The sequence below is a fragment of the Cupressus sempervirens genome, chromosome 10 (assembly GCF_028749045.1).
Source record: "Cupressus sempervirens isolate cs-2001-9-10 chromosome 10, ASM2874904v1, whole genome shotgun sequence".
Taxonomy (NCBI): Eukaryota; Viridiplantae; Streptophyta; class Pinopsida; order Cupressales; family Cupressaceae; genus Cupressus; species Cupressus sempervirens.
Window position 1 is genome coordinate 133,086,812 of NC_143127.1, and position 72,089 is coordinate 133,158,900.

Here is a 72,089-nt window from a genome sequence, read left to right on the forward strand (position 1 = left end):
CTAGATTTGATCAAACAATGACAAGTGTCCCCTTAGAATTCTTTCCTAAGAAGCTGAAAACATCTCTCTAATCTCTCCCCTCAACTAGAAAATCAAATCCTCATCGTTTGGCCTCCATAAGCACAAAATATCTAAGATATTTGATAGAAAGAATAACTGATTTTTATTCCTAATTTTAACTCAAGATAAAAGTGAAAATCAATTAAAAATGACTTCTAAAAGCCAAGAAAACCCTTTAAAATCAATTTTCTTCACATTCAAACTTCAAAATGTTGGATAGTGTTGTCCTTGATGTCACACAAAATGTCATATCAGTCTTTAATCTCAGTTAACCGAGTTTAGACAATGATAATCGGGCTCACTCAGTCATCGAAGAAAATAAAACAGATAGTGATAACTGAGTCATCGAAGAAAATAAAATAGACAGTAATAACCGAGCTCACTCGGTCATCGAAGGAAAGATGGAAAAGTCAATTTTCACCGAGCTCACTTGGTCATCGAAGGAAAGATGGAGAAGTCAGTTTTCATCGAGCTCACTCAGTCATCGAAGGAAAGATGGAGAAGTCAGTTTTCACTGAGCTCACTCGATCATCGAAGGAAAGATGGAGAAGTCAGTTTTCATCGAGCTCACTCGGTCATCAAAGGAAAGATGGAGAAGTCAGTTTTCACCGAGCTCACTCGGTCATCAAAGGAAAGATGGAGAAGTCAATTTTCACCGAGCTCACTCGGTCATCGAAGAAAAGATGGAGAATTCAGTTTTCATCTAGCTCACTCGGTCATCAAAGTGGAGTCAGTTTCACTGAGCTCACTCGGTCATCACAGGGAACTCAGTGCTTATTGATTCACTCAACGACTGAAGGATTTCATGGAATTCTCTGTATTAACTAGGCTCAGTCAGTTAACATAGGAATTATTTTTGAACAGAGTTTACCGTGCTAGGTCGGCCAATAAAGGGATTTGTTAAATCTTGCAATTCAGCCGACTATTGGAATAATTGTTTTCCAAGTTATTTGAGCCGACTTGATAATCTGAAATATATATATATATAGAGTTATTCAAGTTGTAAAGAGAAGCAAGGATGTGAATGAAAATACTTGGATAAGAGGAGACTGAGCGAATCCTGATGAAGGATTAAAGGAGCTGTAAAGTTGTATTTGATCAGTAAGGATCCAATAAAGCAGAACAAAGATCTGTAATCAGCAAAAGATAAGTTGCATATTATTCAGGTCACTTCATTGTTGCTTTATAAACTTTGCAGCAGTGAATCCAAATCTCTCAACAGAGTTGGTTTAACAGCCATTTTGTAAATCCTCTAACAAGGTGACAATTCAGTTGAATTGTTCTAAAGACCTCTAGAAAGGCCACTTCTAACAGAGTGTTTAAATCCTCTAACAGGGTCACACCTAACAGTGTGTTTTTGTAACCTTTAACAGGGTTGGCTCCTAAGAGTGCTCACTTTAGAAGAGTGAAAAACAGTAACTAGTTACATTGGTGGTTTTTCCCATATTGGGTTTCCATGTTAAATTTGGTGTCTCTAGTGTTTGAGTTTGCTGAATTGTTTTGATATCAGTTCTTAATGATTGTTATTATTTGCTACAATATCAAGTTTTAGTAATTTGTAAAATAGATCAAACTTTTAGACATCTAAGGGACTGTGAAATGTTTTTGTAGTAACTGATTCACCCCCTCCCCCTCTCAATTACTTCATTCTCATTTCCAACATAAAATGCCTTTCTATCTGCCTCCAAACTAGTTTTGACATCCCATGATGAATTCTACCCATTCCATTGAGAAGGCCCCAAAAATTACAAAACCACTTATAACTCGAACTGGTGGATTATTGTGTAAAATCTGACCTCATATTTAGAAAATTCATATTATCCTAGTTCCAATGGTATATTGCACTACCTATTTTGGACAAAAAATGCCCCTGTTATGGCCATTTGAAATTTAGGGTCCTAGGCCATGGCTTTGCATTAAATTTCAAAAAAATTCAAAAAATTATATAGTTAGACTATATAAAACTTTGAACCTCATTTAAATTTTTCATGTTGAAACCATTTTTGAATTTTCATTCTTTATTCACTTTATTTTTCCCCTTGCCACTTGTTAGAATCTAATTGGCTCTCATCATTGACTAGGTCCTACATTCATTTTCATTTGAAATATTCAATTTTCCCTTTAATTTTTTAACACAATGATCATATTAATATTTTATTAATATCCCATATATCCTATAGCATCATGATCATTCAAAATTCTCTTTACACTTATATGTGATGCATTTCCTTTATGCTCTCACGACCTGAGCATATCCCTGGAGCCTCTTTAAAATTGGTTTATGCTCTTACGAAAAGGCCAAATTTTGTAGCATTGCAAGCCCTTGAAATCTACCTCCCAACCATATGGGTTCTCCAAGTCACATAGGAATGTAAGCCTTTGAGATTGTCTTTATGTGCTTACACTATGTGTAAGAGCGTAAAGCCTTTTTACTCTACCTCGCGCTCTCACGTGTCACCTCCATGACCACATATTTCCTTTGTTCAAAACTTATCCAATTTGCACGCCGACCATGGGTAGACCCCACAACCTGTGGCTTCTAAAAAGCCTGTGTCTTTAAGACATCCTTCATATTTTGTGAGATGGCATTTAAAAGACAAAAATTAAAAATACCCAATAGATGTGGGATATCTCTTTTAAATTGTCTTCCATGTCGTAGCTTCCTCACTGCAGGTTCCTCTATTTCTTAGGCTTCTACATGCTAGCTGGTAGCTCTCCTTTTCTTTCAATGCATGAGTCTTGCTACTACTAATTGGGTTGCTCTTCATACTTTTACATTTTATCATAATATATGTGGCCCATTCTACTATTTATGCTATCAACAATGTGCAGACATGGCACTTGCCCTTAGGAATAAAATGACAACCACTCAATTTGCATTTATAGATGTCATTACTTTTCAATATTTATAGAACTATCATGACCTTAATGGAATAAAATAATAAAAATAAATCATTTTATCTATGGGAAGGTATTTTAACTACTCTGTTATTCCATGATTAACAGTTGACTAGGTACACGATGATTCTTAATGGCATTTTCTCAAGCTCTAATACATGTCAATTACCCCTAATCCCTTCTTTTCATGCATGATCTCTATTCTTGTTGCCTAGGTTCTTTGAATGTGTGGATGGTGCTCTACCTTTAAATATGCCCCCTTATTTATGTGTGAATCTCCTTGTCAATGTGTAGATGTCTACCTTTTTTCATTGCATGGGTTGTCTACTGTGTGTGGCTATTTTTTTACAAACAAGAGGCAGCTCCTCCTTTGAACCCACTTTCTATTTTTTCACATGGTACTTTGCTAATTACATGTGTGGGTGGCTTTTCCTATAGTTTTTTACCTCCATACGTTGCATGGTATCTAAACATGTCTTCTTCTCTTTATGCGTTACTTTGTGCTTTTGACCTACGAATTATCTCTTTACTCTGTAGCATGGGATCCTTTCAATGCATGGGTTCTTCTCATTTTTTCCTATAGGGGGTGTCCTTCATGCTAATTGGTCTAATATTTTGTTCCAATCTCTTTAACAATTTGATGAAATAAAGAGCATGCAAGTCTTTCAACAATAGAGAAAGTGACTGGAAACTGTGATGTAGAAGTTTTGAAACTGTGCTCTTCTCCATTTCTTCCACATCAACAAAAATAAGTCTTATTAGCCTCAAGTGGTCCAATGAAAGCATGGTGAAACTTACTCGACTCATATAACATGAAGGAATATGAATCAAAATCGCCCATAGATAATGAAGGATAAACCCTTGGAGTAGTTCCATATTCTACAACCATAAGAGCATTAACTACATTTGTAATCCATGTGATTCACATATGGTTAGGTCCACCCAAAGAAATATGTGCCTACAAAGTCTCAAGGCTAGCCCATCTATACACATTGAACACTCCGTAGATCTTAGAAAGGATGAACCTATAATGGTCAATGCATATATTAATTGGATAGAGTTGTTGCATGTGGTTTGTGCAAGCCCCTGGGAAGTATTCATTTAAAATTAATAGCTACCATCTATTTGTAGTCTTTCCATCCTCTATGCTCTACTTTGAACCTTTCTTCTCATCATGAAAGTGATCCGATTTTCTCCTTTCAAATGAGATGGTAAAATTCAATCAGACCCCAGTCTATGAGGCAAAGCTTCCATGATTCATAGTCTATCATTACATTATGAAGTTTAATATCATGATGCATAATCCCCACTTTTCTTTGAACAACCAAATTTTTCAAATGTAATGATCCCATATTTGAAATAATTTGGATGTTGTAGTAGTCTAGTGAAATTAGTCAGGCCCCAAGTGGGTCCGGCTAAAAAAAAAATTGTTTTCAAACAATTGACATCTTAGAGTGGCCTACTAAATCATCCAATATTAATTGGATTCAAATTCGACCATTTCTCTAACACTAAAACTCATTTTACTATAAATGTGCAAACTGTCAAATGTGTGTTAGGAGGTCCTTTGACTAGCCTTAAAAATTGACCAGAACACCTAATCAGGCTCTAAAATCTGACACACTTATTTTTTGTTCTACACACTTGCACCCTATCAAATCATGTCTCATGATGAATTCTTAGTCAAAAGATATTGACTGTCCAAGTTTCCCTTTCAGTATTACCTGCAAGTAAATGTGTCAAAAAATAATAAAATGCGTTTGGATTTGGCTTTGAAAATTGGGCAAACTAACACTTGGAAAAATGAAAACTGGTTCATTGGCTCACTGTCATGAGGGGAATATGGATTTGTGATTTGGGCTCATGATGAATAACAAGATGCAAATGGCATGCAGTCAAAGTAGGCTACTCAAATTTGTTGACTGGAAACAATGACAGAAAAGCATTTTTTGCAAATGGAATGGGCTTGGGAAAGTATGCAAAAAATTTGTCATGATTTGAAAATTGGCACACTTGAAGTATTTTTAGAGTACAACATAGTGGTACAATCCATTTGATCTCACCTATCATGGGTCTCAAGCTACAATGTCCTGAATAGGGGTCCTAAAAAATCTGCTCCTTTTAACACCAATAAAAAGTTAGAAATTGCAAATGAAATCATATTTGAAAACTAATTAAATGGATTCATCATAAACTCAAATTTGAAATTTAGTAAGTCTCTAACCCCTATAATGCAACACAAAAGGAATTTTAGAATTTTGGTCAACTAGTCAAAAGTTATAACTCACCAAACAAGGCCTCCCAAAATTTAGAATAAATTGCATCAGCATGACATCAGTAAATGACAATCTTTGAGGGATTCAAAACATAGTCAAATAGACTCAAAATGACTTGAAATCTGAAACATTGGCTCTTAGGTATGGACACTAAACACTCCCAAAGAAAAAATTCATGAAACATAACTGGGTGCAAAATATTCACATGTAGACATGGCCTCTTGTTTCTGTTTAACAATGCAGATCTGAAAATGTAGATTTGACAAATGCTCAAAACAAGACTTCAGGAAATGGCTCAAAATCTCAATTTAACTTCATGAAAAAAGTAGACATACTAAATGGAAGGTTTTAGAAACATTAAACACCTCTTGGGCCTCAAAAGGATAGTCAAGTATATTTGTACGAAAAGCATTTATAAGGGGCTCAAAGTGGTTCAAAATCTAAAAAAGATGCTCAAAATGGGAAAGCAATTTTGAGCGCCAACAGATCCTCAAGTGCCACTGGCTGCACCAAGCCAAACATAACTATAGGATGAGGTTCAAGAAATCTCTCCAATTTGTAAAATAGAACAAGAATCTCCTTTAGTGCCAAAAAGAAGAAAGATTAAGACTCTAGTGAAAAAGAGACAAAAGGTGATCAAGAAAGTGACCCCTTTTCCATCTATCCCTAAACCTATCTTGGAAGAGGAAGAAGAAGAGGATGATGAGGATGAAGAGGATGATCTAACTTTGAGTGAGAGGACTTAGCTAGCTAGGGAAACAGAGAAAGAATGAAGGAAAATTTCCATGATCACACTGTCATCTATCCCTAATGAACCCATGCAGACCACTAAATTAGAGGATGAAATATAATAATCAATAGATGAGCAAGATGTGGAGGGCACTAATATCTTTAAGATGTAAAATTTTGAATTTATGTCCATAGGTATGGATTTGGTTGGGGATAAGATCAGAGACATGCCAACCAATCAACCCCAACAAGAGGATTGGACTCAGATGCCCCCCAAGTCACAAGGACTCGAAATGTTTCCCACATCCTAGTTTCAAGTCACATTTTGTGTTGACAAGGGATCAACTATCCCTCTTCCTCTAGGTTCAAAAATTGAACAAGCCCAAGGGGAACATCAAGAAGAGCCACAACATGTATCCAATGAGGAAGTGTCAAAAGAAGAATCAGAAAGTGAACAACCACAAAAAAATTTCTAGAACACAGAGCTATGAAATGTGGGCTACACAGATATAAGGACTATGGATGAGGAGCCTTCACAAAGGGAAAAGACCCTAGAAAGGAGAAATAAGGGAAAGGGTATAGCTGAAATTACTGCTTCAACCTTCAAAGACAAAACCTCAATGGAAAGGATCTCAAGATGGTTGAGAAAGGAAATGATAAGAATAAAGAGGTAACAATTCAATGTAGATGACAAGGATATGATAGAATTAATTGAGATTCTTAGGAAACTTGGGTCACCATCAAAGGATGCAAGAGCATTAGATTTTATCAATAGTGATCAGAATTAGGATTTCTTCACATAAGTGGCTATCCCTCCTCTAGATATAGAAGTAGAAGATTTGACTCCACATGACTATCAAATCAAAGAGGTTATGTTTGGAAACCCTATATTGGACACAGCTACACTGATGGTGACATTAGGGATGAAGGAGGTATTTAGGAGTTTGGAATAGGAAGGGGCATAACTGATAACACTTCAAAGTCAAAATGAAATCATAAAGGGATATTTAATTGAATTTTTTGGTCCCTTAGATCTTGAACATCTAGAAGAGACTTTGCACATAGTACTGGAGAGAAGAGATAGGGGTACAGGCAAATTGGATCCCTTTTTGAGAGCTTGTCAGCAATGGTAAGAGAGTTTTGAAGAGAAGGGTGTGTCAATTATTCAATGGAATTTGAAGCTATTGCATATCATGAAGGATAATGTGGATAATCTAGGAGCAATTTTGAATCAATATTTTGGTTTGATGCATGAAGTGCATATCTAGGGGAAAGACTTGTAGGCATTACAAGCACTAAAATTCTAGAGGTATCGGATGCTTATGGATGTATATATAGTTAAGGAGTTGGATAAGCTAGATGATTAGATGCAAAAAATTGTAGATGGTAATAAAGTAATGCAAAAATTGCATGCAAAGATCCATAGGCTCAAGGATCAAGCCCAAGAGCAAATTTTGGAAGTTGAGAAATACTATAGCGATGCATGTTTAGATATTTTTTAGGATGATGCATGAGAAAAACTAATTCTAGTAGATAGAGTAGTTGAGAGATTTTGAAGGACTTTTGAAGAAGCTATAAATTATAATGATATCAAAAAGACATTCCAGATGGAGGAGGCATTATTGGAGCTTGACAAGAAACTCAAGGATTTTGTAGAAACCCGCATAGAAGTAGATAACTATAGGCAAGAAGTAAAGGATAAATATGAAGCCTTAGATTCACCAGATGGAGCTCTAGTCATCGAGATAATAGAGAAATTATATGGAAAATATCTAGACATAGCTCTGGGTTAAAGTGAAACAAAATCCAAATCCCAGAATTTCAATTCTGACACTTGCTAAAATTTAGCATTTTTTTGTCTTTGAGGTGTGTAGGTGCGCAGGTGTGCTTTTTGAAAAGTGTTTTGAAGTATTTTTTGAAGAAGTTAGAGGTGCACTAGTGTGTGTTTCTTTTGAGTTCCCCTTTTATAGAGGTGCACTGACAGTTAACTACTAGTTCCAAAATTCAAGCTTTCCATGCATCAAAAATGCTTTTTGAGAGTAGTTTAACTCTAACAGATTCCTAGTGCATGTTGAGCTTCAATTTTCAACACTTCCAGACACTTCTACATCAATTGAATGCTCTCTTATTCTTATGTTATCATGATTTATTTGTTTTATGACATGTAAAGGCTCATGCATCCAATTAATGATATAAAAATGGATGGAGTCCTACTAAGCATGACTTAGATAGTCAGTTTGTATATAATTATTTTGTTTTATTAATTTAGAACCATATAATTACATAAATATATCTCTCACTCTCAACATTAATTGAGAAGATGATTTCTTATAAATACAAGATTGTAGTATGTAATCAGGGTCATCGTTATTTTGCAATAATATATGCTTTTGGTGCTCACATTTGGAGTGTACTGATTCTTGCCTAAGTATCTTATATTTTTGTGAATGTATGTTCATGGAATTGTGATTGAGCCAAAATTTTATTGTGTTATTTCTAGTTGTGTGATCTTTTAATTCTGGTGTTGGCTATGGAGATTTTACAAATTCTACTAGCATATCTGGTTCGAGAAGAGATCACCCATTTTGTTCCTACATAGCTTCTTGTGTCACATGAGTGCACTTTCTATGGCCTTGTGATTTGATAAAAAGTGAAACATCTTACAATTGCTAAATTATCATCGACGATTGCATCAGTAGAGTTAAGGAAGTGTTTCTCCTATTTTCATTGGTTATCCATTAATTTCTTTGAAAGCTTAACTTGTAGATGCGTTGTTTTCTGTAGCTTATGTCTATTAGGATTTTATTTCCATGTTATTTTCTTAATTTTCTTGTTATTTTCTTTACTAAACCCATGTTAAATTAGGAATTTATATAGCTTCATTGTTAGGTTGCATTCATCATAAAACAGAAAAAATATAGTTTCTTGTGTTTATTTTGAAATAGCGAATAGATTCAATATCTTATCCAAAGTCATTCAAACCAGTAAAGGCCTCCTCATGAACACTCACATTTATCTTAAAATGAGTGGATTGCAATAGGTCATAAGATCACCCAGAACATTGGAGTTGGTCCTCAAGATTTACTTTTCAAGAGAGGAGTTTGAAAGGATTCCTACCATTAAGCATCATACAAAATGACAAGTCAACAAAAGTGGTATCAGAAGAAGGGCCTCTTGATTTTAGAATAGAAGGAAAACTTTCCAAACTTCAAAATTATGCACTTTTTACAAGTTCAATTTATTTTCTAAGTTTGTGAGAAATTTAGGTGTGCTACTATGTAGGTCCACTGGGTGTGCTTGCTATGCTACTGCACTGCTACGCAGGTGTGCCAAATTTAGAGGTGCACCTTATTTGAGGGAAAGTATACTTGTGTAGAGGTGTGCATTTTCTAGAATTGAAACAAACTAGAGAATTCTAATCTATCATCTCTATTTTAGTGAACTTTGAGATTTGCATCCTTGGACTTAGCCATTTCCACAAGCCTTGCATTGACAAAGGAATCCCTCACATTCTACCACTTTTATTCAACATTTCATCATCTTCTTCCATTCCACCTCCATAAAAACCACCTAACATTCCACCGAATCCTCCGATGGTCTTTTGTACAAATGTTGTAGACTCACCAATAAACTTAAGAGGTGTCCTCAATGATCTTCCAAAGAATCTTGAGAAGTTTTGCCCAAGGTTCATCTATGGAGAAATATGAACTATTGAAGATCACATTAAGGTATTCAAGAAAATTTGTAACTGAAAGAAGATTGCTAATGAGAATGTGGTTATTTTCTTACTCCTCTACTCTTTAGGGGAAGTTGTCTTTAATTGGTATGTCAATTTACCACCTGGATGCATTGGAGATTGGGCTACTTTTCAAAAAAAATTCTTGGAATAATTTAAAACTTTCATCAACTCAATTGTGATACATCAATAATTCATATCAATCAAAAAGGACCCAACTGAGATAGTTTCACACTTCAGTCATCACTTTCACATAGCATACTACAAGTTAGAAATGCCATATACTATACTAGTTGAAGCCACTATACAAATACCGAGACATTGGAAAAAGTCTTTGCTAAAGCAATCACCTTCATTAAGCAAGCCAATCCTAATGGAGGGGGATTGATGCTTCCAGCTCAAGCTATTACTATGATCCTAGCATACCCTATTGGAGTACCATCAATGCCTAGCTAGTTCATACCTATTAATCTAGTTCTATTACAATAGGCACCCACTGTACAAAACCCAAATTTAACGTATCCTGGGTATGAAGATCCTAAAGCTTCTTTCTTTGAACAAAAGATAATAGTTTCTACCAAGGTAGACAATGGTTTTGCCTCTAAGTTTGGTCAAATGAAAAAGACCAGGTCACAAATGGACAACGAGCTAAGAATTTTGCAATTTTTCACCTAGCACATAGGTGGATCAACCAACTGAGGAAGAATTCTCTTTCTCATTTAGTCAAGAATCATACATTCAACTAGAAGAAATGTGTGTCCTTCACAATGATAATCGAGATACATACAATTTGCAAAGTCAAAAAGAACCTATGATAGATGGAATTCTACCAAGTTTACAACCAACTCTCTTGATTTGAGGGAAAATAATAATCTAATGTCAATCAAGACACCCTATGGAGGAAAATAAAATTAAAATCAAGGAAAAGTACTGAAAATCTTGAAAAACCCAACTTGGTCTACTGAAAAATATAGCGTAGTGGAAGTTTTGAAACATACAAAGGCCAACATGTCCATGTTCGACATGCTACAAAATTGTCCCCATCAATGAGAAGCATTGATGAAGAATCTTGATCATACAAAATCACCCCATAACATGAATATAACTCCTCAAAAGCTATTATCTCAACAAGTTAATGCTTCAGAGGCAATACTAACCATGTTTAAAGACAAGGTTGAGGTACCCCCATTTCTGCTCAGCATTAGGATATATGGGAAGAATCATCATAATTTCCTAATTGATTAAGGAGCCTCTTGTAATTTTATACCACTATCAATAGCACAAAGGTTAGGAGTCAATCCTCAGCCCTCCAACTGAATAGTGTTACAATTAGATAAAATAGAGGTGAAAGTCATTGGTGTGTTGAAAGATGTTCAGATACAATTGATGGTAGATCCCCAAATTCAAGACATTATTGACATAAATGTGGTGGATATCCAAGAATCATATGGGCTACTACTAAGAAGAGAATGGACCAAATGCCTAGGAGGATGGCTTTTTGTAGATTTCACTCAATTATGGTTACTATGGAAGGGGTTGAACAATCAAATTAAGATAGATGCAAAACCAAAGTTAACAACTATGATTACAGAATACAATGCCCTAAATGAAGTAGTATTCCTACAAATAGAATTGGGATCCTAAAAACTGATGGCTTTTGTTACCACTTTCATCAAAATACTAGACACTCAAGATGCAAAACCTAGGACTTCAACCCCAAAGGATGAGGTTATCATGTAATTCATAGACAACATGATGGATAACTTACAATGTCTAGGAGAACAAGCTAACCCTAGTATCCTCCTTCTTCCAAGATTTTTTTGATTGCACAAAGTTACTCATTTAGAAATCAAATGTTCATCTTGCCAAGAAGCTATCACTCAGGTATTGACATAAATGATGGGTCGGAAGAATAGTAACAGTCCAAAAGATGAACCCATAGAGAATTAAAACTCTATAAATATATTTGAATCTATTGATAAGGTTGAAGAGGAAATCGAAGACCTAAATGTGTGATACAATGATATCTCTTCATATGGCAAAGGTTTTCCTTGTCCTCCACCTAGGATGATTAAACTTCAAAGAAGAAGACAATATGTGAGGGGTCAAGGATAGACATCAGTGGTCATCCATCCTAATCCCAAAATAGATGAAACTATAGAATTAATAGGGGAAATCTAGAATAAACAAGAAAAAAATACACTCCCCTTGTCAAGAAAGAACAATAGGGAATCATCAAGTTCACGCCATGGAAAATTATAATGGGTCCCCAAGAAATAATCTTTTCAAGCCCAAGTAAGAGAAAAGCTAAGGAAAAATAAGCATAAGGTTAGGAAACCCAAGGAGGACCTGGTCTAGACACTCCACTTAAATGGTTTCAAATATAAATTGGGAGCCAACACAATTATTGAGTTGATCAACCCAAGAGGTAAGTCTTTCTACAACAGTTCCAAATGTAAATTGGGAGTTAGAACAAGTATTGAGTTGATCAACCCAAGAGGTAATACTTTCTATGTAGCATATCAAATAAAAATTAAATGTACTAATAATGTTGCAAATTATGAGGCATTGGTCTAGGGACTCCTATTAATGTTGGAGAAAGGAATCATAGCTCTCATAATCAAGGGAGATTCTCAATTGGTTATAAGACAAGTTAAGTTGGTATACTCCTGCAATGATAAGAGGTTGCTTGCTTATAGGAAAAGGGTATGGGATTTAATGGATTATTTCAAAGCTTTGAACATAAATTCCATTCCAAGAAGGAAAAATATGGAAGTCAATGCTCTCACTATTTTAGCTAGTCCATTATAACCAATCAAAAGAATGAAATTAAAAAGATTTTTAGTTTAATTGGTTGCTACTCCATCTATTCTGGATAATATCATAAACTTCCAAGTCTTTCAAGATGATCAACATATATTAAAATTTATCATGTGAAATGACCACTTTAAAGGGCAAGAAATTGATCCTAAGATTTTTTGTCTAGAGTGTCATCAATTTCTTAGAAATTGATCCTTAGAAATTGATGACACTCTAGACAAAAATTGATTCGGAAAGCACACAATATACAAGAAAGTGAAGACATACTTAAATTACTTTCAAAGTATAAGGATGTCATTACTTGGAGCTGCAAAGAGCTAAAAAAATATGATCCTAAGATTATTACATATGACATTCCATTGAAAATAGATGCAAAGCCTTTCCGTCAAAGGCAAAGACCCATTAATCCTATCATTGAACCACTAAGAATGAAGGACGTTAAGAAGTTACTTGATGTCAAGATCATTTTTCCTATTTTTCATTCTATATGGGTGGCTAATTTGGTTCTTGTGCGAAAAAAGATCGAAGAGATTCTTCTTTGTGTGGATTTTTGTAACTTGAACCTTACATCTAAAAAGGACAATTATGCTTTGTCTTCACTAGATGAGGTTCTAAAAATCATAAATGGTTCAAAAATGATGTCTTTATTGGATGGATATTTAGGATATAATTAGATAATGGTTGATGAAAATGATCGGCTAAAGATAGCTTTCACAACTAAATGTGGAACTTTCACTTATAGAAGAATGCCTTTTGGGCTAATTAACACAAGGGCTACATTTCAATGTGCCATGGATGAAGCTTTTAAAGGATTAATAAACAAGTGTATAGTCATATACATTGATGACTTAATTGTCTTTTCAAATGATTGAAGCACTCACATTGTTGATTTAAGATAGGTGTTCAATAGATGTTGTAAATACAACATATCTCTTAATCCCAAGAAATGTTTGTTTGGGGTCACTGAAGGGAAGCTCCTAGGTCATATCATGTCTAAAAAAGGAATCTCCATTGATTCTAATAGAATTGAAGCTATTTTGAAGTTGTCACTACCTCACAGTTGAAAAGAACTTAAGTCTTTCTTTGGAAAGATAAATTTTGTGCAAAAATTCATAAGTGGATTTGTAGAGATAGTGTGTCCCCTTAATGATTTACTCAAAAAGGGAGCTAAAATAGAATGGGTTCTAGAGATTAAGAAATAATTTGAGGATATCAGCCATTTCCATGGCCCCAGTATTGGTAAGTATAGACTATGGACTACCTTTTAAAATATATTCTTTTGCTTCTATACATTTGTGTGTTGGGATTCTAACATAGAAGAAGGAAAAGGAAGATGAAAGACCTATTTCCTGTATGAGTTTCCATCTGAAAAATGCTAAATTAAATTATTCCAACCTTGAAAAATAATCTTTTGCTTTAATGAAAGTGGTAAAGAAGTTCTACCATTATATACTAAGAAGCAAGGTATATGCAATTGTGTCTGATCCAGTAGTTAAGACATTATTGATGTAATATGAACTTGGTGAAAGAGAAGGGAAATGGATGGAAATGCTTCAAGAATTTGACTTGGAAATCCAACCCATGAAATTGGTAAGAGGCCAAGAATTGTCAAAAATGATAGCAGACAACCAAATAGAAGATGAAAAGAAATTCTAGTTTGATGGTGAAACAAATGTGGAAGATCAAAAGAAAATTGCAATATCTCAAGTTAATATTGACCAGGGTTTAGTAATAGATGTCTAGTACTAGGATATTGTTTATTATCTTTTGAAAAATTAGTATCCCAGTTGGATGAATAGTTCACAACATAGGGGACTTAAAATGAAGTGTGAATCCTACATGCTACATGATAGAAAGTTATACAAAAGGAACTATGAAGTAATCTACCTAAAATGCTTGGGATGAGAGGAAGTAAAAGAAGTTCTAGAATAATTTCACAATAAATAAGGTATAGGGCATGGTTCACTAGAAGCAACTATGCATATTATTTTGAGATTAGGTTATTTTTGGGCCACGATATTCAAAAACACTTTTGAGCATGTGCATACTTGTCATATTTTTGAGACTAGTGCTAGTAGAGAAAGACATCCTACAATGCCATTACAACTAGTATTCAAGGTATGCCCCTTTGCAAAGTGGGGGCTAGATTTTATTGGTCCAATCAATCCACCATCATTAATTAGACAAACATTTATTCTCATGGCTACTAATTACTACACATGATGGATAGAAGTTGAGACATTTAGAAATTGCACAACCAAGGTGGTTACAAACTTCTTAGAAGAACACATTGTTACTAGATTTGGGATGTCATTCTCCTTGGTATGTGATAACAGATCAGCTTTTGTATCAGTATTCTTAACTCAATGGGCACTAGAAAATTAGGTTATTATTAAGTTCTTTTCAAACTATTACCCACAAGGAAATGGGGTAGCTGAATCAACAAACAAGAACCTAAACATAGTAATAAAATGTTTGTTGAAGGAGAATCCTAAATATTGGCATACACAACTCAAATAAACTCTATGGATAGATCGTGTAAGGGTCAAGAATACTTTGGGTACATCCCCATATTTTCTTGTTTACAGACAAGAGCCAATATTCCCACTCAACTTCAGGATTCTTGTTTTGAAGTTCATGAGTGGGTATGCTAAAGATGGTGATAGGGTACAAATCAGATTAATGAATCTTTTAGAGATGGATGAGAAATGGACAACTGCAATGGATCATGTGGCTAAACATCATGCTATCATCAAGAGGTGGTTCAAATAGAGGGCCATGATAAAATCCTTCAAAATTTATGACCTTGTTCTACTTTGGGATAAGGAAAAAGAAAATTTGGGTAGCCACATAAAGTTTCAATGATTGTGGATTGGTTCCTATCAGATCATGAAAATTCTTGAAGAAAATAATTTTAGGCTAAGTTCCTTGTACGGGGAATTGGTTATGTTGCTAGTCAATGGGAAATTTATGAAACATTACTTTGAAGCCTAGAAGATCCAAAAAAAAAAAGATAGATTTCATTTCTACAAGTGTGTTTTCTTTTCTGTTATGTTTTTCCTTTTAATCGCATGTTTAGTTTCAATGTAGTGTCAATCTAGAGGGGTAGGTGCACTTGAGATTTTATCTTGATATATCTTACTAACTACTCTTTTCATTTTGATTTTAGGAAGAGGTATTTCCTTGTCAAAACATTTTGATGATTTTGTGTCTTATACCAACTAAGGAATGGATGTTGCTTGTAGTAGTAGGGGCCTTTTAGTCTTCAATTCTGGATTATAGATCAACAAGTTCTTGATACTTTGCAAATTTAAAGATTGATTGTCTCAAGTGATGTCAAGTTGAGGTTGAAGATAGCAAGGGACAATTCAAACCCCATCGATTCAAACAAAAGGGTCTCCTTCAAGGAGTTGCTAAGATCATTATTTGGTGTGAGAGTTTGCAAAAGGTTCTTTAAAAATAAGAACATAAGGGATGTTCACAAAATATTGAATCCAAAAAATGACAATGATGACTTGGCTACATAGTCTAAGTGTGGACAGGATATAGAAGGAAAATATAAAAGAAAGAATAGTGTTAAGAATGAAGGATTCTAAAAGATCTAAAGGGTAGTTTGATTGTCTAAATATGCCCTCAAAATAAGGTATCCAATACCCACACACATTGCTTCATCAAGGGAAAAAATGGTTACATTATGAACTATATGAAGCAAGTATTCAAAGGATTACCAAGAAATTCAAATGAAAAGTGATGACCTGCCAAGAGTGCTCAAACTAATTCTCTCATCTAGTTAGACAAAGGCTCAACTGACAACTTTCATGGAGATCCCCAATGAATGAGCCAAATGGGGTGGAAGATTGTTTCTCAGTTGTTAGAAAATTTTGATAGATTACATCCTGAGATATCAAAGGAAATGAATACATTGAACACACACTAAGCTTGGAGGTTTTGGATCCTAAAGTTTTTGACTATGAAGTCATTCAAAATATGCTTGGAGGTTTTGGATCCTAAAGTTTTTGACTATGAAGTCATTCAAAATATGCTTGGAATGTTTGGGATTCAGTTGGTGTTTGGCACATGTAAGAGGAATGTTTGCTAATGAAGAAATGCTTATGTCATTTCTTCCTTTTGTTTGGGCTATTTGTTGTAGTTCCACAATGCACGCCCCATTTTGATTAGAAATGGGGACCCCTTACTCTATTTTTTTAGCATTTTAGAGCCCTAGTCTAGGGTCTAAGCTTTTTTTGAGGTTTTCCTAGTCCCCTAGTTTGCATTTGAGTCCCAACTAAGGAGCTCATTTGTTCAAAAATCAGACATTTGAACCAAGGAGGCCTTTTTTCAAGAAAAAAAGGAACACCAGTGCACCTACCTAGGTGTGTTGATGCACCAAAAGGGAAGAAGAGCTCTTTTTTGTTTTCTTTTGAGCTATCATAGCTATGCAGTAGTGGAGTTCTGCATCTCTTGAAGGAGTTGGGGTTTATATAACCCTGACCCTCCTCAAGCCCCTCACTTACCTTCTTTTGCCTCCCTCTAGCTTTTTCACTGCATCTCTGATCTAAAGACTACACCCCCGCACTTGGAGAGGTTCATTTTTTTCCACCACCTTCCTCTCCTTCCACCTCCAACAAAAAGCATAAAAAAAAAATGTTAAGGTTGGTGTACATCAGCACACCTCCTTGGGTGCGCTGACAAGCACCAATCCCTTCACCAAGAAACCTAAAAAACTTAAAAAGATAAGAAAACACCCTAAGTTAGGTGCACATTACTGCACCTACCCAAGTTCGCTAATGTGCACCCAAGTTTCATCACAAAAATTTAAGAAACAAAAGACCAAAAATAATTTAGGTGCACATCAGTGCACCTAACCAAGTGTACTGATGTGCAACTAAATTATTTTATCTTTAGCAAAATAGGTTATGCATCAGGCACACCTCACAGGTGCATCTAGTGCACTATATATTCTTTTATGTTTCTTTCTTTTTAAAGGTCAAAATTAGTTTTTCTCATGTTTTCAAGAAAACTATTTTTTTGAGTTTTGTATGAATCAATTTTAGGGTCCTAATTAATCATGCTCTCTTTAATTCTAAACTAATGGACATCTTTTTGTGCAGATACAATGTCATCTTCCTCATCCTCCCTTGGCAAGAAAATGGCACCAAAACCTATAGTATTCAAATTCCAAGGCATTCCAAGAAAATCAAGGTTTCAAGATGAAAAATCAGATATTAGGGATATAGATTTAGGACATACGGATTTGGGAGAATTTTTGAAGATTTTCAACAAGCCCACTGAAAGGTCCCAACTGATTTTTGCACTCATCTGATCGAGACTTGTTAATTTAGCTTTGCACCTAGTGTTGGTAGAATCTTTAGAACTCATTATGACACTTACAAAACACTTTGTCCCTAAGGAGATAGTTTGAAGAGCATATTGGGAGAAATTGTTCTTGATCTCCAAATGAAGAATATTGAGAAAGTGTTCCATCTCCCACAAATAGATCAATTCATCAGGCTTACCTATGAGCAAGTAGAAAGGTGCTACCGAGAACATATTAATGAAGCCTCTAAAATTATTCAATCTTCTACCTTATAGAAAAGACTCCTATGGGAAAGAAAACTAGAAAAGTGGACATGACCAGAGGGTACATGAAAGAAAATATTGGATACTTGATCATACTTTTGAGTAGGGTTATAGGTCTGCCAGTAGCTAGGCATTTGAACATCTTCATGGCACACTTTATTGAAATAATAAGCAAAGTAGAGATGCCACTAGATTGGGGTTCTACTCTTAGTGAGAATTTGTGTGAATAGTTGGCAAAAACAGAGAATAAAAGAGAATTCTACATGGCATCATACTTGGTTTACCTATTGGCAGCAAGAGCAACCGACTATCTATGGTTGCACAAGAGGGGTAGCATGCAAGATGCTAAGGCATGGCAATACATTGTTTACCCCTAGCTAGTAAAGAAGAGGCTCTTAGAGTACATCAAAGAATATAGAATTGTGAATGATGCTTTCATATTTTCTATGATATGATTCATAGAAGAACATTATGTGAAGAGGCTATCAGATGATGTAGTGGCATAGATTTTATTGGTCAGGGCTTATTATATTCAATTTAGGACATTCACATATTTAAGGGTGGTAGGTACAACCATTAACCCCAAGAAGCTACCGAGGTATTCCAGTGACAAACTTGTTCTCTTTGAGATCTCTCGACAAATCTTATCCACATATGACAAAGTTAGAAGGTAGCATAAAACATGTTAGAGGTGGCCTATGATGATAAGACCTTTCAAGGTGGATTGATACCAAGGTATCTCTTATTTTGAGTGTGAGTGGGATCAATATTCCTTGGAATGGTACAATTCTCCATGACCTTATTTTGATAATATTGGGAGAGTACCATATTTGGCAGGCAAAACATTCCACCATGAAGAAGCTATTGAGGATTACTAGAAGAATGCAACAAATGACTATGATATCTATATAAAATATTATTGTAGGATGACTTTGTATCTAGCAGAAAAGGCCTTGAAAATAAAGATTCCATTGAAGGTACTATAGTAGGACTCTAAGGAGTTACTTGATCCATTGATCAACATGGATAAGATTGGTGACAGATCCATTATGAATGTAGAGGTTGATAGAGAAGAGAATTTTAATATCAACCATAGGGTGAGGCATGTCATTAAAATGATGCAATATTGGATCATGAAACCATTCAAGCTTGATTCAATTCTAGAAATAGTGATCTTTCATGCATAAGCCAGTCCAGCCAAAGGTAGAGATAAAAAGCTCATCGTGCCTACCTTTTCAACTTAGTCACTAGTAAGGCCAGAAATAGAACACTAGCCTGATAGGCTAGTTGGTTATTATAGAGCTTAGAAGGGAAAAGCAATGGGAAGGAGGAAAATAAGTTCTCATCAAAGAGTTGAAACTCGAAGAATGAGAAATCCTAGCACCTCCATAGCAAGGAGAAGAAAATATACAAGGGGTGGAGGATAGTAGAACCACACAAGCCTAGGTCGATCCTCAAGTGCCACCAATTGAACCAAGACAAAAAAAAGTAGAGTTTGAGGTTCAAGAGGTCTCTCCACCTTGGTTAAAAAAATTAGGCATCTCCTTTAGTGCTAAAAAGAAGAAAGATTAAGACTATGGTGAAAAGGAGACAAAAGGTGATTAAGAAAGTGATCTCTTTTCCTTCCATCCCTAAACCCATCCTAGAAGAGGAAGAAGAAGAGTATGATGAGGATGAAGAGGATGATCTACCTTTAAGTTAGAGTACTTGGCTAGCTAGGGCCATAGAGTAGGAATGAATGAAAAGCTCCATGATCACACCACCATCTATCCCTAATGAAACCATGTAGACCACTACATCAAAGGATGAAATGCAACAAGTGATAGATGAGTAGGATGTGGGGGGCACTGATATCTTTAAAATTTTTGGTTTTGACTTTATGCCCATAGGTATGGAGTTGGTTGGGGATAAGATTAGAGACATTCTGACCAATCAACCCCAATAAGAGGATTAGACTCATATGCCCTTTGAGTCAGAAGGACTCAAAATGGTTCCCACATCCTAGTTGCAAGTCACATTTTGTGTTGACAAGGGATCAACTACCCCTCTTCCTCCAAGTGTAGAAATTGAACAAGTCCCAGGGGAACATCAAGAAGAGCCACGACAAGTATCGACTAAGGAAGTGTTGAAAGAAGGATGAGAAAGTGAACAACCACAAAAAACTTCCCAAGACACAAAGGTGCGAACTATGGGCTCCATAGATATAGTGATTGTGGATGAGGAGCCTTCACAAAAGGAAAGACCCTAGAAAGGAGTGATAAGGGTAAGGGTATAGCTGAAATAAAAAATTCATCCTTGAAATGAAAAACCTCAGTGGAATGGATCCCAAGTTTGTTGAGAAAGCAAATGATAAGAAACAAGAGGCAACAATTCAATGCAAATGACAAGGATATGATAGAATTAATTGAGATTCTTAGGAAACTTGGGTCACCATTAAAGGATGCAAGAGAATTAGCTTTTATCAACAGTGACTAGAATTAAAATTTGTTCAAACAAGTGGCTATCCCTCCTCTGGATATAGAAGTAGAAGATCTAACTCCACATGACTATCAAATTAGAGAGGTTATGCTTGGAAAACCTACATTGGACATAGTTAAACTAATAGTGACAATGGGAATGAAGGAGGTATTTAGGAGTTTGGAATAGGAAAGGGAAAAATTAATAACACTTCAAAGGAAAAATGAAATCCTAAAGGGATATTTAACTAAATTTTTTGGTCTCTTAGATCTTGAACATCAAGAAGAGACTTTGAATATAGTACTAGAGAGAAGAGATAGGGGTATAGGCAAAATGGATCAATTTTTGAGAGCTTGTCAGCAATGGCGAGAGAGTTTTGAAGATAAGGGTCTATTAATTATTTAGGGAAATCCAAAGCTATTACATATCATGAAGGATAATGCGGTTAAGCTAGGAGCAATTTTGAATCAAGATTTTGGTTTGATGGATGAAGTGCATACATGGGGGAAAGACTTGTAGGCATTATAAGCAATAAAAGGCCAGAGGTATTAGATGCTTATGGATGCATATATAGTTTTGGAGTTGGATAAGCTAGATGAATGGATAGAGAAAATTTTTGATGGTAATAAAGCAATGGAAACATTACATCCAGAGATCCATAGGCTCAAGGGCCAAGCCCAAGAGAAAAATTTGGAAGCTGAGAAACATTATAGTGATGCATGTTTCGATATTTTTGAGGATGATGCATGAGAGAAATTGATTCTAGTATAAAGAGTAGTTTAGAGGTTCTAAAGAAATTTTGAAGAAGCTATAAATGATGATGATATTAGATAGGCATTCTGGATGGAGGAGGCATTATTGGAGCTTGACGGGAAACTCAAGGATTTTGCAGAAACTTGCATAGAAATGGATAACTATAGGTAGAATGTAAAGGATAAATATGAAGCCCTAGATTTACCAAATGAATCTTAGGTCACTAAGATAATAGAGAAATTCAAGGGTGAATATCCAAACATAGCTCTAGAATAAAGGTGAACAAAACTTAGATGCCATAATTTCAATTTTGACACTTGGTAAAGTTTTTCATTTTTTGGTTTTCGAGGTGCATAGGTGTGCCAAGTGTGCTAGTGCACTTTTTGAAAAGTGTTTTCAAATATTTTTTTGAAGAAGTTAAAGGTGTGTTGGTGCACCTAGTGCATGTTTCTTTTTAGGTGTGCTTTTATAGAGGTGCGTTGATAGTTAACTGCTAGTTCCAAAATTAAAGCTTTCCATGCATCAAAAATGCATTCTGATAGCAGTTTAACTCTGACAGATGCCCAGTGAAGGTTGAGCTTCTATTTTCAACACTTCCAGACACTTCTAAATCAATTTAAGGCTCTCTTCTTATTTTCTCATGATTTCTTTTTTTTATGGCATGTAAAGGCTCATGCATCCAATTAATGATATAAAAATGGATAGAGACCTACTAAGCACCAGTTAGATAGTTAGTTTGTATATAATTAGTTTTTTTATTAATTTAGAAGCCTATGATTGCATGAATATATCTCACTCTCAAAACAAATTAAGGAGATTATTTCTTACAAATATGGGATTGTAATATGTAATTAGGACTGTCATTATTTTGCAATAATATATGCTTTTTGTGCTCACATTTGGAGTGTAGTGATTCTTTCCTAAGTGTGTCATATTTTTGTGAGTGTTTGTTCATGGAATTATGATTGAGCCAAAAGTTTATTGCATTATTTCTAGTTGTGTGATCTTTTAATTTTGGTTTTTGTTATAGTTTTACAAATTTTTCTGACATATCTAGTTCGAGAAGAGATCACCCATTTTGTTCCTACATAGTTTTTCATCTCGCATGAGTGCACTTTTTGTGGTCTTCTAATTTGATGAAAAATGAAACATCTTATGGTTGCTAAATTCCCATTGACAATTGCATCAATGGAATTAAGGAAGTGATTGCTCTTATTTTCATTGGCTATCCATTGATTTCTTCAAAAGCTTAATTCACAGACGCATTGTTTTATGAAGCTTATGTTCATTAGGACTTTATTTCCATGGTATTTTATTAATTTTCTCATTTTTTTATCTTTGTTATTTTCTTTACTAACCTCTTGTTGAATTAGGAATTCATATATTTGCATTGTTAGATTGCATTCATCATAAAACAAAACAAAAAACACAAAATATAGTTCTTTTGTGTGTTTATTTCGAAATAGTGAATAGATTCAATATCTTATCCAAAATCATTCAAACCATTAAAGACCTCCTCATGAATACTCCCATTTATCTTCAATTGAGTGGATTCCAGTAGGTCACAAGATTGCCCAAAACTTTGGAGTTGATCCTCAAGATTGACTTTTCAAGAGAGGAGTTTGAAAGTATTCCTACCATTAAGCATTGTGAAAAATGATAGCTCAACAATATTTCCAACAAAAGATCATCACCGAGAGAATTTAAATCAAAAACTTAGTATTACTTTGTAATGCAAAATTGGAGAATATGGGTAAAGATGGAAAATTTGATCCCATTTGTCTTGGTCATTATTTGACTCATGATAAGTTGGATGAAGGCTCCTATTTTATTAATAAATTATCAAGTGATATTCTAGAATTACCAATTCATGGATAGTTCCTGAAGAAGTAATTCTACTAAAATTATTCTCCATTCCATGAAAAATAGTTTTAGGACTTTTTACATTTGTAAGTTTTGTATGTTCTTCTAAATATGTTATTGTGTTGCCTAGTCTTGTCAAGAGTTTCTCTTTGATTAGTTGTCATTTCATCTAGTATGTAGTCTGCTCTCCTATAAATGTTGAATTCTTACATCAATGCAAACTATCCATTATCCTTAGATAGAGTCACTAATGGCTTGTATTTTTGGAAAAAAAAATTCAAGATATTGTGAAAATATAGGTAAATATGTGTAAGTATGGTTTCATGTATTTTCATGTGAAGATTTTAAAAGAAAAAGCCCTAAGTCAATGAGTTATTTCCCTATGTTGTTTTAATTTGTAGTTATCTTTTATAACTTAAAGTTATTGGTTAAGTGTTTGAGAAGGGTGACCATGCTTTTTTTCTAGGAAAAAAAAATCATATTGTGATCGACATCTTAATATTTTCATTGGTCTTATTCACAAGTTGGATTTCATCCATATCTAATGGAATATCCTCTATAGTCTCTCAATCTCCTGATACAATATTGAGTGAAGAGTCATAGATGTAATTCTATAATATTAATTAAGTGTCCCAACCTTATGCTTAGGTATTGGGTGTAAATCCTTAATTTTGTTTCTATAGGCATAAAGGTGCCTCCTGACTTTATGTTCAATTATTGCACGTAGGATTGTAAGTTATGATTCCTAATTTTAAATGTGAGCTTAGATGTTATGATTATCTCTTAAGCACAACTTTGTAGGTTGTAATATCGATGAAACATTGGGTCTTTTGATGCTACAATTAAGGGAAAGTGTGAGATCATAAAGTATATTGTAAATGTAACATTAAGTTTCTTGATGCTAGGATAGATCAATATTAACTACCAATGTAAGTTCATAGCTAGGAAGGATATGTAGCAGCTAAAGGCTCTAATCTTATGATAGATTGCAAAGAAGAAGATCAGAGGATTTCCACATTTGGTTCCTTTCAAATTCATGAGGTTTCAAAGAGACAAAGATTTTATTGAGATTATGATAAGAACCTAACAATATAAACTACATATCAGGATTTTCATTAAAGACAACGGGAAACTAGAGGTTTATAGCCAATCAAAAAGTTTGATTATAAAATTAAGGGTTTCTCAGCTAGTTGTTAATGTCACCAAATTCTAAAGTGACACTCATACTATGGGTAGTAAATATTGTGCATTCAAACATAAATTAAATTAATGAAGTCAAAGAAGTATGATCCTACATAAAGACATTTATTTTAATATAGAGGAGTACTAGTTGTTGAGCTAACAAATCTTGAAGTTATAAAGTGTCTGGATCATCTAATTACTGAAGAATTTCATGTGAATTTCAATGCCAAAGAAATTATTTACTATCAAGATCTCCTAAGCCAGTGGTGATGAGGGTCAATCAAATGATGTAGAGGTTTCTCAACCATTAGAATCAAAAGCATTCATGACTAGGTAGAGAAAACCTAATATGTTTGTAGAGGAATGGATTTTTCTCTTGCCTAGATACTCAAATGGTATTTCAACAAATGATCATGATTTTAAGAATATATTTTTATTGTAGTGACCCCATATTCCCTAGGACCAATGGTTATGAGCTATTCATCTTCTTTACTAAAACAAATTCAAGAAGCCCCTAGTTTGGAACCCATGGGAAAGGGATTTGGTGAAGCTTATATTTCTAGAGGTGTATGTGGATGTGGAACTATTGAAGGATCTTGTTTCTTCCTACAATCTTCTAAGAGAATATTTTCATAGATAGGATAGGAGCATGCAATGTACATTGGACCATGCCTCCTTCATTAAAACATTTTAGCTAGAATACCAAATGACTATGGATATAAACATTCAATAGCTCCAAGAAAACTTTGGCAGAAATAAAAAGTTCTACACTAGAAATGTAATGTTGTATCATATTCCTTATCATCTCAAATTAGGGGAGAGATATCAAAGAGAATGGAGAGGATGCTCCTGGTAAATTTCTTTTGTAGTTATTTTCAAAATAAAATTTATGGCTTCCATAAGGTGCTTCAAAATTTTGGTTCAGATGTTATGTATGGAGGAGACTATCTTATGGCTTTCAACATTTAAGACCAGTATACAAATATAGAGTATGATTATATGGTATATATTATTGACAAGATTCAAGAATAGATTGAGCCTACTCATAGAGGTGAATTGGGGAGCTTCAAGTTTCACCATTACTCATTGTTAATGCATCTAATTTTATATAAAAACATTGGTTACATAAGTCTAGATTTCACTAATTAGACTTCAAAGCTTGATGGTTCTTTGCCAATTCCTCTTTGGACTTGGGTATAGGATAGACATTATTCTTCTTCCAATTTTGTGTCATTTTTCAATAATTTAATATATTTTGTTATTAAGATGTTGGAGGTCATACAAATTACGGTTCCAAAAATTTTGAGAAAATTGTTGAGGCCTACCTTGTGCCATGATGATTACAAACTAGACAATAACTAGGGGATTGTATTTTTGTTTTTAAAAAAATAGTTATGAGAGTTTTTCCTTGTTCTCAACCCCCACACATTTTTCCAAGGTACATACCTACTTCATTGGGGGTAATATAGTTCATTTGGAAAATTATTATGATAGTTAGGTAATACTTAGGTTATAAGTTCCACAAAATATCCTTCTTGTGTAGATGCTTTAAAATTGGTTACTTTTCAATTAAGAAGGAATTCATAGATCAAATACATGAATTCTTGAGGAAATATAACTTATCCCCTACTCCTAATAGGATCTATGATCCTAAGAATGTGGTTAGACATGCTCTGAAAGAAGAATCAAACTCCAAAATAATAGGGAATTTCTAGAAGAAGATATAATCCAAATTATTCTAAATGAAAGTGATGTGGAGGAAAGGTTCAGGAAACTTGAAGATATCTAGAGGGTGGAGAAGGAATTAAAAAAGAATGATCTCACTTTACGACGTTTTTATTTTTATATTCCTTATCCTTTCATATTAGAGTAATGTCTAGAAAACTATGATTGTATAATGTCTTAATTGCCACATATCCCATTAGGAGAAGATGAAAAATTAAATAAAGACTCCCTATACCAAATATAGTTCTATAGGAAATAGATGATAAACATGAGCTATCTATTTGGGTAGAAAAAGGAAATAAAACTCAAAAATTCATACACATGCTAGAGAAGGTTATGGAGAGGAATTTGTAGCCAATGCCTAGGGAAATTCAATATTTCACTAATATTAGGAGAAATTTGTTACAAGAGAGGGTTAAGGCACCTAAGAGCTCTTTGATAGAGTTGGAGTTGACCGATTCAAGATTGGATGATAGAATCATCCATGTTGAGAAATTATTAGAGGACAATGAATTAATCAAGTCAAAGGAAATAAAAACATTCTTTTACAAGGTTAAACATAATAAATTGGCACTTACATTAAAACTAGGGGAGTTAGAAGAGAAAGAAAAATAGCTTGTTGACAAGTTACAAGCATATGACCCTAATAATGACAGAATGATAGTATATGAGGCAAGGGACCTCATGTAGAGAAGTGGGATTCTACTCTTACCTTGATGGGATCCTAGGTCATAATTTGTGCTAGATCAAATTAAAAGACAATAAAATTTAGTCTCATGTGAGGCATTTGGGGCACACAACTTACAGAGAGGTTTTTGTATTAATATTGATAAAAGGATACTTATTGTGTGGAGTATTGCTTCTAAATTAAATAAGCCTAGGTTAATGGATGTACAAGAAACATCTTAGGGAAGTATTTTATCATGGATGGTATGACCAACTAATGGTAAGGAGATTTCCATCTTACTAAAATATGTCTCTTTCATGAATGAGGCCAACGTTGATCATATTGAAGATAAAATTGCAGAAACATTTATAGAATATATAAATGCTAGGAAGTTGTATGAAGAATAAGTTAAGAGGAGCAATGTATTTGAACAAAGGATTATAGATCTTTAGGGTAAAGAAAAAGAATTGGAAAGTTAAGTTGTCTCTTTGAAAGAAAAACTCAAGGATCAAGAGGAGAGTAGAGGAGAGTAGAGAATTCAAGAAGAGACTGAAGACCTTGAAAGGATAGACAAAAAATATACCCCAACATCTAAACAAAATTATTTGTAGATATACATATAGCTCCTATGATGGAGATTGAGGCTACAAGTCAAATAATAAAATAAAGGTAGAATTATTGAAAGGAATGATATATCATAGGTAGGGGGTACTTAGAAGGGTATCTCAATAGGTCCACAATATTTTTGTTTCTTTATAGTGTGTAGGACATGTATGCGATGATGCATTGACTTGGATTTCCCCTATTTTGAATCAATAGGGCCCTTATGCTTATTTTTTTGGTAAATTAATTGTGTTGATGGAAAAGAAGACAAAGTGGCCTGATCACATATTCACTTTAAAGCAAGCGTTAGAGATGGTAAAGGAATTAATTTGTTTCTTTACAAATAAGTTGCAAATAATTTAGCTGAAAATGAAGACAATGATTGAGGGTATTAACATTTTTCTTCCCTCCATTATTGATGAATAAAATAATTTGAAATATTGACAGTAATGTTCAACATCCTTTGATCATATTTTGACATTAGAGAAAGTTACAACAATCTTTGACAAGGATGTTCATGAAGATTCATTTTATGATTTGATTGATGATACGTTCAAAGTGGAAGTGCATATGAATAAATTTGTTGTATAATAAAGAAAAATTTTAGGTGGAAAAAGTTTTTTAATGATCTAGATGTAGTTAGAGGCACCAATTTTTCAACAAAGAGAGAAGTCTGTGTATAGGATGCAATCAGTGAAATCAAGGTCTTTCCTACAAGAAGTAGTTAAAGGATAGTTGATAAAGACAAATGTAAAACAAATAGAGGAATGAAATGGACCATATCAAGGTATCTTATTATTGCATTAATCTTCTATGGATATATGTACACTACAAACAATGATTGTACCTGAATATGAAGATGCCAACTGTCAAATTTTGATACTACTTCCCAAATTAGTTTAGCTACAAACAATATCTGTCAAACACCATTTTTTTTCTTTGTAGCTTGTTTTTAAATTAATCATATAATGAAATGTGTCTTCCTAGATCTAAAGCTTATTACAATACTAGATTTCTAGAAAATAATTTCCAAGACTTAGAAGAAGGGTCCGAACTTTAATCTTAGAATGAAAATTGTTATTCCAGTTGGTCTTATTTTTATGTTAAGTCTTAAGATATGTTTGTTGACCTTATGGTCAATTAATTTTTCAATTAGTGCTAAAAAACTTGATCATTTGGTTGGTCACATTGCTACTGAGATTCATAATGTTCACTGAGCTACTGTAGTGTTAACCAAGAAAAATAGAAAGATAGAAAAAACCAAGCTAGCCATGTTAACCAAGTAGATAAAATGTAGTTTTGACCAAGATTTAGGGTCAACCAAGCTCTACAATATCAACCAAGTTCTATAGTATTTTTTAGTGTTATAATATCACCTGAGTGGTCTTCAAAACCTGAGCATTAGTAGTGAACCAACTTGGTGAAGATTGTTGAATTTGGTATTATAGTCAACCTCAAAACCTAACTATTTTATTTGGTATATATGTAAGATATCTTATCATATCTAAATGGTTATGTGAAACAAGCATGAATGTGAATTGAAGAGTAAAGGCTACAAGTAGTATAAGGAAAAGAAGAGTCTCATCTATTACAGCAAGTTGATCATTTAATCAAAGGAATCTCATTCAGAAATCCAAGTCATAGAGAAAATATTAGCTATCAGTTCATCCTAATAGGTGCATCAGTCAAAACCTTGAACAAGGTGGACTTAATAGTCTTATGAAAAATGTCCTAATCGAGTGGATACTTCATTATATTGTATAAGTCCTTTTACAAGGTGGACCTAATAGTCCTTATTGTTACTAACATGGTAGATCATTGGAAGTTATCAATTGTAAGCCATAACAAGCTAGCTTTATACTGCAGTACTAAAGCTTGTGGGTATCATCCCCATCCTAGTTTTACTTTCTATTTGGAAGGTTTTTGAGTTACCAATTATTGTTTCAATTATTATCAATGTTTTATTGGTTTTAGTCTTTCATTAATGCAATTAGATCAGATTAGTTTGTGAAGAGTTAATTGGTGAACTGAAGTTAAATTTTTATTGGTTCTTGATTCACCCCTCACCCCCCAAATCACCTAGCCTTCGCTACATTTCCAAAAATTGGTATTAGAGCATTAGTTCTCACATCAAAATTTTAAACAACTTTAGAAAAGATCAAAGGCAATGAAAGTGTATAGATTAGAGAAAGTTATTGAAAATGAAAAGTTAGATCTATAGATGGCTATGGATCAATTCAAGAAACTGAAGGAGAAACTCTCTAAATCCATGCAAAGAAGGAAAGAACTAGAAGCATAGATGAATGAAAATCTCTACATAGAAGATATAATTGAAATCATTTTCCAAGATAGAAATTTAGATGAAGATGATTCATTAATTAAAGTTCTACTCGGAAAGAATCTTACTCTTTATGAATAAGATAGAAGCTGAAAAGAGAACAAGAAATTTAGTTAGTCAAAATTTGTGAAGACATGGAACAAAAGGACATAGAAGAAGATGAGAAAATATTTCGAACTAAAAAGATAGAAGAAAAGGACACTAAAATTCAACACCTATCTCTTCAGCAATTAGATTTGATAAATCAACTCAATTGTGCAAATCAAGAGCTTATCAACTTAATGATAGACAATGCAGTATTGTAGAATGATCTTAGCATAGAAAGGTAAACCAATTAAAGCACAATGAAATCTCAAGAAAGAATAAATCAATTAGACAAAAAAGGTCAATTCAAACACAAAGGAAAAGTTGGATTAAACTATATAGATGAAGGTGAATCATCACAACAAGGAGCTCAAAAGAACAAAATACCCACTTGTAATTATTGTGGAAGAATAGGGTATACATCAAACAAATGTTGGAATAATGAAAAATCAAAATTTAGTAGAAAATGCTACATTTGTAATGAAAAAGGACATAGATCAAGTGAATGCATAAAGAATATAAAGTTTCAAGGAAAATGTTTCAATTGCAACAAATAAGGGCACAAATCTTTAGAATGCAAGACCAAGAAATGGAACCTAGTAGAACTAATTGTGAAAGTTATCTTTGGTTTGGATTATAAAACATGGTGTAGATGTTACTTATGTGGTGAGCATGGACATATTGAAGAAAATTGAATAAGAACTCACATGAGGAAGAGAGACCCTACAAACATATTTTTTGTATTCAAAGAACTTGGTCATCTAACAAAGAATTGTATGAACCAAGATATAGGTGAAGATGAAAAGAAAGTGAAGGCTGAAAATTTCAGAAGTCAAATAAGGAAACAATGGGTAAAGAAATCTCCATAGAATGCAATTCAAAGTCATGAGAATTTTGACACTGAAGATAATGAATTAGGTCAATCAATCATTTCAAACTAATGATCCATAAGGGTCACTATAACTGTGATTCTAAAGAAATATCTTATATCAGTTCTAGTTTGCAAGAAAGAAGATCCAAATGAGCATTTCAAATACATTGGCATCACTGAGTTGATTGCCATATTGAGAAAATTTAGGTTGCAAGACCTTACCAAGAAACGTCAGGTTGCAAGACCTTCCAGAGGAAAGTTGGGTTGCTAACTTAACCAAGGTTGGAGGTAGATGGGGTAAAGTTCAAGATATAATTGAGCTTATGCTTACTAAGTTGAAGATCAAAGGTACCTACCAAGTTTAAGACCTAGTTGAGCATCTCATGTTTGTCAAGTTTAAGCGGCTATCACCATGTTGTCCTACATATTATGCATTAATGGTGACTTAAAGATAGATTTTTTTATTAAAAGGTAGAATCAAAGGTTTTCATTTTTCACAGTGAATTTTAGAGTGAATAGAGCAAAGAATTCCTAAGCCCCAGAGTGATTCACAAAAAAATTTTCAAAATTCATTCTTCCATCATCGAGCAATATGGCATCCTCAATGAGCAGCAAAGTCAAGAAGGGATCTAAAATGTTAGTAAGGAATGTTGTGCCTGTAGACCCAAAGTTCAAGCTTAGTCCTATGATTGCAAAGGAATTGGACCCAGTCAATGTAAACTTGTAGATTCTACCAAAGGCAATTTTGTTACATGAAATTAAATCCTTTTTATCATTTTTCAATTCAAGAATTGGGAAATTTAGAGATGAATCAAGTGTATCAAGCATTGTGTGTGGACAAAAACCTAAAATACCAGTATAAACACCTAGAAGCAAAGGGTTTAAGCTACATTTTGCATATTCTAAGGGATTTCCAAATCAAGTGGATTAGTTTTATCCTAAGTTGTGTTCATGACGTGTTATTTTGGCTTTAGCAACCCATCCAATTCACAAAGAAAATGATTCATAGGGTTACTAGGTTTCCCATGCTTAATAGACCTAAAATAACAAAAACCCTAGGTTAGGTTCAACTAGCAAAGAAGACTCTTGCTAAGTGGGACAATAGATGAATGACACTAAATGGTGTTACAAACATGAAGATCAAATTTGGAATTCATGGGATTTCTCATAAAATACATAGTTCTAGCTGGCTGAACAATGTCCCATGTGAATTTGTTGACTTAGCATTTAAGCTAGTCAAGAACAAACTATCCTTTCACCTCCTTGACTTATAGCTAAGTCAGTTAGACCTATGTTTGCATGGGTAAAACCTCTTGTCTATGAGTTAAGCATTGATGATACTAAGGACATCATTGAGGCTCTTGTCAATGAGCTTGTGGACTCTAAAATACCTTATTTTGGAACATATGAATAGGCAAAAACTAGGATTTCTCTTGAGATCAAGATTCCTCATATTCTAAAGAGAGGAAGGAAGAAGGTAGAAAATATTTAGAAGGAGAATGTGAAATATGGTCGCCCTCTCCTACTCACAAAAGGTAAGGGAGATGCCATTCAAGATGAAGAAGGAGTAGAGGAACATGAAGAAGAAGAAAATGGAGAAAAAAAAGAGGAAACTCCAAATAAAAAGGAGAAAGTAACTATAACAAAAAAAGCTACTAGGTCCTCTCTTACATTTTTCACTAGAAGACATGCTAAGTCAAGGAAGAAGCTCAAACTTCAAAAGGAAGAAGAGGATGAAGAAGAAGAGTGGTGGGTATATTTTCAAAAAAAATCTCCTACCTTTGAAGAAAGATTAAGAAGATTCATAGAAGGAGGTATGGCATATTTTAAATATCTTAAATATGAAATAAGGAGTAAGGAAGAGAAAAATCATATAGAAAAAGCCTTAGTGGCAATGATGGCTAAATGGAAATACTCTTTGAGTGAATTGAAAAGTCAAGTTCCATATATCATACTTAAGGCACTTGACCTTGGTGGGAAAATGCTATCATAATTGCCAAGGATATTTGGGAACAAACCTTGAGGAAGGTTATGCCAAATGTTTTAGACAAGGGAGTAAAGGAAGCATTGACCAAGCATGAACAAAAGCTAACTCCTAAATTAAATGCATTCCTAATTTTGCAAAACGTCATTGAGTTTGTTGTGCAATCCAACACAACTACATGGAAGAATATTTATGGATTGCATGTGATTAAGCCCACTGAGGAAGTTGTGCAAGGTGATGATGTTGTTGATGATGAAGAGGAACAAGATGATCAAATAGTCAGTGAAGATCTACCTAACATTAAGAATATCCAAGGTTGAGATCCTAAAAGGACTGCACTAGAGGTAATGGCCTCCCTCCCTAACTCTATGAGGAAAGCCTTAGTGATATCTAGCTTAGAGAAGGTTGCAACTGAGTGATAGACAATTGTACTAAACATTATTCAACCTAACATTGAATTAGCTATTGGAGCTATCTTACCAATTATAGTGATGAGTATTATCATTGCTACTTCATCTACCAAGCAAAAGGCTCCACTCTTCACAACTCTAAACCAGACTGAGTCACAACAAGGTGTTACAAGTAGTCCTAATATTATTGTTGTTTCTAAAATCAATAATGTTGTTTATATTACAAGTGATTACATAGTAAGTGAAATGATAGTTGAAGCTTATCCTCAACAAAGCATTGAGGATTTAAATAAAGGTAAGGAAATCATTCCTTCACCTATACCAAAGTCAAAATGTAAAGAGGTAGAAGTTTCTCATGAGGAAATTAATATAGAAAAGAACATAGTAATTTCAAATTGGGATCTTTCCAGTCTCACTCCTAATCAGATGGATACTCTTGGAGAACTTTGGAAGAAAAGGGTCAGACAGTAGAAGCTAAGAATAGAGAAGAAGAAAAGAAATCAAGTGTTGGAGGATACCAAAACTATATTTATGGATGCACTTGGTATTGAAATTGATGATAAGAAGCATGCTTTGGATCAACCTATTGACATAGTTAAAAAGTTTAATGAAGATTTGAATGGACAAGAGAATCTATTGCAAAGGGCAGAGAAAATTTGATAACAAGGTTTCAAAAAAGTTGGCATAGAAAATTTCCATAGATCAAGTGGAACTATCCACTATTCTTGTTAATTTTAAGAGTGTTGTAAATAGTGGTGTTTCTTTGTTTGTAAAATTAAGTGATACTAAAAACATTACCAAGGCAATCAAGGACAAGTTATCAAAGATTGACACTACTCTGAAGGCAAGTGCAAACCAGTTGTCACTTGACCCTAGCACCAGCTCAACACATTTAGCAAAGATCAAGTATCTAATAGTCTTGCAGGTAGAGTTACTAAGGCAACAAGCAAGAATCAAGGCTACACTGGCAAAAATTAAAAGTATGATAATTCCAAACATGGATATAATGCAAAAACACATTGTTCATGAAAAGACATTAATCCATGACAACAACTTTTCTATTACTGATCATATGTTGGAGTTATCACCTGAAGTCCGGTAGCTTTGCATACTTCAAAAGTTTTGAAAAAAAATTGGGATAAAACAACATCTCTAATTTTGAAGGTACATAGTGATTTCTTCTCACATTTTTTTGTTACCTTGTAATTATGCATTTTTCACATTTGTGTAAAAAAAAAGGGGGAAATATAGTTGTATAGAAGAAATTTATGTTCATCAAAGCTACAAAAACAATTTTGAAAAAATAAAAAATAGAGTCAGTGTCAACTAAGTATTAGCACAACAATCAAAACCAAGTTAGAGACCCAAGTACATTAATAGGGGGAATTTTGACTTATCTTTTTGAGCATTGAAATTTTTTGGTATGATAAGTGTTTCTATCACTAATGCCAAAGGGGGAGATTATTCACCTTATGGTGAAATAATTTGTCAATTAGTGATAAAACACTTGATCATTTGGCTAGTCATGTTGCTATTGAGCTTCATAGTGTTAGTTGAGCCTCATAGTGTAAATTGATTTGTTGTAATATCAACCAAGTAGGAAGTAATCGTTAACAAAGAAGAATAGAAAAGATAGTAAAAATTGAGCTATCCATGTTAGTTCCAAGTAGAGAAAATGTAGTGTTGACCGAGCTTAAATGTCAACCTAGTTTTGAAGTGTCAAGTGAGTTCTATAGTGTTTGACAAGTAAGAATTGTTATCTAAGTTCATGCATGCTCCTAAGTGATCAATTTGGACTGAGCACTAGTGTCAGCTGAGTACCAAATTCTATCAAGTTCACTCTATTGTTGAGTGTTAGAATATCACTCAAGTGATTTTCACTACTTGATTTTGAATAGTGAGTTGAATTGGTGAAGATTATTGAGTTTGATATTGTAGCTAAACTCAAAAGGTAACTATTTGATTTGGTATATATGTAAGATATCTTTTCATGTCCAAATGAGTATGTAAAACAAGTATGAATGCAAATTGAAGAGTAAAGGCTACAAGAAGTATAAGGAAAAGTAGAGTCTCATCTATCACAACAAGGTGATCATTTTACATCAAAGGAATCTCATTTAGAAAACTTAGTTGCATAGTAGAGATTAGCTACTAGTTCATCCTAATAGGTACATTAGTCAAAACCTCTAACAAGGTGGACTTAATAGTCTTGTACAAAATTTCCTAACTGAGTGCATACTTCATTGTATTGTATAAATCCTTTTACAAGGTGTACCTAATGATCCTTATTGCTCCTAACAGGGCAGATCACTACAAGTGATCAATTGTAATCCTTAATAGGCCACCTTCATACTCAAGTACTAAATCTTGTGGCTATCATCCCCACCTCATTTTTACTTTCTATTTGGAAGGTTTTTGTGTTACCAATTATTGTGTCAATTATTATGAATTTTTTATTGCTTTTAGTCTTTCATGCATGCAATTAGATTAGATTAGTTTATGAAGAGTTAATTGGTGAGTTGAAGTTAAAGTTTTATTGGTTCATGATTCACCACCCCCCCAATCACCTAGCCTTCCCTACATTTCCAATAGTATTATCTTGTTTTATTGAAATCTTGAAGTTAATGGAAAGATATTATTAATCCTACATATTGTCATAATATCATATCAAACATATGTATATTCCTTAATGAAATTAGTAGAACATGTGTTACAGTAGAATCTATGTCTCAAAATGCTATCTCCATTATCATACTTTTTTGATTTCATGGATGATTGAACACATTTCAAATTATTTACATGGAATTCAAATGGGTTAAATATCATTTAAGTTTTTCTTTTAATAAAAAAAATTAAGTAATTTCTTATGTGGAATGATAAGGTCATTAAAAGTATGCATGGGATATTATAAGTAGAGAATTTGGAGATCAGAAGATGACACATTTAATTGCAAGACAATTGAATAGATCTATTATTACTGATTGATTTGACTCTATTACTAATTAGGTACTTGTCATTAGTTTAAGAATCAAGAAAATCACTCTTATATTTTCATGAATTAATTTTTAAATTCAAAATCAATTTATATTGTTGTTATAATTAGTTATAAAGTTTTTCATTGATGCAAGACCATCTTAGGCTTGCTTGTAATCCTACATGATTGGAGGTATTTTGGCTAAGTGTTGTGGACTTGATCACCAAATAGTGGTGCTCAGTTACTGAAGGGTCTAGTTGTAGCCAAGGAGCTTGGTCATTGAAGGAGGCTGGATCATCATTGGAGCTTGACACTCTCTATGGTGCTTGACTTGTATTGGGTTGTTTGGCATATGTTTCTTATCAACTTGTATTTTGAGCTTGGTACTACTTGGGAGTTTGTTGATGTTAGGCTTGGTATTTTTGATGCTTGACTTAGTCTTGGTTCCTGTAAGTTTCAAGTTGTCTCTAAACTGAATTTTCTCATATTTAATTTGTGTTTTATCCAACTTTGGGGTATTTAATTTGTGTTGTAACTGACTTGTGGCTCTCTATTCTGCATCTCTTTCTTTAGAATAAGCATCAATTGTTCACACTAAAGAAATCTCAACTTCTCCCCCATTCAATGTGTCTCCCATTAAAAAATTATACATAGGAGATCTGAATATCTCCCCCATTAGTCAATCTCTCTCCCATTAAAAGATCTTCTCCCCCATACATGGTACTTCTCTATGAAATCTCTACCCCATAGTACTAAGGATATTTTTTTCATGATTTCTCTCCCCCATTGAGATTAATGACAAAGGATTCATTATGTCAATCATTTGCTCCAAGTCTTCAATCACCTCAAGATCAACGACCAAGAATCCTAGATGACTCTTCTCATCTCACATACTCCTCCATAAAGGAAGCATCATTATTCATTCCAGTCAAACAACAATGATCTATACCACTAGACTGATACAATCTGTACATCATCTAATTAGAAGTAGGTAGGGGCATAATCCAAAGCATACCTCTCAAGTACTCAATTCTATCTTTAGGAAAAGGCTTTGTAAAGATATATGTAATCAGATCTTTTGTACTAACATAGTCCAAATTGTTTTCTTTCCCTACAATTTTCTCTTTCAAACCATGATACTTAATAGAGATATGCTTAGTCTTAGAATGAAATAAATGATTCTTGGACATACTCACTATACTTGGCTTATCACAGTGTATGATAACAAGATCTAAAAATTCTATCCCAATGTCCTTCGACATCTATTTCATCTAGATGATTTGATTACAACTATTATTTTAGCTACATAATCTGCTTTAGTTGTACTCCATGAAATAAAATCTTGTTTCTTGCTAAGCCAAGAAACCAATCTTCCTCCATGGAAAATTGCTCCACCTCTAGTGCTTTTTCTATCATCCATACTGCCTACCCAATCCACATCAGTATAAGCACATAAAGTTAAATCGCTTGATCTTGTTGATCTCAAATTGGTTTTGACAAATGAGTGTCTATACACTTAAGTCATTATAAGTCATTTACTTATATCATGTCAAACAAGTAACATGTGCACCAAGAATAACATATAAGATAGAGCATGCCAAGTAAATAGTGAGTGCTAAGCCACTCAAGTACCAAGTCACTTAGATGCTGAGTAGATAGTATGTGTCAAGTGATTCAAGTGTCAAGTAAGATGTACATGCCAATTCATTTAGATTTCAAGTGACAACATTAAAGTTATAGTTAGTGTCAAGCACCAGGGACTTCAAATGTCGAGTAATATCATTTTGACATAGTTGTTTGTATTGGCACAAACTACTATGTAAACCATTTTTGAGCCAACTTAGGGATTCTTTTACAATATTTATTGATAAGGATGAATCTCAATTATGAATCCCTATGCATTGCATGCATCCAATCAAAAAAGGGAAGGTTTAAGTGTCAATATGGGTGAATTACTATCATTGATTCATACCTAACCCTATGTCACCTAGGTCTTCTTAAGGAAGACAAACCCTAAAATCTTTAATGAATGCTAAGGAGAATTGAAGAGAGTTTTACATGTGTAAATAGAGCATTCATGGTGATTAATTTTTTATGAATTTAGTTACATTATAGAATTGGTTAAAGGAGAATAGAGGAAAGGAATTAGAGGACAATATAGATACATCTTATCAAAAAGGATCAAGTACACATTAGTATAGAGGTGATCTGACATCAAACAATTGAATGCTAACTAAAGGATCATTGTTGAGAAATTTTAATAGATGAATCAATTAAATCTCTTAGCAAAGTAGTCTTAACATGCTATTGTAAATACTTTAACAGGGTGCTTACTTCATTGTAAGTTAAAGTCCTTTTTCCAGGCACACTTTTAGCATGGTGTTTAAATCCATTAACATGGTAAGATCTAACAATCTTGTAAGCCTTTAATAGGGTAGACCTTTCACAAGGCAAATCATGTTTCATGGTCAAACATTGCAACCTTCATTGCATATGCTTTATTAGTACAATAGTGAAGATTTGTGGATGTCATCCCTAACCGATGTGTGGTAAATAGTTTTAGAGGTTGAAAGTTTTAAGTGCTGACCCACCACCACCCCACCCCTCCTCCCCCCACTTAGATTTTACTCTCATTTTTTATTTCAAATAGATCTATCATACCATAATCCATAATCAGGTGTGCCCTTCAAATATATGAATATCCTTTTTAGTGCTTCATAAGTATACTCCTTAGGATTAGCTTGAAATCTATCTACAATCTCAACTACATTTTCTATATATGATTTGGTGTGAGCTAGATATTACAAACCCCAAATTAGTCATCTATAATTCTTCTTATCAATGGTAGGTGTCTAATCTATTCTCAATAACCTGTGCCTAGTTACCATTGGTGTAGCAACATGCTTACAATTTTCCAAGCCAAATCTTTTCAATAGTTCTTTTAGATACTTATCTTGTAAAATGAAAATACCATCATTATTTTACAGAATTTTTAAACCTGGGAGAAACTTTATTTCACCAATCATGCTCATCTCAAATTCATTCTTAATCTCTTTAGCAAACTTATCACTTGTTTCATCATTGTTTCTAAATATTATATCATCAACAAATATCACAATGTATCAACAAACTACTTTCAATTTCTTTCAAATATAAGTTAGCATCTTCCACACCTTTAGCAAATACTTTTTTTTCCAAATATTTGTTCAATCTTGCATACTCAGTTATAGGTGCTTTCTTTAGACCATATAGTGATTTCTTCAATTTATATACCATGTCTTTTTTTTTCTATCAAAAGAAATCCTTCAAGCTTCTCAATGTAAACTTATTCTTCAAGTTCTCCATTTAGAAAGGTTGATTTGACATCTGTCTAATACACTTTGAACTTCTTACTTTCTACATAAGCCAAAAACATTCTCACTACTTCCATTCTAGCTATAGGGGCATATGTTCTTCATAGTCTATTCCTTCCTACTATGAGTAACCTTTGCATACCAATCTAGCTTTGTTCATCACAACTTCACCTTTTTCATTCATCTTAGTTCTAAATATTCATTTAGTGCCTAAAACATTTTTATCTTTAGATCTAGTAACTAATACCCATGTCTCATTTTTCATAATCTTATCTAGTTCTTCCTTCATTTCTTAAATCCAATGAACATCCTTTCATTCTTCATTTGTGTTGTTAGGTTCAACTTGAGAAATCAAACATAATTCCTCATTTCCTCTATTTCTTTTCATTACTCCTTTGTCTTTGCTTTGAATGATCTTGTTAGTAGGGTGATTCTTAATCAAATTCACATTTGGTATGGGAGTTTCTATCTCAACTCTTATCTCTTCTCTTGGTTCAGCTCTTTCTTCACCTCTTTTCTCGATAATTTTCATGCGTCATTCATCAAGTCATTGTTAGTCTAAGAAAACTTCTATGTTTTCTCTAATAATTTTAGGATTATCTTCTTCGTCGTCAGAATTACAATCCATCATCCTTTCTTTAACTCCAAACCTTTCATCTACTTTCACATTTGCAAACTCAATAATTGTCTTAGTTCTATGATTAAAACATCTAGAATCTTTTCTTTTAATGAATAACCAAGGAATATACCTTCATTACTTCTTGAATGAATCTTACCAATATCATCATCTCTCCTTATGTAATAGTTACTTCCAGATATTCTAAAATACTTCACTGATGGTATTGACCAAACCATAATTCATAAGAAGTCTTCTTTGTACCTTTTTATATATGCACTCTTTTCATGGTGTATACTATTGTATTGATTGCTTCTCTCCAAAAATGTCTTGGATACATCATTCTCAAACATGATTTCTCTTGATGCTTTTGATACTGATCTATTTTTCCTTTTTTTTTTCTAATTCTTCTCAAGAAACTTGGGTGGTGATAGTTGTCTCTTAATTCCATTTCTTTCACAAAATATGTTAAACTCTATAGAAGTAAATTCACCAGCTCTATATGATCTCAAACACTTAATCTTTACACCACATTCATTTTCAATTCTATTCTTAAATGTCTTGAACTTCTTAAATGCTTCATATTTTTCTTTAATAAATGCTACCCACATCATTCTAATCAAATCATCAAAAAAATAAAATAAAGTACCTTTCACCATAGAATCCTCTTGTTCTAGTAGGGTCACTTAGATCTACATGAACAATCTCCTTCTTTTCTATAGTAGTGAACTTCTTGCTAGGAAATGATACCTAATTTTGTTTAGCAGTGATACATTCTTTGCAAACAACATTAGTAGGCTTCATGATTCTAGGCAAATCTCTAATTGCAAATGTACTACTCACTTGCACAATATTATCAAAATTTATATGAAAAAACCTTCTATGCCATAACCAACTGTTATCCACTTTTGCAACCAAACAATTCATCTTACTAGGATTCAATTGAAACACATTATCTTTGGATCTTGTACCTATTCCAATTAGCTTACCATCCTAATATTTGATGATGCAATTGTTTTTATAAACTACAACTGATAACCTTTATCCACCAGTTGTCCAACACTGGACAAGTTATTCTTTAAACCATCAAAAAAGTAAAAATCATTAGTGTTAGTCTTTCCATCAAGAATAATATATCTTATCCCTTTCATATGACATGCCACATTGTTACCAATTCTAACAATACCTCAATATTGATTTTTGAATTTAACAAACTTGTTCATATCACCAGTCTTATGATGTGAAAAAACACTCTCTATAATCCAATTAGAATTATTTTCAACTTGAGAAACTATTTCCTTTTCTTCTCTAATTTAAATTTCACAACTTTCTTCTTTTATAGCCATAAATCCTAATTCATCATCACTTTCACTCTAAACTCTATGCTTAGATTCATCATCTTCATTTACATACAAAGAAGCTCAATGCATTCTACAATTGAAATTTCTCTTATAATTTTTCTCTCTTTTAGGATACTTAGAAGAATAATGAGAAAATTTATTGCAAGCCCAACATTCAAAGATTTTATTACCATCTGGTTCCCTTCTTACAAGCAAGGTTGTACCTTCCTCAATCTTTTTGTCATCTTCAAATCTAGATCTATTGTTTCTAGCATAACCTCCATGGGTACTTGCACTTTTGGATAAGCAAGGATGAACACTTAAGGCATTGAAAGTTGTCTCCACTCTTGTCAATTATCTAGACTATCTCAAACTTTATTGTCTTGGTTCCAATCTTCCAAGATAAGTCTCCTTACTAAACTTCTTAGTGCAGGTTATTAATAACTCGATCATCTATGCTAATTTCTTGAATGGTGGTATCAAAGTTCTCAAAATATTCCACACAATCACATATTCCTCTTTGGATCCTTTATAGGATTTGATTCCTACAACAATCTCAGATATCCTACCAATATAGCTAATCATAGATTCATCTTCCAACATTTTGGCATCTTGAAACAAACATATCCAATTCTGTAATCTCATTCTTTTACCATGTTTATCTCCTTCAATATTATATTATAAAGCTTTCCAAATATTATGAGATGTTTCTAGTGATTTTACCTGACTCTATTCATTTTTAGGATGAGCTATCAGTAAGAATTCTTTGGCTCTCATATTGCACATAAATAGATCTCTTTCTACTTCACTGCATTCCTCAAGCTTTCTTTCTTCCATAATTGCTTTGCTACTCTTAATAAAAAGCCAATATCCTAGACCCATACATAGAAAATGAGGACCTTCATCTTTTCTTTCCAATTTTCATAGTTAACTCCATCAAACTTAGAAATTTCTTTGTTGAAGTGACTCGCCATTGATCTCTCAAAATTGTTAAGCTTTCTATTAAACAACCTAAAGCTCAAATACTAATTTTTAGAAAATTAAAGTTCACCAATATAACTAAGAGGGGGATGAATTATTCATACAACCATTCTAAAAATTATCAACCTTACTAATTCGTAACCATATGAGCAATATAATCAATAACCATAACAAGATACTCATAGACAATAACATTAGATATGTTAACTAGGAAAACCCTTGATTGGAGGGAAAACATTGGGGACGGTGGTACCCAAAAAATGATGTACTAGTATAAATTTTCCTTGTTAGAGTATGGACCATGTTAGGAGTTAATAAATACATTCAATAAATATTAGTTCTTGTTAGGATTCTTTGAATCCCTGTTACGATCGATTCCAACCCTATTAGGAGTTGTGGAGGGAAGATGGACCCACTATCCAAACAGTTTCAAGGGTATGACCACCATACTTACTATCTAACTAATATCTTAATTATTTCTTGCTGAATAATATAAATGAATAGTACTTTTAATTCATCTTCCTCATTCCCGTCAATCAGACTACTCTTCTTCTTCTGATCTTGATACCAAATCACTCACTAACTTCACATCTAATAATCTCTTAGATCACTTACTCGCATTTACCAAATACTCTACTCTTTTTTGTACTATCTCAATCATGATGCATACATACAATCAAGGAAAATACCTTCCTTTATACCAAGTTCTAAAAAAAATTCCTTGATTCAGCCTTGAGGTTTTCCCAATTAATTATAATAGGACTAGATTAAGATAATTAATTATTTCACAATTACACAACACTGTCGGCTAATAGTTTATACAACTTCTCACATATGCAAATCTAGACCTTACGCACTCATTGGCATCACCATCATATTTTCTTATATCATTGTCTAGCTTTGCATATCAAGACTCTATCTCTATTAGGAGATATAATCCAACCATCAAAAACTTCTTCTAGAGAACTATGTTTTTATAGTACTCTTTGTAAATTTGTCATATCTTCTACATATCTTCTCCTGACTTAATACACACTTAACCTCATCATCAAGATATAATTTAGAACACCTCCTAAATCATACTTTACCTAACCATCAATTATCTATTTGTATCACCTCATTCTCTATCTTTTACTCTTCTAGTCTTATAGAATTGTTGGTGTGTTGACATCAATGAAGAACATAGTCATGGATGCAACACGTCAATCATGCTAATAGTCTCTTCAATGCTTAGGATACTCCCCTAAAGGGATACTATCAACATTAATTTTAATAATAATTTTTACAAGGTGTGGAGATGCCCTACATTCCTATTTAAAGATCTACAATACATTTACATACAAAATCCTTATTCACAAGGGTTTCAAGAAAGGTGAATTGTAACACTTATCTTGTCTATTAGTGATTTATATTTAGATTTTTCAATTATGGTTACTTCCTTAACCTAGGGTTTGACCAAGGAAATCCCTCATCCAACCCAACCACAAAAACCCTTCTTTTCTATATTGATTTGTTGAATATCAGTTAGAGCTTGCAGATCTTGAACCTACTCTTCGGGACCTTTCTAAAGAAGTGCATTACAAAGTACCAAACTAAATCATCTAGGTTCTAGGACATGCTTCCAAGTTGACCTATTCCTTCATTACCCTTTCTTCATTTCATTGAGATATTCATAGCCAAATATTCAGATTAAATTTAAGACCCACAACTTTCAGAGCTAAAATAAATCTACTTCTATGCACTTCAAGAAAAGTCTTTCATATTTTATTTAATTTAACATCTTTACCCTAGATCTATATCTAAATTGTGCTAATTGTACACACAAAGAATCTAGATTTACATTATTTAAGCAATTGGTTCAATTTCACATTCACATTATCCTATTAAGGGCCAATGAGTGCATTTCCTTCTATTGCCAATGAGTGCATTTCCTTCTATTGCATTCCCCTCTATAATTAAAATTTAGTATTGGCTCCCTTCTTCTTTTGGGTTCTAGCTAATCTAATTTGGCCCATAAGTGGAATTATATTTTTTAATTCCCCTCTTTCCCTTTCATACATAATTGAATTTCTTAGTGGCTTGGATAAGTGGAAATTTATAACTTTATTAAAGTGTCTGCTATTTCCCCCTAAACACTTGCATGAAATATTTAGGGGTAGAAAAGAATATTCTTGGCATGGATATAATTTGAAATTATTGAAAATGGAAAATCACATCATTTCAAGAAAAAAATATTTTAAAAGTTTTGGACAAATTTAATATGGAAAATGCCACATCTATTAGGACTCCATTGGTTGATCATTTCCACTTGTCTTCCAAAATTTTCCCCTCTACTTGAGAAGAAGAAGAAGAAATTGATAATATTCTAAATTTAGTTATGGTTGGTAGTTTTATGTATGAAAAGGTTTCCACTCATTTGGATATTGCTCATGAAGTGGGAGTTATTAGAAAATTTATGAGTAATCCATGCAAAAATCATTGGAAATTAGTTCAATAGATTATTTGGTACTTCAATGGTACCTTTGTCTATACTTTATGTTTTATAAGTAAGGTTACTCACCTCTATGGTTGTGCTCATTTTGATATGGCTAGAGATTTAGATAAGAGAGGAACTACTACATACCAGTGTTTCCTTTTGTTAGGGATTGTGATCAACTGAGCCACTTGTAAGAAACATGTTTTTTTTTCCTTCTACCAATGTTCAATACATTTCTCTCACTAAGGGAACTAAATATTTGATATGGATACAAAAATTATTTGGACAATTTAGGTGTAATCAATTCAATTTCACTCTTTGATAGTATAGATATCATTCATTTGGCTAAAAAATTATCTTTCCATAGCCGCACAAAGAATATGGACATTAGATATCATTTCATCTATCATTCTCTTGAAGAATTAAAATTGTAGTCATAGTTGATTGATAGAAAAATTAATCTGGTAGATGTATTAACAAAGGTTGTATCTTGGAAGATGTTTTAATTGTATAAAGCTTCTCTCGGCATGTTCATGACATGGCTATAAGATCCAAGTGGGGCTATCACTATGAAACTCTAATTCTACTACAAGTGGGAGATTGCAATGGTTCTAAGACTCAAATGGCTTTGATAAATAGTAAATTCCAATCATTGTTGACTATTCATATCCAAAGCCACTTCATCTTCTATTATGCATAAGTGTGTTAATGAAAATAAAACCATTCATAGCTATTGTATGCTCATTGTATCGGTATGTGGATTATCAAAATAAAGATATTTTCCCCTCCTTGAACAATGAATGTAGTCAAGTTCTTTGGATGAGCCACAATAACTTCTTTCCTTCTTTTATTTGTCTTTTGTATTGCATAGTTTGTATTATTTGTTTTCTGCATTTCTTTTAACTCAACAAAGGTTATATATAGATGTGTTAAAGGAATATCATGAGAAGGTTAAAAGTAAATAAATAAATATATCTCTAAGCAATCAAAAAAATCCTGATATTTGTTTAAAAAAGTGGAAGACTCCTACCTAGTTTTAAAAATGGAAGAATTGTTATGAAGTGCATTAAGATCACAAATGGTCTTCAACATGTGAAAGATCATGTTACTCAAGCAATATAATAATAAATATTTATGCAACATGTTGTGCCTTCTGTGACTATTTTCTATTGGGTATGTGCACCAAGTTGTAGAGCTAAAAAGGTGACACCATTTTTTCTTCTAATTTTCCATAGCATGCATGCACAATAGCACACATGCACTATGGCTTGGGTAACCCAAGCCATAGTGTGTATGTGCTATAACATGTATGCACTATAAAAAAAAATCCAAATTTTATAAATGTGTTGCATACTCACAACCCATTCATTTAAACCTTTTTTTTCCTACTTCTCCTCACTACAGTGCATATGCGGATTGCATTTAAACAAATTTTCTACCATCCACCTTGCCAATATGCCTCCTTGTCATCAAAGATCGAGATCACGAGCATGCATACATTATCTTTCTTTCTTTTTGCATTGTTTGATATGATTTTTATATTATTTTGTAGGTTTTTTTCAATTTAAAAAAAAAAATAATTATTTACTTAGATTTCAATTGATTTCTTATTAGGAAATGTCAATAGTGAATTGGAAAATCCCCAAGAAGATCAAAACCAAAACCCTCAAGATGATCAAAACCAAAACCCTCCACAAGAAGAACAACAAATTCTGCAACCTAAACCAATTGCAAGACCTCCTCCTAGCACACAAGAAAATATAATAAATGAAATAGAAAGGGGAAAAACTAAATTAGAAGGACTCATTGGTTGGTTAAAACAATGTGGACAAACCAATCCAATGATAGCTCAATTGGAATCATCCCTTGAATCCATTAAGACCCACATAGCTAATGTTAGTCGTTAGTTAGATGTTTGGCAGGTTAAGAATGAAGAACAAAAAATATATTATGGAAGTAAATTATCATATCAAGATGTTAAAAAAAAAGATATATGAAAAGGTAGAATATGTGCATTATTTAGAAAACTTGGTGAACAAGATACTTTTAGAGAGGGTACTAAATAGTTCCCCATCCATTGGTGCATACACGATGATATTAGAAATAATTTTTGGGATAGATGGTGGATGGTTTTTGATGCGCCTCCTCAAAATAATCATGAGGTCTCCATGTATTTCTTAAGGAAATTCTATTGTGATTTTTTCCTTGGGGAGATCCCTAATTATTTTGATATATTAGACTCTAAGGTAGAGGATGGCGGTCATCATTTGAGAGGCTGGGGGCACGTCATGACCCTAATGTAGTTAGGGCACCTATGGTCAAGCCACAGGGTGAGCATTTGAATATTCCTTTAGTTTTGAAGCAACGTGTAGAGGCCAGTGCTCTAGGGACTATTAGAGCTTTGATGCAGACCCACATTCATTGCATGAGTCCATTAGTTGATGAGGAGCCTTCTACACATCGTAGTCACATGTGCACATCACATGAATTCTTATGCACATTTTGCATTGACACATAGGTAAATTAAAATTATAATAAACTAATTTGATCACATTTCATATGTATAGTGAATGACTAATTAATTAGCATGTATTGACGTTGTTCAAAATTTAAGGTTAGAGTGTTGGTAGGCCTAGTAGCGATCCCCTGGCCCCATTTTTCATCCCCTCAACAAGTCCAAAGGTATGTATCAATTTGATCATTTAAATGAATAGATATATTTATTAATTAATCATATGAAGGATTAACAAAAAAATTTATGCATGTGCATTAGTTCTTTACAAGACCATTGACACTTGCTACAAACTCTGAGGGTAGATGCGACATGAGCTTCATAGAGGTACATTTGTTTCATGTTAATTTAATTCATTTGATTATATTTGTTTCATTTTTCATGTTACATTTAATGTGTATTGTATGACATGCAACTCTTGACATCAGAGACTCTTCCTCATCTTCAACAGTCTATCAATTGTGGAGTGACTGTAGCTATGGCTAGTTCATAGCCATTGACTAAGGTATGAAAGAATTTTCTTGGTTTTAGATTTTTTTATAATAGTTAGTATCAAAATTTATAATTTTATTTATAAGTGATTATATTGATTCAATTTCTATCGGGTCTTGTCACACTTGGTTGTCCACAAACCTTCGAGGTGGACTTGCAGAGCGACTATATGATGGCGGTAAGAAAATAATTAATTTTTTGTGTACATATTTATTTCAATGTATAATAATTATTCATTCATTTCTACTTTTTTTGTATGATCTCAAGTTAGAGAAGAGCCTCAATAAGAGGACAAGCGAGTGTGTGAGGAGGACCCCATCATTGCCACCATCTCCTTCCACACGACAATCGAAGGCCTCTAGAGATTTGTTTCCTTCCCCTTGAGGGAAGGAGAAGATATAATTGATAGACATGTATATGTATAGGCATCAGTGGACATCTATGTTGGATTTTATGTCAATGGACATATTCGATATACATTTGATGTATATATGACATTTTATATTTGATGTATGACATTTATTTGATGCATGACAATATTAGAATTATGACATTATTGGTTAATATATGATATGTTTGTTCATGTACGACATTATTGGTTATCATAATATATTCTATGTTTGTTAATGTACATGAAATTATTGTTTATCATTTTATATTATATGTTTGTTCATGTATGACATTAAATTAGATATGTTCATGTATGACATTAAATTCAATACCTAATTAGTTTGAAACTTTGATAGAATATTGATTAACAATAAAATTTATCACTATTTAAGAATAAGTTTATTATTTCCAATATGTCATCATCATATGACTTATGATCTTGTTCATGTTTAAAGTTTTCCTTCTCTGTCATTTGTTTATCAAGCTTAATTCAATACCTAATCAATTTGAATTTTTTATACAATATTGATCAGCAATAAACTTTATTAGTGTTAAAGCCAAAAATTTATCATTTGTAATTTATGTCATTATCATGTTGATTTATGATCTTCTTGTTCATGTTTAAAGCCTTCCTTCTATGTTATGCATCTAAACATTTATCATAAATTATTATTACAAACATATAACAAATCTGAAACTGAAAATAATACATTACATTAATTCAAAGGTTTAGTTATGATGTAGAGCCTAATAGGATTGTCAAGGTTTCGTTAATTCCATATGTTAGATCTGCCATCAAAGAATACCAATTGTAATGGGCACTCACATGTATTCCAATGCATATATTTCCTTATATGCACAATTGGTGTGATGAATCCACCATTCATCTCACAAATAAGATGAATGGTGGATTCAACCTTATATGATAAATGGTGGATTCTCACAAATAAGGTTGATTACCATGTTAAGAGTTTCATCCCAATACTAAAATCAAGGAACCATGGCCAAATAGCAACCCAAACATGAATTTCATAACTCTGTCCTCATAATGTAGCATCTAGGCTACTAGCCCTTCCAAAGACAAATTAGGAAAAAAGTACCATATCTTCCAAAAGACCTCAAGAACCAATTAGCATTCCAAGTACCCTTTATTGAGTTTGTTATATCACCAAAAGGACAAGTGCTGAAGCCATTTACAAGCCTTCCAAAACTGGACTATTATACAGGCCTAATTGCCCCAATTAGGTCACCTTAACAAAGGAAGTACCCAAAATCTAGTGATTAAGACCAAACCAATGCATCCAATGATTGTATTAGGACAAGGGAAGGCAGATTCCAAAGTTTCACTTACTGGTTCAAACCTCGAGGCATGCAAATTAGCAAATTACATAATGCAGCAGGGTTGTCACATGGTAATGCCAACTCATTTGTGCAAATTCTATAAAGTAGATCAAATGCATAAGATAACCTTGTCAAAACTTAAGAGACAAGGAAAAAATCAAACCCCTTATAGACTTGAGTCTTTATCAATCCAAAATCATGACAAGAGGAACATCATTAACAAAACAAAGGTATGATTTCCTTAGTAATATTTGTATGTTTCAATATGAACTAGACAAAGGATATAATTGAATGGTTTAGGAGTTTTGTCTAGCATGCTAGTCAATCCTATTAAGAAGTACTTTTCTTCTTCTCATAGATTTTCATATTTTTTTATGTGTGCACCTCATAAATCAATCAATCTATGAACATAGAGACTGGATATCTATGTATATGCTAGGATAGGTCAAATGGTCTAGAAAATTGTGTTATTGATAAGTAGGCTTAGATCTTTTTTCACAAGTCAAATTGTGATAGTACTAATGGAATTCAAGTATGTAATTTTTTAGTCAATCTCATTATACCATGTTTCACGAGTAATGGGACACAAGAACCCATCTCTCATGAGAGTAAATAGAACACTTAGCACTCATTGGATCTAGGTGATTCTAATAGAGTTGAGGTACATGGACTTCCTAGGATATCACCCACCCCATTACAACTCTCACTTGAGTACACTTAACGATAAAGTTTCCTTTATGGTTAAACCCACTCTTCCTGCAACACAATTTGCAAAACCTTCACCAAGTGTTTTTCCTTATGAACCATGCATTAGAATTCCCCTTAAGCTCATTGATTGATAAGTAGGAGAAATTTCTACAAGAGTTCAAATTGTGATATTGCTACCAAAATTCAACTATGTAGTATTTGAGACAAATTCATCAACCCATGTTTCATGAGTAGTGGTTTACACAAACTGATCTCTCATGATAATGAATAGAAAACTTAGCACTCATTCAATCTAATTGATGCTTAGAGAGCTGAAGAACCAATACTTCTTGGGAGGTCACCCATCTTAGCACTACTCCAACTCAAGTGCACTTAACTAAAAAGTTTCCCCCATGGTTAAAACCACTCTTCTTGCAACTCCATTTGTAAAAGCTTCATCAACTATTTTTCCTCATGAACCATTCATTAGTAATCCTCTTAAGGTTGTTAATTGATAAGTAACATATATATTCCACAACATGTCAAATTGTGATATTTCTATCAAGATTCAACTATGTTGATTCTGAGTCAAATTCATTGACCAATGCTGCATGAGTAGTAGTTTGCATGAACCCATCTCTCATGAGAATGAATAGAACACTTAGGACTCATTAGATTCCTACTTATCAATTAACACTCGCCAATCCAAACAATACACTACACCATCCTGTCAGCTCCTAAAAGTAGTAATATATATGCCACAAGCTAGCGATCGTCACAACACAAACCAAATGAATTAAAAATCCCAAATCATGCACTATTCCAAGTCTTCTACCATGATTTATGCTCCCAAACCTTAATTCTAGGTCACCAACAAGTTATAACCAAAATTTGGTAATAATGCCTGACATATTTCTCTATCACTAGCTTGCAACTATTCTTTACTAAAACATCTATGACTTACTCAAATCATTACATAAGGTATTTCAATTGTAGACATAAGGTCTATACTCATATTGCAACACATATCCAAGCTCACATATCTATGAACGTTGTACACTATTTGTATTGTTCTAATCATTGACCTATAACACATAGAATATAAGCTTGTCAAACTCATTTATTATACTCCTGAACATATGTTTACATCAATAGCCACCATCTGCTCTAGCCTAGAAACCACCAAAATCTTAATGTACATTTTACAACCTCCCATTCCACCAAAAATTAGAATTTTCCAATAGTGAAAATGGGGGAAATCAATATTCTTTTCCAAAACCCTTGTTGGTTAGGGTTTGAAAGAAACTTTTACAAAAAACCTTATATCTCCAACCTCCTAGTGAGTCAAGGGCTCAAAGTAGGCTCATTAGAAAGGTGACTCTACAAGTTTCAATAAAAACTAACTCTCCATGCCCCCTAATCTATACAGTCTGTACAATGCATGAAAAAATAGTTTTTTGCAGGAAAAATAATAGTTTCTTTATTGATTTCAAAGAAAAAGTACAATTTGTGTCTTCCACCTACCTGTAAGGGCTTATGAAGACCTTCCTCAAACTATTCCAACTAATTTTCAAAGGTTGTGACCATTGGAGGGAGCCATTACAAATAAAAATTTATATTATTACATAAATGATGCATTATTACCCTAGTTATGCAACTTATTTTTCTTTTTATGACTTTATAAAGACTTCTAAAGATCCTCACACCTCCTATGACTTCTAACAAGACTCTAGGAGACTAATAGACCCTTGTGACCTCATGAATCAATCGGTTTATAGAAATACCAAAGTTGTTCAAGGGTTCAAACAATAGGGTCTAAATGCAAGAAAGCCTAAAAGCAACCAAACATGCTAAAAACAAGTTTAAAAAGGCCTAGAAGACCTTAAAACTATTCATTTTGATAGGGTTTACCTAGCCATTTGGGGCTAACAGAGCAAATAGTTTGATCCCACGATGAAAGGTGAGAGAGATCTTGAAGTTGGTAACTTTGTACTAGCCAATACTACAAGTTTCAGCATCACCCAAGATGGCATTGCAAAATCAAAATGGAGTATGATTTCTAAAAAGTGAGAGGTTAGTGTAGGTCTCCACAATATGGTCTTATAGGAACTAGAATCACATCCATACCTCACATGAGCTCCGAGATATGCCTTGTCAAAGATCACAACACTATGGCATTTAGTAACCCTTAGGGATGTTCTGGTTCAGCATGCCTGAGAATATTTGAGCACTGCATAGGATAGGAGGAGGTTGAGGATAGGGTTTACCTAGCCCCCTAGAGCTAATGGAGAGATAATTTGATCACACGATGAAAGGTGAGAGAGATTTGGCAGTTGGCACCTTTGTACTAGCCAACACTACAAGTTTCAACATCATCTGAGATGGGGTCACAAAATAAAAATGAAGTATGATCTCTAACAAGAGAGAGGTTATTATAGGTCTCCACAACATGGTCCTATAGGAACTAGAATCACATCCATACCTCACATGAGCTTTGAGATATGCCCTGTCCAAGTTTGTAACTCTATGGCATTTAGTGACCCTTAGGGATGTTCAAGTTTGGCGTGACCAAGAATGTTTGAGCATTGAACAAGATAGTAAAAGGTTGGGAATAGGGTTTACCTAGCCACCTAGAGCTAATAAAGTAGATAGTTCAATCCCATGATGAAATTTGAGAGAGATTTGGTAGCTGGCAACTTTGTGCTAGCCAACACTACAAGTTTTAGCATCACCCGAGATGGCATCAAAAAATCAAAATGGAGTATGATCTCTAAAAAGTGAGAGAGGTTATTGTAGGTCTCCACAACATGGTCCTATAGGAACTAGAATCTCATCCATACCTTGCACGAGCTCCAATATATGCCCCATCAAAGATTGCATCTCTATGGCATTTAGTGAGCCTTAGGGATGTTCTAGTTTGGCATGCCAAGAATGTTTGAGCACTCAATATGATAGGACAAGGTTGGGGATAGGGTTTACCCAACCACCTAGAGCTAATGGAGTAGACAATTTTATCCCATAATGAAAAGTGAGGGAGATTTGGTAGTTGGCAACTTTGTACTAGTCAACACTATAAGTTTCAGCATCACCTGAGATGGCATCACAAAATCAAAATGAAGTATAATCTCTAAAAATAAAGAGAGTTTTTTGTAGGTCTCTACAACATGGTCCTATAGGAACTAGAATCACATTCATACCTCATACGAGATTTGAGATATGCCCCATCAAAGATCATAGTCTTATGGCATTTAGTTACCCTTAGGGATGTTTCAGTTTGGCATGCTCGAGAATGTTTGAGCACTAAACGAGATGGGATAAGGTTGGGGATAGGGTTTACCTGACCACCCAAAGCTAATGGAGTAGGTAGTTTGATCCCACAATGAAAGGTGAGAGAGATTTGGTAGTTGGCAACTTTGTACTGGCCAACACTACAAGTTTTAGCATCACCCAAGATGGTGTTGCAAAATCAAAATGGAGTATGACCTCAAAAAAGTGAGAGAGTTTATTTTGGTTCTTCACAACATGGTCTTATAGGAACTAGAATCATATCCATACCTAAAATAAGCTCTGAGATATGCCCTATACAAGATCACAACCCTATGTCATTTAGTGACCAAGAGGGATGTTCTAGTTTGGCATGCTCGAGAATGTTCGAGTGATGTAGGAGCATCTTGGGTTTTCCTTGTAATCATACACTTTTGATCTTTTTGCCAGTTGCTACCAAGTTATAATTTCTAGTTACTACTGAGTTTCAATTGCTACCCAGTTCCAGTTGCTACCAAGTTTTAGTTGCTACCAAGTTCCAGTTGCTATCGATTTCCACTTGTTGTCGAGTGCCAATTGCTACCAAGTTCCATTTGCTACCAAGTTCCAATTGCTATCGAGTGCCAATTTCTACTAAGTTCCATTTTCTACCAAGCGCTAGTGGCTCTCGAGTTCCAATTGCTACTGAGTCACCCTATGTTTGTTGAGTTGTCTATGTCTAGCTCCATCTCAGGCTGACTCTACTCACATTTAACTTTGGTATAGGTAGTTATGTTTGTTGAGAAGTGACTTGTGGATTCTCTATGTTCTAGAATGTCCTGTAAGCTATTTTGGCAAGTATAAATAGGATGTTTAGGCTTAGAGTTGGAGTAGGTTTTAGAGAAGATAAGAAAGAAAAGATATGTGTCTGGAAATGTGAATTTAAAGTTGGATTGTGGATCTAGAATTTGTATTCTATATCTAGTCATAACCTAGAAGGCCTTATAGCTAGGCATGTATGAATATATTTTGATGAATCAATAAAAGTGTTTTTCTCTTCTTCCTCATTTGGTTGTTGTTCTTTGTGTTTTCTTCCATTGTGTTAACTCTTGCAGGATGGTTTGGATAGCTAGGTGAGCCTTTGGCCCTAGTTATTCATGCCTTTGCCTACATTAGTTGGTATCAGTGCTTGAGGTTCATCCTTGTGAACGTTGGATCATGTAGAACCCTAATTTGAATTTGATTGTAGGGTGGCAGATCTACAGATTTGACCTATAACTTGCAGAGGGTTACGATCTTGCAGGAACTCAATTTGTAAAGATGGTTTGTGGTAGAAGAGATGTTGATGAGGCTATATTGGATCAATTGAGACAAATTGTGGCTAGATTAGATGTTGTGGAGATAGCCCAAAGGAGAGGAGCACATCTTGATGATGTACATGATGATGATAGCACCAAACCATAATCCAAAACCTAAAGAAGATCAAGATGAGGAAAGATTATTGTGAGTTTTGTCTAGGGAAAATTCAAAGCCTGCTATAGAAGTTCTTCTTTATGATGGAAAATTGGACACAAATGCTATATTGGATTGGATCTCTAATATGGAGAAGTTTTTTGAGTATGAAAATACTTTTGGTAATAGAAAGGTGAAGATTGCAGTCAGTAGGTTGAAAGGTCATGCATCACTTTGGTGGGAGCACTTGCAAACTGATAGACAAAGGAGAGGAAAGGAGAAGATCAAAACTTGGCCAAAGATGGTGAACAAGGTAAGGAACAACTTCCTTCCTGCTGATTACCAAGTCAGCCTATTGAGAAAGATACAAAATTTGAAACAAAAGGACATGACTGTGAAAGAATATACTGAGGAATTTTATAGATTGGACATCAAATCTGGACATGTGGATGATGATGTTGAGAAAATTGCAAGGTGCATTAATGGATTGAGATCTAGAATTCAAGATGAAATAAGTTTTGTGAAGTTGGAAAGTGTAGAAGAAGCATATCAATATGCCTTGAAAGATGAGGAGATCTTGACAAAGAAGCATGAACAAAGACAAAGAGGTAGAGGTGGTAGATTCCAGAGAGGTAGAGGTAGATCTTATGGAGAAAGTGGTAGATCTAATAGTTATATGTAGGATAAAGGAAAATATGAATGGAAGAATGATGAAAAAGGCAAGACTAAATGGAAAAGTGGTAATTTTTATCAAGGAATCACTAATTCTTATAGAGGAACAGGTAATTCTTATTCTAGAGGTGGATTTCATGGTAATTATTTCAAATGTGGTAAAGAGGGACATAGATATTTTGAATGTAGGTCCTCTAAAAGTGGGCAAGGTAATAGAAATGTTGTGATTCAAGAAGATGATGAGGGTTCACCAAGTGGACCTGAGGCTGGAGAAAATTTGATGATGAGAAGAACCTTATGTAATAAAGGAAGTGATGAGGAACGTGTTTTAAGGAGAAGTCTTTTCAAGACAAGATGTAAGATGGCTGGAAAATGCTACAAAGTGAAGATTGATAGTGGAAGTTCTACAAATCTAGCATCAGAAGAGTTGGTTACAAAGCTGCAGTTCCAAAGGTTGAAACATCCCAAACCTTATCATGTTTCATGGATCAAAGATGAGCATAAAATATTGGTAAGTGAGCAATGCCTTGTGAAGTTCAAAATTGGACATTACTTTGATGAATTTTTGTGCAATATTATGCCCGTGGATTGTTGTCATATTTTGTTGGGTAGACCTTGGCAATATGATAGATATGTTGTACATGATGGAAGATTGAATCAATATACTCTTTGGGTAAATGGGAAGAAATAGATATTGTTACCTTTGATTGAAAGTCTAGATGAGGTCAGTTGTATGGCAATAAAAGTTTACATGGTGAATGGAAAAAAATTTGAAAAGGAAATGAAAAAGAATCAAGCTTTTTCTGCTATAATTCCAAGAAAACCAACTTTTATCAATAGAGACTGAGTGCAAGAAAATAGTGTTAATTGAGTGCTAGTTAGTGATGACCGATTGACAAATGGTAGTATTGACTGAGTACCAGAAGAAATTATAGAGTTGTTGAATGAGTATAAAGAGATTGTTGCTGATGATATTCCTAATAGTTTGCCTCCAGTAAGAAGCAAAATTCATTGTCTAGATCTGATTCTTGGAGCTAGTTTGCCAAACAAAACACCATATAGATTGACACCTGTAGAGAATGAAGAACTTAAGAGACAAGTGAATGAGAGGTTCTAGAAAGGTTTGATTAGAGAAAGCTTGAGTCCATGTGTTGTACCTACTATATTAACACCTAAAAAGAATAGAGAATGGACAATGTGTATTGATTCTAAAGCTATTACCAAGATCACCATGAAATATTGGTTTCCTATGTCGAGGATGGATGACATAATAGATTGTTTGAGTGGAGCAAAGTATTTTATGAAGATTGATTTGAAGAGTGGCTATCATCAAATTAGAATCAAAGAAGGTGATGAATGGAAGACTACTTTCAAGACAAAAGATGGTTTGTATGAATGGTTGGTTATGACTTTTGGTTTGACTAATGCATCTAGTACTTTCATGAGGTTGATGAATAAAGTTCTGAAAAGATTTTTGGCTAATGGTTTGAAGATGGATCCTGAGAAGGTTAAAGAAATTTTAGAATGGCCTACACCTGAGAATGTGGGTGAGGTAAGATCATTTGATGATTTGGCTAGTTTTTAATAGAAATTTTATAAAGAATTTTAGTGTTGTTTGTAATGCTATGACTAAGACAATGAGGGGGGGAAAAAGGAATTCAAGTGGACACATGAAGCTGATAAGAGTCTTGAGACTTTGAAACAAAAGGTTGTTGAATTACCTATATTGGCTTTGCCTGATTTCAACAAAGTATTTCAAGTTGAATGTGATACAAGTGGTAATGAAATAGGAGCTGTATTAAGTCAAGAAGGTAAGCCTATTGCTTTCTTTAGTGAAAAGTTGAATGATGCTAAAAGGAAATATTTTGTGGATGATCAAGAGTTTTATGCTATTGTTTAAGCCTTGAAGAAGTGGAAACATTATTTGATGCCTAAGGAGTTTGTGTTATATACTAATCATAAAGCTTTACAATACTTGGGAAGTCAACATAAATTGAATCAAAGACATATGAAGTGGGTTGAGTACTTGCAGAGTTTTACATTTGTGATCAATCATAAGAGTGGAGTTACTAATAGAGTTGTTGATGCATTGAGTAGAAGATGTTCTTTGTTGACTTAAATTAAGATTGAAGTTCTTGGTTTTGATGAGATGAAAGAGTTATATGATGTTGATCCTGATTTTTCTAAGGTATGGAGAGAGTGTAGAGCACCAAATCTGATAAATCACATAAGTAAGATTGATGAGTATTTCATTCAAGAAGGTATGTTGTTCAAAGGTATTTAGTTGTGTATTCCTAGAAGTTCTATGAAGTTGAATCTTATTAAGGAAAAGCATAGTGGTGGATTGTCTGGACATTTTGAAAATGATAAGACATTGTGTTTGTTGAAAGAGAAGTATTATTGGCCACAAATGTATAAAGATATTTAAAAATTTGTAAAGAGTTATGGAGTTTGTCAAGTTGAAAAGGGAGTGAGTCAAACTATTGGTTTTTATACACCTATTACTATCCCTAAGAAACCTTGGACTGACATCAGTATGGATTTTTTTATTGGATTACCTAAGATAGTGAAAGGGTATGATTCCATATTTGTTGTAGTGGACAGATTTACTAAGATTGCTCATTTCATACCATGTAAGAAGACATTAGATGTTGAGCATATTGCTGAAATTTTCTTTAAAGAGATTGTGAGATTGCATGGATTACCAATAAGTATTATTTCAGACATAGATAGTAAGTTTGTTTGCTACTTTTGGAAGACTTTGTGGAAGAAGATGGGTACTGAGCTGAAGTTTAGTTCTACATTCCATCCACAAATAGATGGTCAAATAGAGGTTGTGAATAGAATCTTGGGTAATTTGTTGAGATGTTTAGTTGGGAATAAGCCAAGTAATTGGGAGATGGTATTAGTGCAAGCTAAGTTTGCATATAATAATTCTATGAATTGAAGTATAGGGAAAACACCTTTTGAGATTGTTGCTAGAATGCATCCTAGAGGTATATCAGATTTGAGAGATATTGTTGGTAAAGAAAAGAGAAGCGCTGCATGAGAAGATTTTTTTGATTTTATGGAGTCTTTGCATAAGGAAGTGAACTTGAGGGTTGAAAAAAGTAATCAAAAGTATAAAGAGAATGTTAATCAGTCTAGAAGACACCATGATTTTCAAGTTGGTGATGAGGTAATGGTTCATTTGAAGAAAGATAGATTTCTAGTTGGAACATATAGTAAGCTAAAGATGAACAAATTTGGACCTTGTAAGATCTTGAAGAAGTTTGATAGTGGTAATGCTTATGAAGTTGAGTTACCTGATGACATGGATATATCTCCTATATTCAATATTGTTGATTTGTATAAGTATCATGAGTCAGATGATGAAGTTGTTGTACCTAATGATAGTCCTAAGAAGCAAATTGAAGAGGTTGAAAAGGTATTGGATCAAAGAGTTGGTAAGAGCACAAGAGGAAAAGATTACTATGAATATTTGGTGAAGTGGAAGAATAGACCTATTGAAGATGCTACATGGATTTCTTAATTTGAGTTGGATTCAACTCAGGTTGTGACACTTGCATGATTCAGGAGAATCATTTTCTCCAACCCTAGTTGTTTGATGCAAGAGCATCGTGGGTTTTCCTTGTAATCCTGCACTTTTGATCTTTTTGCCAGTTGTTGCTAAGTTATAGTTCCCAATTACTACTGAGTTCTAGTTGCTACCAAGTTCCAGTTGCTATCGAGTGCTAGTTTCTACCGAGTTCTAGTTGCTATTGAGTTCCAGTTGCTACCAAGTGCCAGTTTCTACTAAGTTCCATTTTTTACCAAGTGCTAGTGGCTCTCGAGTTCAAATTGCTACCGAGTCACCCTATGTTTGTTGAGTTGTCTATGTCTGGTTCCATATGTGGCCAACTCTACTCACATTTAATTTTGGTATAGGTAGTTATGTTTGCTGAGAGCTAACTTGTGGCTTCTCCGTGTTTTAGAATGTTTTGTAAGCTATTTTGGCAAGTATAAATAGGATGTTTAGGCTTAGAGTTAGGGTAGGTTTTAGAGAAGATAAGAAAGAAAAGATATGTGTTTGGAAATGCAAATTTAAAGTTGGGTCATGGATCTAGAAGTTGTATTCTATATCTGGCTATAACCCAAAAGGCCTTATAGTTGGGCATTTATGAAGATATTTTGATGAATCAATAAAATTGTTTTTCTCTTCTTTCTCCTTTGGTTGATGTTCTTTTTGTTCGCTTCTATTGTGTTAACTATTGTACGGTGGTTTGGATAGCTGGGTGAGCCTTTGGCCCTGGTTATTCACTCCTTTTCCTACATCATCAAGTGCTTAATGGGATAGGATGAGGTTGGGGATATGGTTTACTTGGCCACCCAAAGCTAATGGAATAGACAGTTCGATCCGATGACCTTTTTTCCACTAAGTTGCAAATTTGAGCAACTTTTACAACTTTTAGGAATGTAACTTTGCACAAAAAGTGCAATTTTCACATTTTTTATTTGATTCCAATTCTATGACTTGGAAAAGGTTTAGAAATAGTAAAATAACTTATTTCCAAATGCTCAACCCTTCACCAATTCCCAAACTCCTACAAAGTTGTTAGCATTTTTGCAATTTTTCTTTGACAACTTAACTCCTAGATGCCTAAAACTTAACCTAATGACCTTAAGGACCTTTACAACCTTATAAGAAACCCAACCACTCCTAGTAATCCCAAATCACAAGGAAAACATATCACCAAGACAACTAATCCCTAGTTCCTCTTAAGGGCATCACAAGGCTTATTTGACACAAAACCCCACAAATACAAATAATGAATATGGGTGACTTCAAAGTATGGAAAGGGTCTATTTAGGTCCAAAATAACATGAATCCAACATTAGATTCAAACTATGCAACTTTCATTGGCTAGTTGCTTCATAAACTCAAGACTAGGCTTGTAGCCTTGAACATGAAAAATCATAAACATCTCCTCACAAAAAAAAAATAATAATCATTAATTTTGATACCCTTTTGGGTTTTATACAACATACTAAAGCCTTGGGATCTCAAGAGAAGTATGCAGCAACTAATTTTTTTAAGGCTTACTTAGGAATGTAGGCAATTAGGCATCCATTAACAAAGGAAATACCCTACTCCTTGAGAAAAAATTCAATATATAAATTTTAACATGTGGGGGGTCATGTAATATGATCACATACCAATTTTCAAGCCTCGAAACTTTCTCTGTAGTGACTTATGGAAGATGTTGCTAGGAATTTCTAGCAGGCACATAGATCTTGCATGCCTAAGGCATCAAGCTTTTCTCTCCAGCCTCATTCTTTTGACCTAAAACCAAAAATAACTTTAAAAAAATTTCCTAACTTGGATTCCACTAAATTTTGTTAATTTCCCATGGTGGAATCTCAAGATATGAGGAAAAATAGATGAAACCCTAGGTAATGGCACAAAATGGGGATAGCAGTTAGTAAAATGGGAATATCTTGAGTTGTAGAGAAAATTAGAACCTCATTCAAAGTGCAATAGAAATAATATTCACAAAGCTATCAAACTATACTAAATATTTGTACTTATATGTGATCAACTTGACCAATGAGCTAGTGCTTTTCATGAGTTCGAGTATAATAGTCTATATTTTGTTATGATTGAGTTCAATATTTTAGTATTCTTGTTGATTAGTGTTGAAAATTATTAGTGTTAGTTTTTATAAGTGGTTGTGACCATTGGATGAAATCTATTTAAGGTTTCCACAAGAGGAGAAACCCATTGTATGGATGGGTGAGCAGCAAACATTGAATAAAACTTAGAATTCCTTCATTTTTCTTTGTTGTTTCAATTTTGTATCACCTATACAGATTGGTTGGAGTGAAAGTTTAGATCATTGAATAGAGGATTGAGTTAGTATTCCATTGAATTTGGTTTGAAGTCTTTAGCTTATCTACAACAAAAGTTACATTAATTTTTGTAGAGGTTGGTCAGATTTACCCTAGATCTGAGGGTTTCTTCAAGATGGCCTCCTAACTTGCAATTCCACTATGGGAATTCAATGCCGCTTTTGGGAATGCAAGTTAGGAGAGGGTACTTCAAGATGGTAGAGATTTAGAACAGTAGCTTTAGGTTACCTATTTTTACCATCAAGCCCTAGATTGAACATTTCTATATGTCTAGTCTAGATTTGAAGAAGAAAGAAGGTTCAAGCTTCCAAACTTAATTGATTTGACCTAGGTGAAGGGTTTCGGAAGATTAATTGGATGTGAAGAAGAGTTCCAAGGGGTAGAGTTAGGTATATGAACCCATTTACTCATACTTCCTTTGTAACCTAGCCTAATATGGCCAATTAGGTCTATGACTCAAAGTGGGTGTTAGTTGGTGCTAGAATAGAGTCAAAGTTTGATCTTTTGGAATCTCTAAGAGGTGGTTAAGGGATTTCTAAAGAGGTAAAAAGATAGTGTGGCCCTTTTCAAAGTTTGGGAGGCTGATCAAGAAAGCTAGGATTAGCCCTATTAGAAATGTTGGTAACAATTATGCAAATCAATTGTTGGGGGTTTAAGAACCTTAAAGTTGGGTGTTTTTCAGAGATTAGGTCCATAGAAACCTTTTCTATCAAGAAATTTGAGTTCTAAACCCATCTAGGGAGAGTTTTCCTTTTTAGGTCTATTGGAGAAGGGGAGTCCCTAAGAGGTTGTGATTGATCTAAGTCAGTTGAGAACCCTAGGTTTGAGGATTAGGCATGTAGAGTGGAGTCCACTTGTAGGGTAGAATATGGTGGATCAAAGGTCCAAATACAAAATCAATCAAATGCACAATTGAATCTAGTGACCAAAAGTGCCTTCAATAAGTGAAATGGTAAATTATCCACCAACAAGTCCTATGATGTGATCTGATAGCCATAAAATATGCAATCCAAGGTACTTGAATAGGTTTCAAACCTTCTTCAATGGTTGACACCAAAACTTCAATATTCCTCAAACTAGGCCTAATAGTATGCTTTGTAGCCCTATAGTAGCACTCACAAGGATTTTTCTTCAACTTTTTCCAAAACACTAGGAAAATAAATTATATATTTGAGTACCATCTATGGAGTACCTTAACATACCAAAAGGATAGGGTAAGTTGCTTTGGAAGGTATATGACTATTTTCATAGTTTCTTAGATTTTTAAGGCCTAATTCTCATGCATTTGCAAAGGAAGTGCTAACCATTCTAACTCCCAGGCTCTAGATCTTTTCATAGTGCCACAAATAGGTTCAAATCAAAGTAATATGAAGTCAATTTTACTCCCAGAGGTTTCTAGGTACCAAAGCCCCAAATTGTGCTCTTGAAACCCTTAAATTTAGGGCTTCCTCAATGTCATGCTTCCCAAAGTTTCCTACAAAAAATAAAGGTTGTAACACCTTATATACAACATTTATATACACATTCCATCATAAAATAGTGCCCTTGTTTTGCCAAAACTCTCTAACCTTCAGCCTATCCTACAAATTCACTTAGTTTCTTAGTATTCTTTATGGTGATCACCACATAAATTAATCAAACTTGCATTTCCAAGATTATTAGGATACTATACATGTTAAATTGATATTATGTGTGTCAATAAGATGCCATTCTATGAGAATCAAAGTCTTAAATTCATAGAATGACATTCATAGTGTGAAATCTACACAAAACTATCTTAAAATCAAATTTTCCAAAGACTGAATAGTACCAAAATGATTAACATTATTTAAGGTATTTCCACCTATTTCCCTAGATACTAAATTCCCTATAGGTCTTAAGGACTCAAGGTTTATAGAAACACAAATGAGTCTCAAGTCTTTACAAATGGGCTGATATCAACTTGGAACTAGTCCTAACATTCTAAAACATTATAACATCCATCATGAGCCACTTAGGAAGGTAGTGCTATGAAGGATCACTACAATGTCTTGTGAAATGCCTTGTATTGTCTTTGTAGAAACTATTTTTAAAGGTGATGGGTATGTTAAGCAATTTGAGAAGTTTCCAATACCTATGCATGTTCTTCATATATTTTTGAAGTGAAGCCCGACTCCCAAAGTCTACTAATCAATGTGTGCATGTGATCTCCATGCATTCTGCATTTTCAGGATAAATAAGTCAAATGCATACTCAAGTTTAGTTTAAAAACAAAAATGTTATTTTGGATTTTACATACCAAATGTTTGTCATTTGAACTCCTTACACATGTATCTGATCATATCCCTATTTGGTCCTAATCTATTATAGTTTTTACTTCCTTAGCTCCCTTAGATTTTCTTCCACTTCAATTTGTAGGTGTGTTCATAGATGAAACTTTCTTACTCTTTTTTCTTTTTCCTTGAGTTACAAACCAATATTACAATCACATTAAATGCTAGAACAAAATCAAGAAATAAAATAAAAGTTGTACTTGTAGGTGAATGCATGAATGTTATGTGAAAAGATATGGAAACCTGTTGAGAAGTATAATACTTTTCTTGCACCTAATTTTGTGCTTGTAGTGTGTAGTTCTATGTGAATTCTACAAGAAAAACAATGGTATCTAGTGGAAATTTATCCTTGCACAAATTGAATTGCAAATCTAGCCATCGAGCTCTATGTGTATGCCATGCATACTCGTAACTAATTTTTTCATGAAAAATCTGCATGAATTCATACATTGGAATATTTTCAATGACTAAATCACATCTTTTTCCCTATTTCCCATCTTTTAGAGCATGTTTCACTATCTTAAATTTTCCGTAATCTACTATTTCATTTCCAATTTCATGTGTACTATCCATATGTTGACAAGTTGATAAAAGTTGGAAAGAACCACAAAATATGCATGTACCATCCAAGCATGATGTCTTGTAAATTTTTTGGCTGTCCCATATTTCACATAAAATGTTGGCTATGAATTCCCTTGAAGATCTTGGTGGCTCATTCATGTCACAATCCTACAAAAAAAACCTAGAATAGAAAAACACACATATATGCCCAGAAACATCAAAATGGTTAGAAAATCCAATATGTATACTACAACAAGAAGTTGTGCATGTGTGATTTATCTTGACATAAAAAGGTTTACCCATCTCAAAAAATATTTGACTTATTCAAATTTGAGGATACATACCAATAAATTTCGAAAAAAATTGTGACTGAGTTGAGTCCAAAAAATGTTTTGCATGTGTAGGTCACAATTTTGGCTACCAATCCTCCTTCTTACAACATCTCTTTCATTACGGAAAACACGTGTGTTATTTTTCTAAAAATATTCGATCAATGATTTCAAAGCTTCACTAATTTCTTTATCCTTTCACTATAGTCTACCGCTAAATGTCCATAACTCATTTTTTGTTGGATCTTCCAATCTCGCATGCCTTAGCATGGCTCTCCTTAGAGTACCTCTACCAAATTTTAATGTTTTTCTTGTCTATCTCATGAGTCAAGGTTTCTTCATTTGGCTACTTACTATTGTTTATGTAAGTATTCATCTTGTGATATTACTATCTTTGGTGCATGATTTAGAACCCACTTTTTCATAAGCACTCATTAGATTATTTACAATGCTTTCTTCATTTGAATCATCCATTGTTCTTAGCCCTCTCTCTCTCACACTCTTTCTCTCCCACCACCTACTCTCACACACCCTCTCTCCTCTCCCATCCCCTACTCTCTAGATCTCTCACACACACTCCCATCCCCCCTCTCTCTCTCTCCCTCTTCCACTCTCTCGCCCACTCCCTACTATCTCTCTCACTCTCTCTACCTCTCTACTCTCTCTCTCCCATCCCCTACTCTCACTCTCTCTCCCAACCCATTCTCTCTCTCTACCACCACCTACTCTCTCTCACTCTCTCCCATCCCCTACTCTCTCTCTTACACACACTCCCATCCCCCCTCTCTCTCCTTCTCCTACTCCCTCTCCCACCACCTAGTCTCTCTCTCCCATCTGCTACTCTCTCACCCCTCTCCCACTGCCTACTCTCTTTCTCACTCTCACTCTTACACTCTCTTTCTCACTCTCACTCTCTCCTTTCCACCCCCTACTCTCTCTCACATTTTCACACTCTCTCCCATCCCCCACTCTCTCTCTCTTACACGCATTTCCATCCCCCATCTTTCTCCCTCTCCCACTCCCTCTCCCATTTCCTACTCTGTCTCTCTCCTATCCCCTACTCTCTTGAGCTACTCTCTCTTTCACACACATGCACTCCCATCCTCCTCTCTCTCACTCTCCCTCTCCCACTCCATCTCTCACCACCTACTCTCTCTCTCCCCCATCCCCTACTCTCAATATCTCTCTCCCATCTTGTACTCTCTTTCTCCCCATCCCCTACTCTCAATCTCTCTCTCCCACCCTATACTCTCTCTCTCTCTCCCTCCCCCCTCTCACATCCCCTACTCTTTCTCTCACTCTCCCTCTCCCACCACCTACTCCTTCTCTCTCCATCTCCCACTACCTACTCTCTCTAACCCTCTCTCCTCTCCCATCCCCTACTCTCTAGATCTCTCACACACACTCCCATCCCTCCCTCTCTCTCTCTCCCTCTCCCACTCCCTCTCCCACTGCCTACTATCTCTCTCTCTCACACTCTCTCTCTCTTCCTCTCTACTCTCTCTCTCTCTTCCATCCCCTACTTTCACTCTCTCTCCCATCCCCCTACTCTCTCTCACACTCTCTCCCATCCCGTACTCTCACTCTCTCTCCCATCCCATTCTCTCTTTGTGCTACCTCCTACTCTCTCTCACATTCCCCCATCCCTTGGTCTCTCTCTTACACACACTCTCACCCCCCCTCTCTCCCTCTCCCACTCCCTCTCCTACCACCTAGTCTCTCTCTCCGATCCACTACTCTCTCTCTCTACTCTCTCTCCCGTCTCCCACTACCTACTCTCTCTCTCACTCTCACTCTCTCCCTCTCTACTCTCCCTCTTCTACACCCTACTCTCTCTCACATTTTCATACTCTCTCCCATCCCCTACTCTATCTCTCTCTCTCTCTTACACACATTTCCATCCCCCCCTCTCTCCCTCTCCCACTCCCTCTCCTATTGCCTACTCTCTCTCTTCCATCCCCTACTCTCTCTCTCCCCCCTCTCCCATTCCCTACTCTCTCTCTTTCACACACATGCACTCCCATCCTCCTCTCTCTCACTCTCCCTCTCCCACTCCATCTCCCACTACCTACTCTCTCTCCCCCCTAGCCCCTACTCTCAATCTCTCTCTCCCATCCTATACTCTCTCTCCCCATCCCCTACTCTCAATCTTTCTCTTCCACCCTGTACTCTCTATCACCCCTACTCTCTCTCACACTTCCTCTCTCTCCCATCCCCTACTCTCTCTCTCTCTCTCTCTCTCTCTCTCTCTCTCTCTCACACACACACACACACACACACACACACACACACACACACACACACACACACACACACACACACACACATTTCCATTCCCCCTCTCTCTCTCTCTCCCACTCCCTCTCCCACTACCTACTCTCTCTCCCATCCCCTACTCTCTCTCTCTCCCCTCTCCCATCTTCTACTCTCTCTTTCACACACACCACACACTCCCATCCCCCTCTCTCTCTCTCCTCTCATCCCCTACTCTCTATATCTCTCACACACACTCCCATCCCCCCCTCTCTCTCCCTCTCCCACTCCCTCTCCCACTGCCTACTATCTCTCTCCCTTATCCCCTACTCTCTCTCTTCCCTCTCCCATTCCCTACTTTCTCTCTCTGCCACCCCTACTCTCTTCCATGCCCTACTCTCTCTCTCTCTCACACACTCCCATCCTCCTCTCCCTCTCCTCTCTCCTTCCCTCTCCAACTACCTAATCTCTCTTTTCCATCTCGTACTCTCTCTGCCACCCGTACTCACTCTCTCACACTTCCTCTCTCTCCCATCCCCTACTCTCTCTCACTTCCTCTCTCTCCCATCCTGTACTCTCTCTACCACCCCTACTCGCTCTCACTTCCTCTCTCTCCCATATCCTACTCTCTCTCTCCCCTCTCCCATCCCCTACTTTCTCTCTCTCTATCTCTCTCTCTCACACACATAGCCATCCCCCACCTTTCTCTTTCTCTTGCTTTGCATCTCTTCTTCCTTCTCTATGCACTAATTATGTCTCAATAGTATGTGCGCACTATAGTGTGCACATGCTATTGAGACCCAAATTCAAAAGAATTAAATAGTGTGTGCACACTATAGCAGGCATGTGCTATAGGACGTATGCACTATTCAAATCTTTGCATTAAAACCAAGCCTAAGGCTTGGTTTTGCCTTGGAGATCCAACCTAGAGGTTTGGAGTTTATAAATAGGTCTGAGATGTATTTTGCTACAAACATACAAAAAATGATTGATTTTTCTTGTGTGATCTCCTTTAGGATTCCTTGTGGTTGGGCATCAATAAGATCAGGTTAAATGAAATTGTAGGTCTTTGCGTTAGCTATATAACCATATAATTTATTTTTAATTTGAACTATTTCAAGCCTTTCATCTATAATTTCTTTTGAATGTATGTCCATTTTTTGTCAAAAACCACCATGTACTAATTGTGCTATAGATTTTAGCTTATTCATCAAATTTTGCAACAACTTAGCTTTTTATAAACTAGACTCCATTCTACATAGTTTGAAAAAAAAAAGTTTAGATTTTAGATTAGTTTTTAATTATTTATTGGGGGAGCACATAGATATTTCATGTTTTTGGGATGTGTCTAGTTAAAAAATTCATTAAAAAAAAATACACATTATAAAATTACCCCAAAAATCTGGGATAAACTACATAGTGTTAAGTAACTTTTGACCCAAATGCTTAAAGAATTTCAAAAAAAAAGTTGAAATTTTAGGGGGGCCACACTTTGTACTATGTTATGTTTTTTTCGAATAAATAGTACCACTTTTTGTGGCCCCCTTTTTTTAGGACCTAAAACTAAATCATTTTGAAAAAAAATTAGTAGTTTAGAAACTAGATTCAAAGGACTATGACTTTTGTTTTTGTCATATTTAAAAATTTGAGCGTAACTATCTTCAAATTCTTGTTGAAGTTTAGTAAATTTCTGATTTCAGGAAAAGGTGTCCACTTATACCCCCCTTTTGGCACCACAACTTGGTGCACTTACGTTATTTTCAATTTATTTGATTTCAGCTAGACTCTATTATGTTATCCTATTTGATTTCCTTAGTCTTCTTCAATATGAAATTCAAGTGAGCTACCTTCTTATTTTTATAGTTCTTTTATCATGTAGATATTATTATTTATATTAATAGTTTCTTATACTTGTACTTGAGTGATAATCATTTATGCATTGATGACTTTATGATTATGTGACATAATGTTATATGTAATTTCCTACTAGGGAACCCTTAAAATTAAATGGTAAATCATGCACTCTGGTTTTTTTTCCTAATATTATGTATCAAAGGGTATGTGTGGGAGCATGATGTATTGAGTTAAGGCCTTAAGTGGCAAGAGAAAAGTAAACAATTGGGGTTACAGAAATTAACATAAAAAGTTGCTTTATTGTTACAAAATTATTAGTTCTAAAGGTATAGATGTTGTCAATGATGGAAAAATAACTAGCTAGTAGGGTTTCTTGACTTAATGGTTAGTTTTGGTAGTAAGTACTCAAGAAAAATACCTAAGTGTAATGCAAGAAGAGAGTGTACAATCAAATAGTTTTGATCAATGATCATATGATGTTGATTAGATTTGGTAATATTAGGTTTGCATATGCTTCAAATAAGGTTTCCTTTGTTTATAAATATTTTGGTGAATTATTTGAATAGAAAAGATTAAACTTATAGAGTATACATATATCTTGGAATAAGTTTCAAAGATTGGCCAAATTGACCTAAGGAATTAAATTGGTTCACCAATTTAGTTACTTGGCATTATAGGGATTACATCATAAATGTTATTGTTAGCATTAATGCTAATGATATTTTTATGGAGGAGTATCGTAGTATTGTTGGATACATGTTTCAGTGGTTTTGGGTTGCATTTATGATAGAGTTTGTTAGTGATGTCAACATACTAGTTATTCTATAAAGATTAAGATAGTAGCAAACAATTTTTTTCATCACACACTTCAAGGATTGGAGATCACCTTATATGCACATGCAATTATGTTGTAGAGCATGTATAGATGCTATAATTAAGAGTACATATAAAAATTTGAAGATTAAATAGAGTTATAAAGCATTTAGTGAAGGCCTCTTTTAGTTAACATTTCTAGAGAGCAGGTATTGTTATTTAGATTGTATCTCTTATTAGAGATGGAATCTAGTTGATCAAACTTGGATAGATATTGAAAACATACTAAAGAAGCTTTGGTTAATTATGCATGTTCAAATGATCAAGAATTATAAAGTTATGAATACTGTGAGATGACATATTGCTTGTAATTGTGAAAAGATGTAATGTTGAAATGTAACATGTATTGTAATATCTTAAGATGGTCCTAAATTAATATTGTAAATTTGGAAAGCCTCAAGGGGGACTCAATAAAAAAATTTAGGACTTCATATATAGAAAAGGCCATTCCCTTATTGATAGGTATCTGGTGTAGATAGTGTGATATGTGGTCATAACTATGTTATGTATTCTATGAGCTTACATGCAAACATCTTTTGGATCATGAAAGGGATTGGTGGAGTTAATTCATTGTGAGATTACAAGGAAATGTATTTTGTAAAAGAAGATGTTACATTGGATAGTTGTTTATGTAAACTTTTATTATTTAGTGTGAATAGTATTGAAGCTATTTGGATAGTCGGTCCATCTTTCTTCGTTTCAACTCCTTATAGGGTCGGCACAACTCCTAATAGGGTTAGAATCTCCTAATATGGATTCAAAGTATCCTAATAAGAACTCATATGCAATGATTATATTTAAATGACTCCTAATAGGGTCCATCCGTGTACAAGGAAGTTTTATATTAGTACATGATCTTGTGGGTACCATCCCCACAATGGTTTTCACTCTAATCAAGGGTTTCACTAGTTAACAGATTTGGTGTTATTGTGTATGGTTGTATTTCTATGGTTGTTTCATCTACTATTTGCATGTTTCAAAATTAAAAAAGGTATTGAGAGTTATTTTAATTGCATAAATGATTCACACCCCCACCCCCCACCACCCCCCCATCTCATAGTTATCTTGGTGTATGTTACTCTATAACAATTTCTATTAGAACATTAGATCCTTGAAAAAAAATCTTAACATATCAAGGAGATCTATGACACATTTTAGGAAAGAAAGTCTAAAGTTTGATGTAGTTAACTATGATAGTTTGAAGGAAAACATGAAGACATGTCTTCTATGCATGGGTTTGGGTTATTAGTTGATTACTACAACTAAAAAGGATGCAATTGGAGAATATAGGATTGAGGGTTGTAATGAAATAGATAAATACACATTCATGCACAATATTCTTGCTAGAGAAGCACTATTATCAACTCTTCCTAAAAATGAATTTTATCAGGTATAATCTTTAAGAATTTCTCATGAAGTTTGGATATCTTTGCAAAGTATCTTTGAAGGTGGTAACCATGCTCATAAAGTTACTTTGGTAGAATAGGAGAGATTATTACAGGAAGTAAGACTTGTGGTGGAGATAAATAAAAGGATTAAGTTGTATTAAGGATATTCAAGACTTTGACACTTGCATACAAATAGACAACACAAATGATTGAACAAGTTATTCCATGCACATCAAATTTTGAAAGAGAGACTTTTCTTGGGAGATTATAATCAAGTAAAATGTGGATGAGACAGAGTGAAGAATTGTGTACAGTTGAAACTTCTTTTAGTGCACTAAATATCAAACCTAGGTTGACAAGGAGTATAAGTACAAGTGGTGATTATTCTAGTAGCAGCTAAACAAAAGTGGATGAAGACAAGAAGGTTAAGGAAGGACTTGCCCTGGTTATGAAGTCTCAAGAGAGTAAAGAAGTTTGAGAAGCCCTATAAATAAATAGTGCCTAAGGATTTCTTTCTTTTTGATGAAGAAGAGTGTAATGCTAAACTAGAAGAATTATCAAGTGAAAGTGATGATGAGAATGATGAAATAGGATTTTCTTCTATTAAAGAAGAAAGCCCTAAAAAAGAAGAAGTGAGAGAATAAAATTCATTAATATCACAAGATGAAAAGAAGAAATCTAATTGGATTATAGAGAGTGGTTGTTCCCATCACATGACTCAAGATATGAATAAGTTTTTTGAATTTAATAGCTATGATGAAGGAGTAGTCAGAGTTAGAAATAATGTAGTTTGTCATATAAAAGGAAAAGGATCTATTACTTTTGATGGAAAAACTACACTAATGATGTTCATTTTTTGGATGGTTTGAAACATAATATTCTGAGTGTTGGACAACTAGTGAACAAGGAAATTAGTTGTAGTTTGCACAGAAGACCTACACTATCAAAGACAGAAAGAAACACATTGATTGTCAATCTATAAGACTTTATGAAAAGTTTAGAATTCAAGAAAGGATAATTTCAACTATAATTATCATGAAGGGACTAATACAATTCCTAACTAAG